The sequence below is a fragment of the Amblyomma mixtum genome, chromosome 3 (genome assembly GCF_055824585.1).
Source record: "Amblyomma mixtum isolate Tamu chromosome 3, ASM5582458v1, whole genome shotgun sequence".
In the NCBI taxonomy this organism is placed as follows: domain Eukaryota; kingdom Metazoa; phylum Arthropoda; class Arachnida; order Ixodida; family Ixodidae; genus Amblyomma; species Amblyomma mixtum.
The window spans coordinates 133,618,370-133,690,458 of NC_143014.1; the positions used below are offsets into that span (position 1 = coordinate 133,618,370).

The window sequence follows — 72,089 nt, forward strand, 5'->3', positions numbered from 1 at the left end:
TTCATGCCTCTGTTATAAGAGCATAGGATGATTTTTTACCGAATTGGATAAGGTCTTGATACCTTTGAAAGAACAGTTGCGTACAAGAACAACAGTTTGCATTTATGACAACCATATAAGCTGTGGAAGAACCTTCATGTCAGCCAGAGAAAATGAAGCACCAGAGTTAGTTCTTTACAGGAGTATTTCATCAACACACTGTACATTTGCCGTTCGTGGCGTTGGAGCTATGGTCTACATTCGTGCCTCATTAATATGGGCATGTTGGTTCTGGACCAAAACTGACCATAAAGGGAGTCATTCACTATAATGAACTGTGAAAAAAAAAAAAACTTTTATTTATTCAGTAAGGCACTTTGAGATTAAATGTGCTGCTGTGCATAGCTGTGAGTAAAGTGAAATTGGGAAAAACACTTGGAAACTTGAAGTGCATTCTTCTGGTTGCCGTTATCTTCAAAAACTGCACGGCAGTTGAAGCCCAAGCCATGAGACAGGTCATAATGTGTCTGCTACTATGGCTGGCTGTCCACACCTCGCAGACTGTCAGAAACACTTGTGCGATGATGACTGATAGGGCTGACCGGTAAAAATATTAAAAGGTGCTAAGGAGCTTTCTTCACAGGCATTCATGCAATACCTCGCAGCAGATGAAGAGGTGCATCGACCAGGCACATTCGACTGTAAAATATGAAACCACAATACAAAAAGGCAGTCACTGAGGCATCTGAGTTCTCGCAGTGCCCTGGGAAGGTGTCGTGCACTCAGAATGCACGAAAGGAAATATATTCTTGGGGAAGTTGAAGCCTCATTCGCATCACTGTCCATATAAACATGACAAAAATACACGGGCCTCAATAAATGCTGTGCGTTTTCACCCAGTCCATTGTCCGAACAGTTTCCATATTAGCAGGGTGTAAATATACTGCAAAAGTTTGCTCCTAAGAAAAATTGTCTATAATTGGAGTAATCCATATTAGTGCAAGTTGTATTAACTGGGCTAGACTATGTACTGCCTGGTGTCCTTATTTTTTTTCCTCTGAAATAGGAGCTGAAAAAACAATGGTAGATGCATGGTCCTTCGGAGATATACAGATAAAAGGGGTGTGGTGTGCAACTCTTACGCGCCCATGTGGTGCTGTGTCGACAGTTAATAAAATCATTTTCTGCTTTGCTGCATCATTTTGCTTGTTAACATAGTGGGAAACTTTTTGCAGCAGCACAAAAATATAATGGACTGTCCTTAAGTTCAAACTCACTTAATTTGAAATTCGGGTTATTTGCTGATGTTTTGTACCTGGCAGCACCAAATGTACTACAAAGGCTCCCCTTAACTAAAATTTTTCAGTTCTCTAGGAGTTTAAATTATCAAGGATCGACTGTGCAACGAAGATTAGAACACCATAATTGGCAACAAGGCACACAACTTTTTTTTTTTTTCAAAAGTGACTGCTCTGAGTGGAAGTGTGACCTTTCATACCAAGCATTTCATTGTGTATCCATCAGCATCCAGCCTGCGTTTTTCACTTGGATTCAGCAGTAGAGTGACTATCGCGAGGTATACTCAGAAGGCAGAAAGACGTCCATCCTTCCAAGAAGAAAAAACAGTAGTGAATAGAGACCATCTCAGTGCCATTGGCAAACCTGTTGACTGCCCTGTACCCTTTTGCTTTTAGAGAGGAGATGGAAGGGGTATTTTTATGCCATGCCAGTTTCTCTTTGTATGGCTTGGTTGTTGCTTGTTTGCAGCCGCTTTGGTACGGTGCAAACGTCAGTGACGTCCAGACATAGAGGTATTTTATGTGTATATTAGCAATAGCCTCTAGCCTAGTATGCTGTGTACCTTCCTGCCTTATTCGTTTGTTTCATTCTTTCAGCAGGTGCTGTATGTCTTGTGAGAAATAAAAATATTTACAAAGAATGAGAGAACTGATCCGCTCGTGTCATATTTGTATAGCCAATTTTATTCGAGTAATGGTGAACTGAATGCATTTTTATGACCACAAAGAGATATGTTGAAAAAAATTTCATTGAGCATATGCATTTGAAATGGCACTCAAACCACTGCGTAGACTTTTAAAGGGTCCCCTGAAAAGGGTGTTTCAGGTTGGCTATCAAATGCTTGCATTATGTGAAATGCAGGCCACCGAGCGGTCATGCCACTTACAAGACCTCAAAAGCGAGCTGATAATTTACAATGCAATTTTAAAAATCCCCGCTTCCGCGCCTCGTGGCGACCAGAGGTGCCAGGTTTTCTCCCGAATCGGCGCGCAACACGTCATGTAGTGCTCGTTACGTCAGCAGCAGAATGCTGTCATTGGTTCACCCTGACAGCTCTGCCTGCGTGCGTTGAAAGCCAGCGGAGGGGCCGGGTGCATGGGGCTGCGGAGGAGCGTCAACATTTCAGCATGCAAAAAGTGAAGAGAGGAGAGCGAAAGGCGCGAAGACGCAGAAATTAAAATTTTGACTTCAGATAACTCAGCTTCCACAAAACGCATCAAAAAAATTTTAGCTGGAGGGTATTTGTGAAGCGGCGTCCTTTAGCACCCCAGGCATATTGCATATTGCACCCCAGGCATATTGCAGCCCCTTTAAGGTTGCTTTAAAGAAACTGGTGTAACTCGCCATACTGTTACTATAAAAGTACAGGGAAGAATTAGTCGTTAGCCAAACAGAGCACACGCTCTGCAGTAAACACTATCCATAGGTCGCGAAAAATTTCTAAGTTGTCCTGTTCTGCACAAGCATAGCTGTATACTTTGAAAAATTTGTTTCCACATAACTTGAGGCTTGGTGCAAACTTGAAACATGAGAGTTCATTGGGGCTTCATCAGTTGATGAAACCACATCCTTGGCATGTAGCACACGCCTGATATTCAGTATTGTTGCAAGGACTACACCTTTTCCTCCACTACTTCTCCTGGCGTTTATTTCCAGCCTCCCAACTACTGCAACATATAGCCTGTGTGTTGATATGCAAGTTCCATTTGCCAGGTTCCTTACCTGCAGTTGCTGCTGAGTCAGATGTTTGCCCTTCTTTGCATAGGAATCGCTAGTTTCTTAGTGTTTTGTTAGGTCACACTCACTGTTTTCTCTCCAAGTGATGGATAGTGGAGGGGGACATTTTTCTGAGGGTTTGCTGAAAATGGCAGTATTTGCTTAAAAGTGGCGAACAAAACAGGCAAACTCCAGAATGCCACATTTAGGCATTTATAGGCATTGCTTAGGCGAATGCTTAAAAGTTCTGGTCCCTAGCGCTGTATTTTTGGCTCACTCCCACTTCTATCATCTGACAGTTGGCGCCTTGCAGTGTGCTAACTGGAAGCGACTATGGTGTCCCTCTCATAATTAAAAGGACAAATTCGTATCTTGTACCACCAACTTGTGTAATCAGTTGACGTGCCATGTTGGGCTGGCTGCATGTGACACAACGTCTCACACGGTTTTTTTTGCCATTTTTATGCTTTTTGTGCTTTGAATTTTATTCATAATCCTATGTCACTCTTGCAATTAGAGATGAATTTATGATGACAACTTGCTCTTAACAAAATTGTCATTACTTGTGTCATGTCATGGCAAGTCACCGGTGTGTGAATGCAAGTCTGCTCTTTCAGTTGCCAAGCAAGTACGGTTGACTAATGTGTGTGCACATACATATATACGTGCTGCACTCCATTTCTTCTCTTTCTTAGCACCACTTTGGTAGAGAGCAAAAACTCTATTTTTGATTCAAGGATTGGGTTGCTGGTTCAAGTGGGTGGATTGAGGCTGCAGCTCGGCACGGTGAGATGGTTACCCAATATGTGGATGATGTGGGCCACCAGAAGTGGCCATGGCGTTCTCCCAGGAATAAGGTTTTTCAGGGAAGGGGGGGGATTAGAGCAATGCGTTGACATTTTGAAACTCGGGTCTGTAAATGCAGGAAGCAAGCATGGCACAAGCCTCATGAAATAAATGCTACAAGAAAAAGCAAACAGCAGTGGCATATGTCGCCATCTGCTAGCATTTTGCAGCAGTCATCATGAGCCAATACTCCAAGCCCAAGCATTCAGCATCAGTGTTCAGTGGAAGAACATGTCTCACTACAGTAGCTCCATCAAGGGGGGTTTTGTAGAGTTTAAGAGAATATCATTATTGCTGTAGCGATGCAGGTGTAACACCAAGCATGTAAAGTGACTGTCATAGTGGGTCTGTTTAACAGAACAATCAATATTATACCCACTACAGGAGCATGTGTCGATCCAGGTGGTTCTGGACGTGGGCCCTCGCTATGCAGGGTGGGTAGGAAAAAGGAGTAAGAAGTAACCCCAGGGAAGGTGAGAAGTCAGAGTTTTTTGTGAGTCAGTTTTGCTGCATGCAACTTGGTTTTGTCTTGAAGAAAAATGATATAGGCCACACCTCTGCAACAAGTGTGCCCAAGACTGGACCATTCTGTTGCATGCCACACGCACTGCACACAATATGCAAAGGTTGCACGTTGCTCCCACCAGCTGTATGTTCCCCTTTTTCTTCGTCTTTGTCCAATAATCTCTTACCAAACACGATTTCTCAGCTGCTTCCCTTCATTGCAAACAACATAATTTATAACGTCATTCCCATTTTGCTTTTCTTCGTTTCATAGACTGCTCAATTCTTTCATGTGCATCCTAACGAGGCCCCTTACTCTACCCCCATTCTTGTCCAGCCCTACAGAGTATTTAGATCGGTTGCCACCAAGGTGATTAGCCGATTTGGGCCCACTAGACTTTTTTTCTGTAGGGCTATCTTAAAGCAGGTATGTGTACACAAACAACTGGCATACACTGGAGGATTTGCGCAACTGGCATGTGATCCAGCAGTGTCTCCCGAACTTTCGCCTGCTGCGCCGAGACATATGGAGCACTAGATTAAACTGTGTTTGGAAAAACTCAGTAGGCATAGTCCTACACCCAGTCAGGTAACACATGTCCACGCTTAATTTTAAACTCCAGCTTGTCTTCTCATTTCGAACACACTTTTCAATGCTGCCTTCTAGGGACGTACTCAGTGTGTACGAAAAACAGGTCATACAGAATCGACTTACTGTAAATTATAGGGTATACAATTTATTCAAATGTATAAAATATACGCAGTTTCAGTATAAAATCACTACAGCTGGTAAGGCACCTTTCTTATTTTCGGTAAACAAATTTTACTTGACAAAAATCAATTCAAGTCTCACGTTAAAAATGCAAATGTGCACTATGTACAGAGTGTTCAACAATTAAACGAGTGTTGTAGAGTGCTAAGCCGGTGAATTGTTCGCTCAGATTTCACACAGAAATGGCATTTAGTCGGCAGAATTGTTTTATACCACATTTGTTTGGGGTACTTGCTTGAATCAATCACAACTCGGATATTCGTATCGTCTCCAGTGACAGCGAAACAAAACAAGCAGCTCTCTCAGCAGTTGCACCAGTGGCACCATCTCATTTCTCGGCAGTGGAGATTCCAGCAAAACAAAGGTGGAAAGGTGGGGCAAGTGGGGGGGGGGGGGGGGGGGGGGGGGGGGGGGGGGGGGCTCAAGACGCTTTTTCAAGAAAGTCTTCAAATTTGGTGCAGCTCTGGCCAAACTAAGTTTTCTGTGATCATTGATAAGTTGAAAAAAACGTCTTCAAACTTCCCGCAAAACAGCATCCCCCCTCATCCCCCCTCTCTGCTGCATCTCCATGGCCGACAAATGAGATTGCAGCACTAGTGCAATCGTTGAGAGAGCAAGCCGGGCTCCTTTTGTTTCGTCGTCACCACAGACGATGTAAATATCCTGCTTCTGATCGATTCAAGCAAGTGCCCCTAACAAATGTGGTATAAAACAATTCAGCCGACTAAAGGCCATTTTTCTGCGAAATCTGAGCTCCAAGAAATCATTGGTTTAGCTAAAAGAAGCATTCTACGGCGCATGTTTAATTGCAGAACAGTCTTTAGTCAATACTAAAATTGTGTGCCAGCATAACACACAGGCATATGTGCTACCCTTCCAAGTGCTGCTTCCAAGGAGTGGCAAGGTTGCAATCTGACACAAGGTCATATAAAAAACTTAAAAGGTGTCAGGCCTATGTGCTCTTATTAAACAAAGTTGGTCAAGTGTCTATGCTTTCATTCGAGGAAACTGTCTAAAAGATGGTCACCAGGTTAAAATCGAAACACAGTTCAAAAACTGCTAGCAACTTTTCAGCACAGAACTCATTTCTGTTCTTCTAAACAACAGAAAAAGTATAAAAGTGCACAAAAGCATGTATAAAAGCACAAAAGCATGTGCAGTCAGAGAAAAGTCTTTCAGCAGCAGTAACGGAAACTGGTCACAAGGTGGTCACCTGGTCATAACTGAAACAGTTCAAATGCTACAGCTGACTTTACAGCGCACACAGCCCAGTCCGAGCACTGCTAAAGAAAAGTACAAAAGTGGCAGAGTGACAGAGTCGGAGCAAATAAGGCCTCTAAGCAAGGACAATATCACTATCAGAGTCGGACTCCTCTGCGTCCTCGTCAGAGTCTGCACAGTTTTCCTTGAGATGGCATTTCTCTATCTTTTTCTCCAGCTTCTGCAGGCCTTTAAGCACTGCCTGCAAATTTTGGTGCTTATGTTTAGGCTTTGGTGTAGTGGATGGCAAGGCAACGGGTTTCTCCCGCTTCTGGATGCCCAGAACAATAGCATCCATTGCTGCTGGAGATGGTAATGTCGATGTACTGCCTATACTACAAGTAGACAGGGGACTCCTTGGATTGCCGAATAGTGGAGAGTTAGGTGTCGGTGTTGCCATGCCAGAGAGTCTGTTAACAGACAGCTCGTCCCAGTGGTCCTCAAAAAAGGCGCTTGGTATAATCTCAGTTTGGCGACGGGCACGGTAAAAATCATCACATGCATCTTTGGCAGCCAGAGCATCCGCCAGGTTTCTGATCTGGGCCCTGCGTTTGAGAGTCCCCTTCCTGGCTGTTACAGCAAGTAGTGCCTTTGTCAGTTGTGGAGAGCTCTGAGAAGGCTTCGGCTTTGAGTCCTGGTCTTGGGCTTTGGAGATCAGGGCTTGCTTTTTGTTTGGACTTGATTCTGCTTTGGGCTTAACTATTCTGCGGTTGCCCATTTTAGACGCCTGTGTAGCACCTAGTTTAGATGGTTTCCGACTTTTACCGTTTTTGTTTTCCGTTAGGCAAGCAAAGTCACGAGCTTTAACAGGACAATTCGGTTCATAATAGTTTGTATTAGCAGCATTACTGCAAACTTGCTCTTCAGGCTGTTCTCGTTGCTTCTGTTTTATACTTATAGCACTGCCATTCTTTTTGCCAGCATTGCCTGCAGCTTTAACTTCAGCAGAATTACACGCTGTCCTCTTCTTCTTTGGCGGCATTCCAGATGACAATGTGGCAGCATGTTTTTTCATTGTTGGTACCTGTTGGTTCTCGCGAAGAATGTTCTCCGAGCTTGCACCTGCATTCTGGTGTCCTGACAAGCTCCTCTCACCCAAATTTTGTTGGTCTGACACCTGCTGTGTGTCTCCTGTTTTAAACACGGCACGATGACTGTTGATCACAGCGGAGCTGTTCTTTCGTCGAGTTTCAGCTGTTTTCTGCTGCTTTATGACTGGATAACTTCTCAGTGTGCGGGTCCTGCGCTGAACATTCACCTCCTGCCTCCCAGCTGCAGTCTCATGGTGACCGTCCAGCTTTAGCCTGCGCCTCACAGGCAAAGTGGACTCGGCTGCAAGCCCTTCATCAGGTCCTATGCTTCTGCCTCCAATAGGGCATTCATTGAGGGACGCACGATGACCCACTCCTTTGTGTTCTTCAGGAGCACCCTCCGTCACATGATCATTGCATGTGCTCTTTTCATCAGATGACCTTTCATCATCTTGAGATTTAGGTTTTTCTCTCTCCTTAACATCCTTGAACTCCTGTTTGGTGCTTAGCTGTTCACTTTTCCGTGTCACTCGCACCGGTAGTACTCGCCTGGATGCAGCCTTTTCAGTGATATTACTGCCACCCACTTTTGCTGAATCTGGAGGATTTATATCAGGTTCTTTCTGACTTTCACTTTTTCTGCTTCTTTGCCCAAGTCCAACAGAGGCACCTAATTCTCCCTTGTGAAGCTGTCTGCAATATTTTCTATTAGCACTGTTACTGCAGGCCTGCACTTTTCGTTTAGGTTTTTCCGACTGCTTTCGTTTTCGACTTGTGGCACTACTTTGCTTTTCGACTGCATCTTTAGCTGCTTTAGCTTTAGCCAAAATACGTGCAGACCTTCTCTTCCTAGGCAACATTTCAGGTGACGATGAGGCAGCACGTTTGCTTGTCACTGGTGGACTTTTGGATGTCGGGAAAACATTCTTCAGGCTTGCAACCACATCCCAATTCCCTGACAAGCTCCTCTCTCTCAATTTTCTCTTGCCTGATGGAGGCTCTGTACCGTCTGCTGCAAGCGTGGCATGAAATGGATGCTGACCGCTGATCACTGCAGAAGAGTTTGTTCTCCGAGTTCTAGCTGGTCCTTGCTGCTGTTTATTGATGTTGTCACAAGATGGGCGGCTTCTGCGTAGAACGCCTGTTTCTTTCCTGCTACTTGCAGAGTTCAGGGAACTGTCCACGTTCTTGTGCCCAGCTGGTAGAACACGCAATGATTTTGGTGCAAGCTTCCCTTCTAGTTCCATTTTACTGGCACTAGAACGTCTGGTTTGCACACCTTGACCGCTATCAGCCGGGCATTCCTCGGGTGCCCTCTCTGTCTCACAGTCGCTGCAGGTGCGGTTCCTATTGGAAGGCCTTCGAGTGTTTATAGGTTTGGACTTCTCTTTTTGTTTGCCATCTTTCCTCAGCCCATTACTTCGCTGTTCCCATCTTTGTGGGAATCGCCCTATGAGCTTGGCTTGAGATGGTGGTGGTGTGCTTGCAACGCAGGCACGTCTCTGCGGGGAAATCTTTCTACGTACTGCAGGTACATCTTGCATCGTCCTTTTCGCCAATTTGCTTGGTGTAGTAGCTTCAAGCATTCTATACACTTTACAAATGCCCTGTGTGCCTTGTTCATCACCTGGCAAATTCTGCCTACCACTAGCTGACCATGCAGGCGAGGCCATCATGTCAAGACATGCCTCTGTCTTAGTACCAGTTCCAGCACTGGTACGAGCAGGACAGGAAGCACTTCTGCGTCTCGTATCCATTGTTGTTGCGATCTTCTTCCTTACTGTTGTTAATCTGTCCTTTCCTTGAAGGCATGCCGCTCGTCTTGATCTTGTTTCGCGAGTGCATGTTGGTACATTACTTTCAGCTGACTGCTTTCTTGTTTTCACCCCAGGACTGGAAGCCACACTAGCGACGCTGCAACTGGGTTTCGCCACTACGGTATCAGCAACCACTCTTGAAATTCTGGACGGGCGGAGTTTCTCGACAACAATTCTAACATCTTTCAGCAAGGCACGAGCCTTCTCCTCAGGCATGGACACGTGAACTTTACCAGCCTTGTCCTCGCCACCTGCGATCGTCAGCTGCGTCTTCGCTGTCGACAAATTGGCGATGACTTCAGTAACAGTTCCACACCGAAAACTTTCGCTCCGTGTCCGAAGTCTCGGCTGTCCGGAGTTGAGCACTGTCTCTCGGCGTTTTTTCTTTGGAGAACGCGGCCGAGCAATCCAGAGCGCGCCGCTCGTGTTGTTTCCGGCTTTGCGGTAAATTCCCGCGTCTGTGTTCTCTGGAGGTCTGGACCAGCCCCACACGACTTGTCTCCAATTCGGTGGTAGACCATGGACAAATTCGTGGAGTATTCTGGACGGAATTCTTCCTCGAAGGCCTGATTTCACGTCTAACTGTCCAACGAGCTTGTAGCTGCTACCGTCGGCGCATACGATGCGACGGTGACTGATGCGGCGCTTAACGTTCGCTGTAGTCAGCAACTCGCCACTTGCTTCACAGTATCCCTCGATCCGCATCTCACAAGTGCCAGACGGCACAATTCCCCATTCTTTCAACCTCTGCATTTCGCACTCTCACGACAGTTCGAATACGATGCGGGAATTCAAATAGCAACGCTTAAACAACTGCAACGGTGGCGCCAATCATGGCGCCAATGGCCATGCCAATTGCGCTAGTTTGGATTTGGATTTGGATATGTGCCTTTCTCTTTGTAAAAGGTGCTTCTAAAATTCCTTCATAAATACCCTAGCCTATGGTGTAGGAGACCCTATAATCCTCTTAGTTGTCATAAACATTTATTTCCACAACGTCAGCTCTTCGGTCACCACGGCACTACTCACGCCAGCTGTCCCTCCGATATCCGCCGAATCACTGACAGCCGAATCGCCATCTAGTGACCATCTAGGCGGGAAACATGGCGGAAAACCACGGGCCTGCTCAAACATGGAGTTTTTTTCCCTCCATGTGCTCAAAGGACATTTGGACCGGATGTTGTAGTTGGAGCACAAGACGCGTAAGAACATGTTCTGCAGTGGGCGCGTTAAGTTAGCGTACTCCGAGCCCCGAGAGGGCGCGCTCGAGCGCATCATCTAAGAGCGGAGTCGGAGCCATGGTCAGAGTGCATGGAGGAAGGAAAAAACTTGTCGGAGTGCAACATAACGGCCATTTGATTCCCGTGTAGTGACTTTATTCCCGTGCACGTATGAGCGCCACCTGACGCCTGTTGTTTGGCGCGCATTTTGACTATGGCAGCAGACAAGCGCAAGTTACTGCAGTTTTTGATGGACGACGATAAGGTGGACGAACTTGATTCCCGTACGCGCAGACAGCAGCAGCGGTTCACCTTCGTTCTGCATGCTGCCCGTGTTGCCATGCAAGGTACGATTCCACTGTTCTGCTACCATTACAGAATGTTACCCTTCCCTTTTGTATGCAGACCGCGGAGTCGTAGAAAGGAGGATCCGTGGTATTGAGGGCTACGTACTAAATTTGGTACCTCGGTACACTGATACTCAGTTCAAGGAGCATTTCATAATGACCCGCAGCACCTTCGAGGTAAAATACATACTTTTGTGATTTCATTAGGGTAAATACGTGTGGCACGTTAAAAAAAATGAAAGATGCTACGTGACTCCGGCTATACAAGCACTAAAACATGCATGACATCGCACTTTTAATCGATTAAAGGGCAATACTTCACATTTACTGGCAGTCGATATTTTAAAATCCACTGATTTATTTTGTTGCTTCTGAAAGTCACTCAGTCAATGCTCTAAGCTCTCACCTTTGGACTGCAGAGCAGGAATTCCTGCTCTCCATTAACCGACTTTTAACTGCTATGCCTGATATGCAGGTTCTGTTGAGGATCACACAAGAGTGGCTTACCATGGAGCGGACACTTCGCATACCTCTACAAACAAAAGTGCTGATGACACTGAGGTTGCTGGGCAACCAGGAATCATTTCGTGGAATTGCTGATCGATTTGGTGTCAATGAGGCATTGCTGTTCTATGTAACTAATTGCATTATAGAGAAATGGGCATGTGCTGCTAAAGACCTCATTCGTTGGCCTGCAAACCTGCAAGAAGTTGCTCAGGAGTTTTCCCTAAAATGGCACTTTCCTGGGGTTGTTGGTGCTGTGGACAGCTGCCACATTGTAATCAAAGCCCCTGAAAAGGAGCAAGATGCGTAGTACAACAGGAAAGAATTCCACTCAGTCATCTTGCAGGGTTGCTGCGACAACAACATGATATTCACTCACATACATGCAGGCAGCCCGGGACGAATGCATGATGCCAAAGTTTTTGCCAGGTCTGACCTTGATAAAGTAGCTGACAACTTGCCAGAGAATTTTCACATCATAGGTGACTCTTTTATCCCCCGTTAGTAGATTTCATGCGACAATACAGAAATAATGGGCAATTGACAGAACAGCAGGCAAAGTTCAATGAAACTCTAGGAGCAGCAAGGTCCGTAATTGAGCGAGCATTTGCTCAGCTCAAAGGAAAATTCAGAAGACTCAAGTATCTCGACATGCAACCAACATTGATGGTGAGCAACTATGTTGTAGCATCATGTCTTCTTCACAACGTAATCCTACAATGTAAAGAGCCACTTGGTGACGACTCTATGCAGGAAGAGAGTGATGCAGATACACCTCTCGATGGTGAGGACACAGAGCCTGCAAATAGCTGCGCTGCAATGAAGCGAAATGCAATAGCACGTTTCCTGTGCAGAATGTAGTGTAAAAGCTGTATGAAGAAGATTGTATGAGTACATTTGGCCACACAGGACTGTAAAGAGCAATAAAATATTATTCAAGCAAATACACTTCCTGTATATTTTTAAAAACAAAATAAACTGAAGAGTTATTCTCATGTACTGTAAATCATTCAATACCAACAATAAGTTGCAATTTTCAGAATACAGTGACTGTGGCTAGAAACAAAAGGCAAGAAGTAAAACACTGGAAACAAAATGCTGTTGCAAAATATGACTGGAAACAAAAGGAAAGAAGTGAAGGACTGGAAAAAAAAAATTCTGTTGCAAAATAGAGTTTCACTAGGAATGAGCAGTTCTGCCAGGAAAAAGACGAAACATAAAAAAGGGGGGAAAAGTCAGCTGCTGTTCCTATCGAGTGCTGTCAGTAAGGCGCTTAAGCATTTTCAACTTGAGTTGCTGTATCTTAAGCTGCTGCTTGTAGCATTGTCTTTCTTCTTGCCATGAGTGCATATTGTTGAGGATTTCACGCAAGACAGCGGATGGTGGGCGCTGTCAGTGATATAGTCCGTCATTTGTATGCGCCTTCTTGCTGTGTGCAGAAATCTCTGCTTGTTCCTCACTGTCGCCAGCTGGTGTGCAGCCTGCAATTGCATAGACAGCTGAGGTGGTAGGTATTTCGAGCTGGCTCGACACCACAGGAGCTTCATACTCTATGCTTGCAGAAAGCAACTCGTCCATTAACTGGAAATATGGCCACTCTTTTCTCCCCCTCCTCGTCTTCTTTTTATGTAGGCAGTGCTTATCATAGCTTCGCTTCAAGCCCTTGAATTTTGTTTCACAGTCATTGCCAGTGTGCATGTGTCCATGGTCGCACATCTCATGGCTGATCCTTGCCTAGATTTCTTTTCTGTTTTCAATCACTGAAGTCCTGTCGGTGATTGGAATATGATGAAATCAGGAGAAGAACCTCTGCATGGGTCCAAACCAAGCCTTTCTTGGGGATACCTACATCACAAAAACAGAAAACCTACAGCTTTAGTACTTGTATTAAAAGGTGGGTAGCACAGCATGATCATGTGTATATAAAAGAGGCACTGCTCACTGTTGTAGTTATGATCCCCGCTGTCACTGTCCACCACCCACATCAGAAAATGGCCCTCTGTAAAAATAACGAAACTGAATTATTTTTAGTAGCCCTAGCAAACAACAGAGATGAGCGCACTTGCCCAGAGTGCTTGTAGCCCGGAGTGCTTGTACAGAGCTTTGCACAAGAAGTCCAATTTCTTAGAGCGCACGGGGTTTCAGACATAATGCTGGCGCTCGGGCACAGCCAGATAGACATACAAATAGAGTAAGCATAAGCCCCTTACCACTCAATGCTGCCTTAAAATTTCGTCACATATGCGCCGCAGCATAACACGACGCTCTAAACAAGCATGCTTTGCTCAGTACAGAGGAAAACGCAGCAGCGAGAAATATGCACTGCATGCAGGGTTCCCGTATACAATGACAGAAATCGCTTTTTTCGACTCCTTTTTCCTTTTATCAAAAAGTGAAAACTAGGCGTTTGTGATTTAAAGAGCTTCCACCGATTTTTCGCTAAAGAATAAGCTGACTGTTGTACTTTCATGGGACCGAGCAATCGCCCGCCTTCGTGAATCAGCACCAACAAAAACCTCGTATGTATTTCCGAGCGCACTGTGCCCCTCTTTTCGCCGTGCTCTCCATTCAGCACCCAACAACGTGCCATCAATGTAGCTGCAGCCTTATAGGCTAAATACTCAAGGCTGGCAGTTCACAAAGAAACAAACAAGTCTTTCAAATTTCAACACTAAAATTAAACCCCTGCTTTGAATGCAACCACCTGATGTATGGAGACGAACGGAATACTCTTCAACGACCAAAGAACGAAATAAAAAACGCGCAAAGAGGTCACACATACCTAAGTCTTCTTGCGCGCTTCCCGCACTGACAGCCGAAGCTGTGCCCATGTCCACTCCATTGCCCAGCTCCGCGAGCAGGTCCGTCCCTGCAGTCGTAGCGCTTGTGTCGAGTACGAACCCTGCGCATGCACCTTCAAAATTAAAATAAGGCTCTCGACGAGCATGCAAACCTCAATTACGTACCAATGCTTATGAGCACGGAGCGCAAAGCCATCATGCCAGTGTCTGCAAAAAAAAGGTGCCAAAAGGTGCGTCCAAGCCGGAAAACGTCACGATACCGGTAGCGAGACCAGACGCACGCCCCACGCACCACCTCCGAGGATGGAGCGCGCTCTGCCCACGCGCACCGGAAGTGAGTTGTGGTCGTTTAGCTTACTTGGAGCGCACTCTAATGACTTGAGCGCGCTCAAGCTCCTTAACTTAACGCACCGTCTCTTCACAAGTCTGTTCTTCTTAGTAGCACACCGTGCACGTCACATCCATTCCGTCTGTCTTTCGCCCGCTGCAGTGTGCGTACCAAAGCTTTGTCTGTAGCACCCCTCCTCGGGCTTCGAAAAGAGCTTTCTACGAAATCACACGTTTACTAGCGCATATACACTGACAGAGAGAGGGAACAGGATGCACACTAACAGACGTACGCTTTCATGCGTCCTGTTCCCTCTCTGTGTAAACATGTGTGATTACGACCACCAACTAGCCCTATAGCTTCCTACAGAGTTGACATAAAAGTGCTGCTGCTTAATGTAAGTCTTTTCAGAGCAATACGTGTAGAGGGCCACCTTCCTAGCCGCGGCCGACCTCCACTGCTGTGTCTCGACCACTGACGTCCGCACTCTGTTGACCACGGCACAAAAGGTCGCACAAAGCCGGCAGGAGACCTCAAATTTGGCCGCTATATCCGCGTACTCTCCTCTTCCATCTTGTGGACACACAGGATCACAGGCGGTAGCGTTGTACCCGGTTCATCCAGTGCTCTTGAACAAGCTAGGGCCCAGAACCGAATCAAAGCCGAGCTTTGTCACCACCTCCCAGGCCTCGAGCGGACCACCCGACATTCCTGTACCGCTTCGTTGGGCATCGACCAGTGGGCGCCCAGAGCCTGTCTCCCTAAGCCCACATTGCCGCCGCGCTATAAACTCTCAGGCAGCAGAAAACAGAGGCAGCACCGCATTGCCGAAAGGTAGCCCACGAACCATAACCGCCTTGCACGCTTCCATGCGGCTGAAAGCTGAACAATGCAGAATCAGAATCAGTTTATTGAAATAAAAAAGAAAATGAAAGGTGGACAAATTTATACAGAAGGAGATCCCATAGTCACTGACTGTACTGGGACCTCCTATATCATTAAGTAAAACAGTAGTAATTAGTGAAACAGCAACTGCAATAAAAACTCAGTGAATATTTGTGCAGTTCTCGCTATCAGCAGCCGCACAGTTAATAAAGAAAATGTGGGTGCAAACAAACAGGCATATACAAGTAGTACATAGCTAAAGAAGTTATACAATAGAAAACAAGAATCAAGAGGAGAGAAAAACGTGATCACTAAATTTGCGCTTGCAACATATAATGCATAGTGCATGAATATGCTGTTAGCTCCTGTGCAGTTAATTTAATAATGGTATGATATGATTTGATTTACTGGGGTTTAATGTCCCAAAGCGACTCAGGCTGTGAGGGACACCATAGTGAAGGGCTCTGGAAATTTCGACCACCTGGGGTTCTTTAAAGAGCACTGACATGGCACAGTACACGGGCCTCTAGAATTTCGCCTTCATCGAAATTCAGCCGCCACAGCCGAGATTGAAGCAGCGTCTTTCAAGCCAACAGCCGAGCGCCATAACCACTGAGCCACTGCAATAACTGTATGATTTGGAAAACCAGCTTAATCATTATTAAGAAGAATTAGGTCTTTTAGTTCGCTTTTGTATTTATATAGTGGATTTGTGTTTTTCAATTCCACCGGTAAGCTATTCCAGAAAGAAAATGACGAAAAATGAACTGTTTGCTTGCCTTAATTGGTGCATACTTTAGGGAGAATTAGATTTCTGTTAATCGCAAATCTTGTACCATTAGCGTTTGTAAGCTTTGGTTGTGGAATGGAAGGAAATGAGATGTGTCTATTAATTACTTTGTAAATGAAGATACCATGGTTATGCTGAAAAAGCTCAGATACGGAAAGAATTTTCAAAGAATGCAGTAATGACTGAGCGTTTGAATCAAAAGGTCTGAACGTTATTATTCGGACTGCTTGAGTCTGAGCTACTTGTAAGGATGTCAAGTGAGTACTGTAAGTGTTACCCCAGCATACAATACAATATGAGAGATGTGAATGTATGAACGAGTTGTAAAGTGCTAATAATGTAGGCTGAGTAAAGTATGAACGGGTTCTGAGTAAAACTCTTAAGCCATACGCAATCTTGTATCTGATGCAAGCAATATGGGAATGGAATTTCAGATGGCAATCTAGTTTTACTCCTAAAAACAGTAACGACTCACTGACTTCAATAAAGTTTAGTCCTATAGAAAAAAGAACATGCATTAAGTGAACAGTACAAACTTAGTTTTATCAGCGTTGATCTGTAACGTGTCGAGAGCACCACGAATATAGATTGGCTAAGTCGCTATTAAGTTTGTACGCAAGGGTTGTTATGCTTTTATCGCAGTTAAATATCGTGGTGTCATCAGCATATAGTATACATTCGGAACAGGCGAGACAATTAGGTAAACTGTTAATATAAATTAAAAATAGTATTGGGCCGAGAATCGATCCTTGTGGCACACCCATTTTAGAAATCTTGACTTCAGAAAAAACACCAGTGACACAAACTGTTCAAGGTCCGTTAGATAAATAACTCTTAACTGGTAATAAAGGCGGACCGGGTATGCCTATTTCTTCTAGCTTACTAAGTAATATTGCATGGTGAAGTGTGTCAAAAGCTTTCGATAAATCAACAAAAACAGAGCCAGCAAACTTACCCTTGTCTGTGGCAGCCTTTAGTTGATCGGTTAATGTTATAAGGGCTCCGTAGAAAATTATCTAAAAGTAGCCAATCAGAGACAGTAAACTGGGCATTACATTGCTAGTTTGGTTTTCAGCGTGCGGTTGTCTATATGACCAGGCAAAAAAAACCATTGGGTCCAATTTGGGTTTCCAATGGAACTCAATCGGAATGAATGTCCAATTGGTTCCCATTGTGTATTTGAACCAGTTGGTTCCAATTGAATATTCCAGCTGAGCCAGTTGGTTCCAAATACACAAATGGAACCAATAGGATGTTCTAAATGGAAAGCCCAATTGGACCCAGTGGTTTTTTTTCACCTTGGTGGGCACTATCATGTGCAAATCATTAACAACATATTTTAAACTGACAGTGAAGGTTTTCAAAGCGTCAGTATTCTAAAAGAGCTATATGGTTTGAAAAAGCAATTTCCATAAGGTAACATTTTTCTCAAGTCTCCCAATCAACCTGAGACACTGAAGATGTGGATAAACACATTTTGAGCCTCAGGGAATCATCAGCTGCTATGAACAGGCCACTAACAGCGAAACTGACGAAACTGCGTTACAATTCCGTAATGCACATGAATGCTGCAGAGAAAAAGTGCGGTACATACCACATTCTTTTTATGACATTCTGGTGCACATTTTGAAGCCAAAAGTGCTCAAGGCAGCATGATAATAATAATAAACTTTATTCATGTCATATTTGCTTACTCACACAGGCACATCAAAGCCACAAATGGGCTTGTAGGGCTTACTGTATACTGGCAGAATCCTGTATATGAATACTGTATACTGGCAGAATCCAAGTATACAGTATTCATATTAGAGAACAAACAGAGACAAAAAAGGAAAATAAAAATAAAACAAAAAGAGAAAACATGTACAGGTCTACTAAAATTTCTACACTAAAGTATACAATTCTTAACAGAAAAAACAATTATGCATACAAAATGTAGCGAAAGAATACTTTAAAAAAAAGGCAAGCAGAAGGTTATAATTTCAAGTTATAATTTTCTAGAGATAAAATAGAATTTCTTAGCCGAGATCGCGAGGTCAAAAAGAATACATAACCTGACAGTTCATTAAACATCAGACACAATAGCATCTCGTTGCTTCATCAAAATGAGCATGTATTCTTGGCACAACATGGCGTGGTATGCGTCTTAATGCTATTGTTTTGACTGTCTTAATGTTATAAGGGCTGTCCCAAAAGTGTTTTAACATTACTATTTGCTAAAACAGGTTGTCAAATGAAAGGAGCCTTGTGACTTCAGAGACACTCTCCAATTGTTCCTTATCAGGCTTATAAAGTGCACTCTTAGCAATGTTTTTCAGAAGACTGCTTACTCTGTTTTTCCACGTGGTGGAGCGGTTGTCGAAACAGAGCATACCTTATCTTAACACGCTATATCCCAGGGCATGCGCAACTAACTTTTTAACTGACAAAGGCATGAACTTTTTGTATTGTAGAGCAGGCATGCAACTCTTCTTGCACACATGCGCCAAGTGTGTATTCCAAGACAAGTTCCCAGACAACACCAAACCCCCTGAGGACATCCTAAAATGTTGCAAATGTCCTCATCCCAAACAGGACGGACTCAGGGCCTTTTGAGTGTGTTAATGCCAGAACATCCTCAAAAGAATGTCCTCAGTTTGTACACTGCTGGACTAAACAAGGATGAAAAATTTTAAATGTCCTACAGATGTCCTCTTGCAGGGCAATATTGTGGCATTGCAATGAAATCAAGTCTGCTTTATTTCGCACATGTGGCTCTCACAGAATAAAAGTACAGTTCTAATTAAAAGAAATTTCTATGCAATAGTAATATAATAAAGAGAACCTGAGTCAAGAAATGATCTCTCTTCAGGATTATCATCATCAGCAGCTTGGCTATGCCCACTGCAGGACAAAGGCCTCTCCCATATCTCTTCAAGTAACCCTATCCTGTGCCAGCTGCGGCCACCCTATCCCTGCACACTTCTTAATCTCATCCGCCCGCCTAACTTTCTGCCGCCTCCTGCTATGCTTGCCTTATTTTGGAATTCCATCCGTTAATCTTAAGGACCATCGGTTATCTTGATTTCGCATTACATGCCCTGCCCGAGCCCATTTCTTACTCTTGATTTCGGCTAGGATGTCATTAACCCGTGCTTGATCCCTGACCCACTCTGCCCTCTTCCTGTCTCTCAACGTTACACCTATCATTTTTCTTTTCATAGCTCGTTGCACTGTCCTTAAGTTGAACCCTTTTTGTTAGCCACCACATTTCTGCCCCATAGGTGAGTACTGGCAAGATACAGCTGTTATATACTTTTCCTTAGAAGGATATTGGTAAACTGCCATTCATGATCAGAGAAAACCTACCAAATGCGCTCCACCCCATTCTTATTCTAGTTATTTTGCCCTCATGATTCGGCTCTGCGGTCACTACCAGCCCTAAGTTGATGTATTCTCTTACCATTTCCTGTACCTACCAGTTGTAAACTGCTGTTTCCTTCCGAGACTGTTGAACATTACATTGGTTTTCTGCATATTAATTTTTAGACACACAGTACTGCTCTGCTTGTCTGATCACGTTTTGCAGTTCATCACCTGAGTGACTTAGCAAGGCAAGGTCATCAGCAAATTGCAGAGGACTAAGGTATGTTCTATAACTCTATATCTACATATATATTTGATGCTTAACCTTATCTACTGCATGTTTATGATGGGATATCCGTCGCTGCATGAAAAGACTGCACAACAATAATCGGTGGTGGTGATCAGACCAGTCAGGCTTGCTAAGCATGACCAAACCATTGCGAAATTAGTGTTGTCAGAATCCAGCACAAAAGAAATAATAGAAAGTTCTTTCACAGCTTTTGCAAGTGCTGCCCACAATAAGCAAGCAAATAATAATGTGTATTCTCCGTGCTAAATCATTTTCCTATGTCCTCAAAACAAACCAGAAAGATCCTCTGGAGTTATTTTGAAGGTTTCCTGAGCATGTACCAAGGCCAGACAACAGGAACAGGTGAGAACTTGTTGAGGATTAGTTGAGGACATACTCAGGATGACGCAAGGTTCTCAGAAATAGATTCTCAGGACGTCCCGAGGATGTAGTTGTGTTTTATAGGTTATTATCAATAAAAACTGCCGATATTTTCCAGAAGGAATGCAAGTATGTGGAGAACAAGAACAAGCAGAATATTTAGATGTATGAAAAAAAATGGAGCAATGTGATGGTACTGTTCTATGACGGTTATGGAAACAAGCAAGGTGAGTTTTAACTAGGTTAATTTGTATTGGATTGGATTCACGCCAATGGGATAGCCGAATAGCATCATCTTGAAGTTTAGAAAGGGCTGCAAAACAGTTCACATAGTTTGAAACAAGCATTGTATCGTCAGCATATTGATACAATAACATCGCAGATATCATTTCCGTAAGGGTTGAAGAGAAGAGGAGCTGAAACTGAACCTTGCTGAACTCCACACCGAAGGATGGCGGTATTGCTTTGTATAGATCCTAATGGAACTATCTGTGATCGTTTAGACAATGTTTACGTTTATAGGGGTTTAACGTCCCAAAGCGACTCAGGCTATGAGGGACGCTGTAGTGAAGGGCTGCGGAAATTTTGATCACCTGGGGTTCTTTAACGTGCACTGACATCGCACAGTACATGGGCCTCTAGAATTTTGCCTCCATAGAAATTCAACCGCTGCGGCCGGGATCGAACCCGCATCTTTCGGGTCAGCAGATGAGCGCCATAACTACTGAGCCACCGTGGCAGTGTTAGTTCAGACAAGTATTGCAGAAAAGAATAAAAGGGACCTCTAAACGCTTAAGAATATAACTTACTGGTCAGTATTTCATGATTTACAGTGTTGAAAGCTTTCTTAATATCTAGGAATAAACCGAATAACAAATAACACTTTGTTTTGGTCTAAACTGTAAAGAGGTGAATCCGACAGTTTCTCCAGCAGAACTTGCATACCAGTGCCCCATACAAAAAATTACTTAATATTTTGTGCTTCATTACAAATGCAATCATAACACCTGAGACATGTTTTTCTAACACTTGCAACATATGGCAAACAATAGAAATGGGATGGTAATTCAAAACTTGGTTTTTAGAGGCCATTTTATGAAGTGGAATGACATGTGCTTTCTTTAGAAAGCGTGACCGTATACCACACTCAATTCCATTTAATATATACTGCAAAACTTGTAACGTTTGAAAGTTTCTGTAAAGATCATCTATATATAAACCATCCATACTGCCGCTGTTATTATGCTTAAGGCTGAGAATAATACTGAGAAGGTCTGGTTCAATTAACACCCAAGCAACCATTGTACGCCCACTCTATGTAGGACCCTTTTTGGACATACAGATATCCATGGGAGACGTCCAACAGAGGTACATATGTAACTGCAACGATCTCCCATGAACATTAGATACGGATACCCAAGGATATCCCCACGGATCTAATGAGGCCATTGGCATGTCATGCCTTCTGTGCTTTCATAAAGCAGGCCTTGGTGACTGCAGCCAGTAATATGTCCCCCAGTTAGTGATGCAAAACTATCGATAGTACTATCGATAGTTGAGTCACTATCGAACTATCGATTGTAAAAAAGACTATCGATAGTACTATCGATAGTACCATCGACAGTACTATCGATACTGCTATCGATAGTACTATCAATGGAACTATCGATAGTACTATCGATAGTTGAGTCACTATCGAACTATCGATTGTAAAAAAGACTATCGATAGTACTATCGATAGTACCATCGACAGTACTATCGATAGTTCCATTGATAGTACTATCGATAGCAGTATCGATACTAATAGTTATATATAGTACTATCGATACTATAAAATCAACTACGCATACCCACTTCATCCTAAAGTTGGTTTCCCGAGTGTGTGGTAGGAGGTGATGGTATGAGTGACTGACAGGACTTGCCCGTCTTCGCGGCTTACGCGTCACCGAGCTCTGCAGATGTTCCCTATGTAAAGTTGCTGGATAAAATGTTAGCGTGCGAATGTCCTAGTTGCGAAGCATGTGTGCGAAAACCATTTCTGCAGGGGTTACGTCAGCAAGCCAGCACAACTTGTACTACGGCATCCCTCATAGCTTGAGTCTCTTTGAGACATTACGGTTACAAAGGTTACAGGGAAGAACACATTAAATCACAACGAATCTACCTGTTATCATGGTTTAGTGTTCTTTGAAGATAATCAACCTCGGCGTCAAGCAGCAGCAAGGATGGCAAACTAACGCATACATCTGCCGACTTCCTTATGCGGAAGGCCTCCATAATCTCCCGGGAAGTCTTATCTTTATGCTTCCAGAGAACGCGCGTTTCCTTGAACAACGGGGCACACTTGTGGCTTTTCACATGCTTAGTCAGGTGCGTCCCCGAACCCCCGTCAAGTGACCTGGCGTGCTCCTGGAGGCGTACATTCAGACAGCGTCCCGTCTGCCCCGTGTAGTGTCGACCGCAGGTTAGGGGTATGGAATACACCACACCGCAAGCACAGTCCACAAACGGGTTGGAGTGCTTCACCCCACAAGCGTTCCTTCTCTCCAGCGGTGCGTCACACCTCTCAATGGCGGCACATATCCGCCCTACCTTATTCTTGGCTGAAAATACCAAGTCCACCTCATAACGGCGGGCCACCTTTTTAAGGCTGTGAGACACACCATGTATGTACGGGATGCAGGCGAGCTTTTTTCTTCCCTGTGCGCTGTCTTTATGCGACCTAGTTCCCTTTACAGTTTGTTTCTGTACCATAAGGATCTGGTGCAACACTGAAGCCAGCACAGAGGCCGGGAACCCCGCGTTTTTTAGTCTGGCCACCTGATCAGCGAACGCTTTGTCCATCTGATGGAAACAGGACTTTGGGAAAGCAGAATTTAATGCATTAATGCAGAATTTAATGCAGAATTTAATGCCTATGCCAGGGAGGCTTGCAAGGCAGTGCCCAACAGAAGATGGTATGAAATGAAAAAGAGAAAAAAAGGTGCTGTAAAGGCACGAAGAAAATCATAATGGCAAAATTTGCAAGAAATATAATCCTTTTACCGAAGGGTTAAGCAAATTTTTAAGTGCAAGTTACTGTAAGTAAAAATGAAAGACAATTTCAAGAGAATTTCGCAATTTTAACCGATATTTTCTCCAACCTTGCAACTCTGTAGCGTGATAAGAAGTAGACAAGTGTTTCCAATACATACAGCACACAAAAAATCAAGCAAGCTAGTAGTCCACAATGGCACAGAGCTAACCACAGCTTGCAGAGGTATGTTACCTTCGGGTTTCAAAGGTCTCAAGAAGGTGGAAAAATATGAGAGCAGGCAATTCTGCAGGCAGGTTGCATGAGAAAAGATAACAGCACACTTACATTTCCCTACATGTTACTCAAATAATAATAATGAAGATTTATTTTCAAACAACAGGCTATGATTTCACGTATGCCTATGCCAGGGAGGCTTGCAAGGCAGTGCCCAACAGAAGATGGTATGAAATTAAAAAGAGAAAAAAAAGGTGCTGTAAAGGCACGAAGAAAATCATAATGGCAAAATTTGCAATCAGGAGCATTGGGCTCCTCCTTGCTCCTTTTGCTCCTTTGCGTGTACTAAGCAAGAACATTTCATTACAAAGCTTGTTAAGAATTAGTGGAACGTAACAGACGCTGGTATCTTCCCTGCATCTAATATGAAATTTTGACACAATATTTAGACACAACTCAAGAATGCAGCAGTGAATGCCCCTCAAACGAGGCCCTCCAGCCAGTGGCGCCAACTGGTTTTCATGACATGGCAGTTAATCCCTTTTCACGGAGGTACCTGCCAGCCACCTTCGATTTCTCGTTCCGGACATACCCACGATCTCCGAGAACTGGTCAACACCAGGCCTCCTTTAAGTAGCATCTGCCACTGAATTCTTGAGTTGTACCTGACTATAAAAGCCGTTCATATATTCAGAAGTGACAGGCAGGTGTGTAAGGAGTGCAGTATTCTTTATACCATACATACAGGTATTTCATTACAATGGGTTCTGTAACAAACAGTTCAAAGTTAGGCACCTGTAGCTATGACAGCAAGTTTACATCATGAACAACTTGTAAGACAGGCATCTGTAGCTATGACAGCAAGTTTACATCGTGAACTCATAAGATGTAAGCAACGGAGGTGAGAATATTTCTTGAAATTCAATATACTGTGTTTCTTCAAAAACCGCTGCAAAAGTAAAAGACAAGATGCACCCTACTGCAAAGAGCTTGATACCAATGCATGAAGAATGTGTTTACAGTGCAAGACACTACAGCTACTCCGACAGGAAGTCACATTCATACTGAAGGCCTCAAAAATTCAAGTGTGAGAGTAGGGATCCTTAACACGCAGCTACAAGCTATCTGATGACTCAGTGGTTGGGCACAAGGTACAGAAATGGAGAAAAGTTTGCGGGATGTGAATTTCCAGAAAAATATTTATTTTTGCATTGCCTTGCTAGGCAGTCAGCTGAAATTTGTTCAGTAGGATCGAGCATCCGTGTTACCTCATGATTCTAGGCTTTTGATTAAATTGCTTTGGCTAACAACACAGAAATAAATTTTCCCACGAATTCACATCCGCAAATTTTTATCCATCACTGTACATGTACACTACACAATAGCTAGATACCTTCCACTGCACAGAGCAAAGAAAAACAAAGTACTGATTATGAAAGAGGAGGAAATTTGCACTGTAGGTCAAACTTATCTGTAGGCTGCTGCTCTGTACACTGCAGGTACTATATAGCTGCTAACAGAGGTCGGTCATATCCACACTGCATGGCTGAGAAAAAGTATAAAAGAGCAACTTACACTGCACTCTGTCAACATAACGTTAGACGTCATGATGCAGCAAAACAAGGTCTTAGTCGAAACTACCCTGCCCACAAGGTTCACTGATGAATCAAGCAGAGCGGCACTGACAGCATATTTGATGATCCATAGCTCCGCAGGAGTAAGGAAGAGAGATCTGCTCACAATATGAGGGTGCCAATCTAGGAGGGCCATATATGGTCCTGCTATCTGGCTCAGCACTGAGCCCTGTGGGCATAATCAGGTTTGACAAAGCTGCACCAATGCACTGCATGATCTCATTGCACTCAATGTGCAACTATAGGAAAATAAGTGAAGAATGTGTGACTGAAATTCACAAATCTAACAGAACACTTCAGCTTTCTTAAACAATGCTACTGCACAGTGCAAAGTGCTGTGCAGTAGATAGTTGGAGAAGTCCATTCGACAAGCCTAACATTGAAACAAGTCGTTAAACTGTGAAGGTAGATCACTTTTACATTACATTTTCAATTTACCTGTGCTTTCCATGACATGGCATAATTTAGACACCAATACTCTCTACAGGCAGGCCACACCCACACTGCAAAGGCAATAGAAAAATAAGAAAAAATCAGCTGCGAATCACTGAAAAGCACACACCGCAGAATGTGCTTGTCGCACATTCTGCACAATTATGAACCTACGTACACTTGCCTTAAGATTCACACTTTACGACTACGCTGTCTCACTGGCTTCTGGAGCTTCATGGTAGACTGGCGAATGCGACAAACACGTTTGCAGTAGCTATTGCATCGTACTTGTGACTTCCACTCCAGTGCAAACAAGCTGTGCAATAGAGTACAGTTGTGTTAAAGCCCTTCATTCATCCCACAGCAGGATCATCAAAGTAATCTACAAGCACAGTTACTTACTCCGCGAGTGATAACACCAGGCCGCTTCGCCGCTTCTTTCATCTCAAACAACAAAGCAGCGGCATCTCAGCAAGGGGTTAGGTGCAGACTGCAGTATGACACCGGAGCTTTTTCATAAGAGCGTCAGGTGCAAAAGAAGGTCTTGTTGAGCGCATAGGTGATGCATCACATTTATAGCACAGCCAAGCAACCACAGAACAAACAAACCGCATACTGTAGCAAAAATAAAGGTCGGAAGAAGCACCACACAATGAAGAACAGCGTAACGATCGCACCAGAACCGGCCAGAACTATGCTCCATCTTATAAGTTCCTTGTAACGCTATGGAAGGTAGAGACCTCCTCAGCCAATCAGGAGAGCGCGCCAAATTTGTTTCTCCCCGACACATCGTCTGCTCACAGAATGCACAGATATGGTTAGAAAAGAGCCTAAATCTACGCTGTCTAAGTATCATAAGCATATGCACTCTTACGTATGCTAAACGCAAGCATTTTGCAAGATGTTGTGGGAATTGCCACATTCGTATTTTATGCGAAGCATATTAACGTAGGTTTCGGGCCTTCGCGCGACGCCCGGCGGTGGCCATCATTGACCCTGAAGTGGTGTCACGTGACATGACGTCACGTGATGACGTCACACCGGCTGCAGATGGGGCCTCATATTGCTCCGTCGGTCGCCTCCCGGCGGTGGCCACCATTGACCTTGAAGTGAGATCACATGATGTGACGTCACGTGATGACGTCACACCGGCTGCAGATGGGGCCTCATATCGCGCCGTCGGACGTCGCCCGGCGGAGGCCTCCACGCTTCGGTTCGCGCCGTCGCGCGCAACGCGGCGGCGGCGCCACCATCGCTGCATCACGTGATATGTGACGTCACGCCAGGGATGAAGCGGCGCGCGCCCGCCGTCGCGTCAGTCTCTGTGCCCGCAACCGCGCCAGCGTCTTTGCGCCGGGCGTGTATGCAATCAAGATGCCTCCAAACGCTAAGGACGTTAATAATAGGAATGCAAAACGAAGGCTGCAGCGTGCTACGGAAACCGATGAAGAACGCGAAGAATAAGTGACGTGCAAACCAAGAGTCATGCATTTACGGACCATAAGAGTGTGTTTGTCGGGCTGCAAAGAATAAAGTACGACGATTAACCTAAAACCACGTCTCCATTACTTAGCCCCATCCACACTGAGGCAGCTGCTTAACATGCTTCGCATCCACTTGGCTTAACCTTGATAAGCCAATTTTTTAGTTAAGCGTATGCAAACGAAAACACAATAAGCCCAGTCCAGTGGCGCCATCTGGTTGTTAGAACAAGAACCATTGTTGTCAACAAATCACGCTTCTCTTAGGACTAGAAGCGGCAGAATCTTCACTGTAAATAAAAAATAAAGCGAATCTATCGCTATATGTTTTGTAACAGGCAAGATGAGATGAAGCGAAAGTCGAGTGGTCCATTCAAGGCCAGTGAATGTGCTGAAAAAGGCAGCTACAATGACAAACTCAGTCCAAGGCCAGTAGTCTGGTTCGAAGGGGGCTGCCATTTTGGAAACGATACTTGAACGTACACAAGAGTCGCACATGCTAAGCTTGGAAAATTGCATACATAATGCGAGTGTACGTTTAGGCTTCATATGAAGTAGCATTTGGCATATGTGCACTTTAAAGCATGCTATCCCATATATCCATGTGCCTATTTTATACTGACACTACGTTCTACAGCGTCAGAACATCGCCTGTGCACTCATCGCAGCTTTGGTAGTGCTGCAAGGAACGACTGAGATAGAGTATCCAGTGCTCAATTGACTGATGGAATGGATTAGATCGGCTTTCAGTTTTAAGCCTGTCACTGTGCCGTGGCCCCAGGTAGGAGTTTATTCAGCTTAATTTTCATGGAAAGGCTGCATGCTTCGGTTACCTCGGTGGAGTGCTGGAGGAGAAAAGGGCATTATGACACCGACGCGTGCCAGAAAGTCATGCAGTTAGTTTAATTCTGGTTCTTTCATATCAGCAACATATTCAAGTGATCTTAATCAATTAATTGAATAGCAAACTAATTGCTGGTAGAAATGTGATCGGGTGGTTTGCCATCTGCAAAATAGATTTTCAATTTTTTTTCCCGAGGACAAACAAAATATGTACGCCATGTCGTAAGTTCACATACCTAGAGGGACATTCACAGGTGCCCCTCACACATCTGCCCGTGGATATCTGCCAGCCATCCGATAATGAATGTTCCTCGAACATACTACAAATCTCCGATGCATATATCCAGATATGGACACCCATAGAAATGACCTACGTACATCCCTGCTTGGCACTGGAGATTCGAATCTTAATCAGACATGCCCTGGATATCCGTGGTTGACTGAAGGAAGGCAAATGATAATACTTGACAAGGTGGAAGTGTTGTGCGCAATTCACCACTCTGATGCGCTGTTCTGCAGAAAATTTAATTGTTGAAAGCATCTGCTAAAGATGGCAAAATGGATCCAAAACTGTGCTGTATTGAGTCCTTTATAGGTGAACGTTGGTTTCTGTGCAGCTGGTTAACTAGAGACAATGTTTTACCTATGCTGTTCCGCAAATTGTGAAATCAGTTCGCGTAGAATCTTCATTTCGATAAGCTAATTCATTTACTCTCTTTATTGCTGTACAAAATATGGCTCCAATTTTTCATTTTTTGAGACTTCACATTTTCGCCACAGCCTTTTTTTTTCGTTAATCACTGACAGCACATTAGCCACTGATAATCAGCATTGTGTTTTTTGATGAAATAGTGGTCTGCAAACTTTAGAATGATGATGGCACGTGTGAGAGAAGAAAAATTTGATACGTGAATATTTTTGTATTTGACAGATATGTACTCGACAATACATGTACTAGACAGATTGTCATTCATAAATTCTTTTATGGTTGGTTCGTGAATAAGGGCTTCAATGTTGCGACCTGCAAGAATGTCCATGCCCATGCCTATACCACTCTAATTCGGCCTAAAATTGAATATGCCTCGGCTATTTGGGACCCTTACCAATCTTACCTAATAAATAACATTGAATCATTGCAGAATCGCGCAGTTCGTTTTATTTACTCCGATTATTCACATAATACCAGCATCACAGCCTTGAAGAAACGCGCAGGTCTCAATGATTTATGTCTCCGCCGCAAAGTTGCACGACTATCACTTTTTCATAAACTGTATCATCACCCATCACTTCATAACGACTTTTTTTCTCTGCCTCCTTCGATTTTTAACCGCCGCGATCATCCCTTTAAAGTTAGGCGTTTCACATGCAGAACATTCAACTATGCGCATTCATTCTTACCATGCACAATATCTGACTGGAACACTCTGCCTTCACATATCGCAACCACCACTGATCCTGATAAATATTTTAATCTTATATCTTCAATAAGTACTGCTTAACTCTTTGCGTACTTTGTCATTTTATTTGTTCATGGTTTCCTTTTTTGCAGGGTATGTTATTAAAATGATTCTTGCATTAGAGTTCTGTTTGTATAATTTTAATACTGTAGTAATTTTCACTCTTTGCTGCGTTGCCATACTTTTGATTCTTTTGCTTATTTATGTCATGCTAAGTGTTTTATTTGTGGTTTTATTGTTTTATATTGGCGGTTTTGTTTTATTTTGATCAATTGCCTGTACGCCCCCCTCCCATGTAATACCCTCTTGAGGGCCTTTGGGGGTATTTTGTATAAATAAATAAATAAATAAAATGTTCAGGTAACTTTCTACAGCAGATAACTCCAGTTTAAGTAAATCAATGCTTATATCTCCTATATACACATGTTACCGACAGAGAATTTGTCTGTAATGGCATCTCGTAAATCTGTAACAAAAGTAGGCACACTGTGTGATGGTGTATGGCAAGCTATTAGCAAGTGAGCCGACATACAGCCAACGCTTCCAACACTTCCGCAGCCAACACTTCCGCAGCAGTGAAACTGACTCTGAAACGGATAGAGCTTTGTTAAAATAAACGCGTATGCCACCTTCTTTGCTAGCTTTACACATGAGAAAATATTCGAAAAATCCAGGAAGGTGGAAATAATTCGTGAAATCACCAGGAACATTAATTTTGGTAGATACAGATACATCAACAATACCGATGAGTTTCTGAGCGAATACTCTAAACTGGTCTCAGTATTTTTTAATATTGTGAATGTTAATGTGTAAAACGGCAATTGAGCTATTGGGCAGAGGTTGAAATGTTTGAACAAGGGATTCAAAATCTGGAAATGGCGCCATTTGAGCAGCAGAGCCTATACAATATTGTCAATATCAGATAATTGCAAAATTTTCAAGACTGAAGCACCATCCACCTACCTGGCAAATGTCCGGCAGTTGCAAACCCAAATGTATTTGAAGAACTTTTTTTTTGCTTTTATTCTGCCTCTCCAAAACCATTCACTGTTAGCACATGTCAGATTCTCACTGAAAGAAATATCCTTAAGGTTTTGTTAGTTTCTCAGGTCTTTATGAGCTTGTTTCTTGCTTTCGATCATTTTTCATGTACAAGTCGAGAGGAAAACTGCACAAGCACAACTGGAGTTTTCTTTTGCCGCAATGGGAGATGACAAATGGCTGTTATTTCAATCGCAGAATGGCTATTGAGTTTCTTGTGTGCCAAATCTGCAACTGTGGAAAGCAGGTCTTCATCCATCGTGACAAGTAAGCCACTAATTTCCATACTGCATGATCAACTGTACTGTTTGAGGTTATTCATGTCAGACTGCATGCACTTGACCCGAGTTGCTTATTCCAATACAGCGGCTTCCAGACATGCAATCCTTTTGGCTTGGTTTGGTTGGTTTATGGTTTATGGAGGTTTATGGTTTATGTCCCAAAGCGGCTCAGGCTATGAAGGATGCCGTAGTGAAGGGCTCCAGAAATTTCGACCACCCGGGGTTCTTTAACGTGCACTGACATCGCACAGTACACAGGCCTCTAGAATTTTGCCTCCATTGAAATTTGACCGCCGCGGCCGGGATCAAACCCGCATCTCTCGGGTCAGCAGCCAAGCACCACGACCACTGAGCCACCGCAGCAGCTGCAATCTTTTTGTCATGTTCTTTAGTTGCTCTTGAGTTGTCATTACATATTTAAAACCTCTTCTGGTACTCGTTCGGCATGAATTGGACAGAAGCCTGAAATTCTGTTGTTTTAGTCTGAAGTTCCTGAATGGTTAGTGTAAGCATCTCCACTTGCACAGGTAGCAAAAGAAGGCTATCGATGCATGCCTTCAGATCTAGCAAGCACATGAATATTACCTCGAGAGCTAGCTTATCAACTATTTCTCATGATTTGGTCTGTGAGTGGCTGTTAGTGGCAGGTGGCAAACGTGAGTCGCCACGACATGCCCGACAGCGCCACTTTTCTCGTTTTGCGGCACCCATGGACACAAATGTATTTTCAGCACTGCCAGAACAAGTTTGACCGAGATGAAATGAAATGTAACATTCACAACAAGCCATTCGCTTGTCATCAATTTCAGTGGCATTGTTACAAGAGCTACAGTTCACAGTAGACATGATGGCCATCTAAAAAAAGAACACTGCAGTACAGAAATAAGTAAATTAAAAAAAGTGCAGTAGGCAGTTGGCAGCAAAAAGCAAAAAAAATTTCTCAAGACTTCTTTTAGGCTCACCTGCCAATGAACACATAAAAATATGTTCATGGCTAAAAATTGCCACTGAATGCAAAGGTAGGTGACTGTAGGCTTTATAGGTGTCTATGCAGCAGCAGTGCCACCCTTGACCATTTCTTGTGCTGAAGGTGGAGCCCATTGCAGCCGCACCCAGAATGTCGACGTCACCTCTACTTCAGGAGTGCCGCACGATGACCGATTCAGGCCGTTGAAGCATCGCACGATGCTGCCAGGTACCTGCCAATGAATGTGTATATATAAATTAGGTCCATGGCAAAGGATTGCTGCCAATTATGGCAGTTCTGTGGCAATGTAAAATTTAAATTCTGCGACCACCAATTCAACGAGATAGGTACTATCGAGAACGAAAGCTTCCAGGGCGCCTGAGCAGGAAACGCCAATGCCTCTGCTATTACTGGTGGATGGAAGACATTGCTCCTATAATATACCTTTTTGTATGCCCTGGAGACTTTTATACCTAAGGTGTTTCAGTTTGAAAAACTTGGCTGGAGTTTAACTACTGCTGAACCTGGTTAGAAAGTGAAAGCTATGGCGTATTGGGCAACTATACGTAACTTGGCGTCTGCAACATTGTGCATGTTCCAGACACTGGATAGGCAGCGCACCCACCCTGAAACCTTGGCAGGTGGCAGTTAATGGTTGATCGCGAGAGTTTGCTCACTCAATGAATGCCGACGGCTTATGGCTTCAGTGCCGTGTTTCTGCCACGTTGTCAATGCCAACGCATGCAGCACACATTTGTCACTACCGCCACATAGCTTAAAGCCCGACTGAGGTGTCCACTATCCTATGGGGCCAGTTATGCATACTTCCTTTCCTTCAAATCATCGGAGTCTAAAACGTCAGCGCAAACACTAATAAACGCAATGAACGCCTCACTGCCGCGTTTCTGCCACAATGTTGTCAATGCCAACGCATGCAGCACACATCTGTCACTACCGCCACATAGCTTAAAGTGCAACTAAGGTGTCCACTGTCCCAGGGGGCCAGTTATGCACATTTCCTTTCCTTTATCTGAAGGCCAAATGAAGGTGAAACCTGCAAGCACGGTGACCTTGGCTTTACCTAGCGTAGTGAAGCTTTCGCTTCAATAGTGTTCCAGTTGGATAGTCCAAATGGACTCCCAATTAGACTACTTGAGTTTCCAACTGTTTCCAGTTGGAGTGGTGTTCCAATTGAACAGCTTGAATCGTCTCCCATTTGGACCAGTTAGGTTTCCAACTGGCTCTAGTTGGAATGGTATTCCAAATGAATAGTCTAAATGGACTCCCATTTGGACAAACTCTTTGAAACAGGTTAGCAGCAAAAAAAGACGAACACAAGGCGAGAGAACGACGGCACGACACAGAAGAGCGCTAGCGTTAGGAGTGGTGTATATGATTCCCCTTTCCTGCAAAAGGTTCTATATCGGACAGACGGGGTCGGATCATTTAAGGGAGCATGCAAATAACTTGAGGGTACAAGACAAGCTCTTGAATTTAGTTTCGCATGTTTTAGAGTGCAAATGTGCGCCATGGTTTAAAGAAACTCAGGTTCTAGGCAGAAGTGCAAGTAGAAAATCCAGAGTTTTGCTGGAGGCCTTTCACATAAATAAAAAACAAGAACACTGTGTAACATACTCTGCGGAGCGGGCTTTTCTAGAGATGCGTTTAAAGGGACACTGAGGAGAGCACTATTAATATTTTTTTTATAGTAAAATCCGATAGTTCGGCATGTCATGGCTTTGTTGCCACTTGGCCGGCAGCGAAAGATGCATTTATTTCTAAGAAATTTGGATTCGAAGTTGAAAAAGTTTTTCCCGCCGCTCTGATTCAAACTTGGGATTCTCCGATGACGACACAGGACTAAGTGACGTGAAACATGACGTGCACATGACGTACCGCAGACTCCGTGATTTCTGGCGGCCGGCAGTGCGGCCTAGCAGTAGCCGAAAAGAAAGCTACCGCCGGCCGCACGTTGAAGGCATCTATCGGCTATTGCGGCCGTCGCTACAGTCGCTTCGATTACGTTTGCACTGGTGTTTTGCCAGCGTTACGATGGATCTCGTTCTCGAAGTCGTCAACGAAGTTCTCGCAAATAGACACCTTTAGCATACCGTGTACCTTGTTACCGCTAGCGGAATACCGGGAGCCCGCCTACCGCCGGAAAACAGGCGCTGATTAGTCCCAATGCTTCAGGAGCGCGCGTAGCTGCCGGGCATGTGGCGTCATCTGGCGACGTCAAGGACATTTGCGCATGCATTGGCTGCGCCTCAGGGATTTGTGGCTTCTCGGGTCCTAGAGTTGCTAGAACCATTGGTTCTAGCAACACTGCTTTTTCCTATGACGTCATCACGCTTGTACTTGTGAGTTTGGCCTGTGGCGGCGATACCTGTATTTTGGTTCTTGCTCTTTTCTACGTTACAAGAGTTTTGTTGTCAGTATGAGTGGCATTTTTGTAATCAGTTGATGGTATTCTGTCGATACAAGCCAACTTCAATTTCTCCTCAGTGTCCCTTTAAAAAAGCACTGAGCACGTTTTTATTCGTCCTGTTTGTTTTTTCTTCCTTATCCTTTTCACTGATTTATCATGTCCATTACTGGTGTTTTTTCATTCCTTGTTGCTTGGCGTGCCATAAAACTCAAGATTAGCAAATGATACATCAAAACTTTTGATATGGAAAAATGTTGATGAACCCTGGTTGTGCGCACATGATCTGAAAAGCCTTTAAATATGTACTCTGGAGTGAAAAATAAAACCAGTGGTTAAAAAAAAAAGTGTGTTCGTCTTTTTTTTTTGGCGCTAACCTATTTCAAAGAATGCCTAACCAAATAGCCTAGCACCAAGTTTTACTGAAGTCCAATTCAAACTGTTGCTCCAATTGGACAGTCTATACAGATAGTCACTTGGACACACCAGCAGTCTAAATAGTAGGTCGTTTTCAAATTAGATACTCAATTGGATCAGTCTTTACCAACTGATTAGCCCTTTATTGTAAAACTCTCAAGAAGTAAAAAACAAAGAAAAATGTGAGAGGAACCCTGTACCAAACCAGAGGTTATCGCAGGCGAACCAATTGAAAATAAAAGGAGCCAACGCATAAATGATGGCCAGGCAAAGGTGATTTGTAGGGCAGAGAGGCGCCAAAAGGATTAATACTTAAGAAGGAGGAAAAGAAACATGTTTGAGTCCAGCGTGCCCTAGAGCTTGAGACATGCTCCCAGGTGGCCAGGTGGAGGGAAGGTGCAGGGATCTGTAAGAAGGAAAAAAAGATGAGAAAAGAAAACAAGAAAAAAAAAACAGGAGATAAATGGGCTTCAGAAAGCAGAAGGGGGTATATAAAATAGGGAAAGAAGAAAGTGAACCGATATAAATGAGAAAAGGTAGGGACACAAGAAAAAATAAAGAACGAGCGAAATTAAAAAATAACTAAACAGGTCATCATCATCAGCCTGACTACTCCCACTGCAGAGCAAAGACCTGTCCCATGTCTCTCCAATTAACCCTGTCCTTCGCCAGTTGTGGCCACCGTATCCTTCATTACCAGCAAGCTGAAAACTTTGCAATAGTCTGTAACGTCACAGCAGTTGACTAATGACAGTGGACATACCTGCTGCTGGCGGGGGGCAAAAGCCGTTCAAAGTAGCGGCCCCCGACGCCCGTGGCGCTCACTGGCCCGATTAATTGGATCACGCAGCCAGTCATCCTGGGCAGCCTGCCGCCACCGGTACCCCTGCGATAGGATGCGGAAAATTATGTTCAAGCAGTACTCCACAGACCAATGTTGACAGGCTCACACTTGGCCAGTTTGCAGCCACGCCAACTTCGCGCGCCGCCTGCAAAGCGAGCACATGCCATGCATGGCGCAGTGCTCGGTGGACTTAATTGCCGGGCCTTCTCAGGGGCCGTATTACGGAACGATCAAATCACAAACTTGTCAAAAACGTGTCAATTAGCCCCGCCATGGCCCCGCTCCTACTGGTCGGCCGTAACCGGCGGCCATGTTGCTGTTTTGCATCATGGGTGGCTGTCGTTTACATCACAGACATGACAGAAGTGATGACGTTTCACATTTGATTATGCAGGTGCAAAGTGACATTTTTTTGCGATCGCATCGAGGCAGTCAATTTTACCACTGCGTTTGTGACAGAAAATGGCGGCAGCAGTGGCAGTGTATGATACGACTGAGGCAGCTGCGCGGGCCTAAGCAACAGTGAAGGGGTGCGCACGAAGATACGTTCGACTTGCCGGACGAACTGTTTCGACGCCTTTTTTGACTGGAGAAGCAGACTGCGGAGTGGCTGTGCGACGAACTCGCGGATGAACTGGAAGGTGTGAAGGTGTACGAGTATAAGTGCGAATGCGCTGTCAGTGTGGCGGCAGATGCTGTGTACGCTGAGGTTCTTTGCCACCGGCAGCTTTCAAGCTGCCGTTGGTAATGAGGTGCATGTCGGCCCCACACAACTGATGGTGAGTAAATGCATGCGGCGGGTGTAGGAGGCAATCTGCAAAGTTGGAGCGCTGAAGGACTGGATTCCAGCGGTCACCTCTGTGCCACAGCTACATACAAACAAAACATGCTTATGCTGGTAAATTTCCTCTCAGATCGCACTTCGTGGTCGTCTCCTGTTTCCCGAGGAAAAAGAAACAGACAACCACACAGCACATAATGCAACACTTCACGCTTTAAGACTTTTGTCATCGATCGTAAGAGCCGAACAACACACAGACTTCAACAAGTTGGTTTTGTCGATTTTTCTGTGCACTTAGGTCAACCGCACAATAGCTTGATTTTAGAAGCCATGTAAAAAAATACTGAAGCGCGGAACAGCGTTTTTCGAGCAAAGCGGCTTGATGACGTTTCACCGCCGTCTGCGCACCTCTGCAGCAGAATATTTCTTTTGCTTAATATTTTCCACCTTTAAACTTAATGTTTCGGCAAAATCAAATATTAATTACTTTTATTGCTGTGCATTTCTTTAGTATTAGCAAAAATTTAGCAGACGGTCCCTCGTGCAAATAAATGCTCCAGGGGTGCCGCCCTACTGTAATTGGCTGATTCCTCGTTGTGTCAAGCGTCGACGTCACATCGTTTAGTCATACTGACGTCACTAACTTTTGACGGGATTTGTGATCGCTCCGTAATACGGTCTCTGTTCAAAGCAACGGCAATTTCTTCCCAGAGCTCCCGCCTGCAAGCCGCCGTATACTCTGGCGAGAGCTCTTGACACTGCCCGTGCCAAGGGCGGATGCTCCTCGAGAAGTTCGAAGAGCATCAGCTCTTGGGCAATGTACATGCGTGGCCACATCGGTGGTGTCGCTATTTTAACTGATAACGGGTTTTCATTCCAATTCCCTGGGCAATGTCTTGGTATCGGCCAGGGAAATTAATTCTGTAGACAGTGAATAGTAGGGAATACTTGCGCTGTATTGAAACAACTTGTAGCAGAGTTTTATGAAAGAGCAAGGACATTCGAGACGGTTTAAGCTGTGCGCCTAACCGTTTTGTTCGCCCTCATTCGTTCCCATGGTCGTATTCGTTCAGTTTTGTCATCGATAGTAAGTGACCACCGACAACAAACTAACCTCAACAACTCGCCTGTCGATTTTCGTGTCGAGGGCTCCTGAAAGTTTATCTCTGCACATCCACAGCCGTCATTGCCTTCAATCACATTTTTCTGCGCTTAAGACAATCGCACAGTACCTTGATTGTAGACGATACGTAAAAAATGCAGGAACTTGCGTGGACTCAGCAGTTTTCCTGAACGCCGCCATGTTGACGCTTTACAACTACGAGCGCGCCCTCAAGGCAGCAGAAGGCAGCAGAGACCCTATAGCAAATTTAATTGCAAAACTGAGAACGCTTCTAAATTTCCTTCATGTTGTTGAGTTTGCAACACAGTTTATTAACAAAATAAAATGTCATTTTTTATTCATTGTGTTTTTGTTTCTTTTTTTAGCTAACAAGTTCACACTTTACCACTGTTTGCGCATCTCCGCGGCGACAAAAAGTTACTAAAGAGAAAATTTAAATACTGAGAACGCTTCTAATTTTGATTGGTGTGTTTGAGTTTGAAAAATAGTTTCTTTTGAAAATAAAACATTCCTCATTTTATTTGCGGTGTCTCCACAACAAAACGTTAGCAAACGGCCCCTTGTCGAGCAAATAAATGCTTCCGGGGCGGAGCCCTGCTACTAGCCACCGCAACCTTGCTACTAATTGGTTGATTCCGCGGTCGGCATCTCGCGATGTCATCATTTTGACGTCACGCTCTTGAACTTGAGAGTGATATTGAGAGTGGTACAGAATACGGCCCCAGGTCGTCGAAGAAAGGGTTCGGGCGAACGCACACCCGTAAAAGGCAATGTGGACAGTGCCATTTCCTTCGACCAGTTCCAAAAATTCGTATTATTCGAAGTCAAATTTCCCAGGTAGCACCGAAACATTGCGATAATGTTACATTTTTGTTACGCTCAAATGTTATTTCAATGTCCTTAATGTCCTTTCTTTATAACGTTTTTGTAATGTTACATATAAATGTTCGAATAACCTTCCCCAAACATTCATGAAACATGTAAACAACATAAATGGAACTTTCTTGAAAATGGTAAAGCAGCCCCGCACAAGCATGCAGGCCTGCCAGTGGTGACGGCACACAACTTACAACGCTTTGCAAGAACCAACAACAAGAGCGACACCATACTACAGAACAGTAACTCGTATTCACTCACCTCCAAACGGATATCATGCCGCCGAGCTTATATACTCGCTACTGCGGGATGTCCCATGAGTGACAGTGGGGAATGGGTAATAACTAAAGTTTTGTCACAAAATAATGGGGCTCTTCATGTAATCTATGGCGAGCACTATGTAAGAAATGTGGTTACAAGGTACTGTTAGTTGAAAAACATCTTTACTCTAAGAACAGCGAGAAAATGTCTGGAAATCCATGCTCGAAATAAATTTGCAGTGTTGTTTTATAGTTGCGACTCTAACATTATAATAAAATTTCGAAGATTATATTAAAACAACGTTTGTTTAGAACATGAAAGTAACGTTTCCTATGTAACTTATAATGTTATATGTTAATTTTTAATGTTAATGTAAAGTTACTATGCAACATGTAACATTACTCCAACTTACATAACATTTTTATAACACTATTCTAATGTTCGGTGTTACCTGGGAATATTGTAAAAATATTCTTATTCTTGCTTGAGGTCATTCTTCGTCACTCTAGTCAATACTGAACGTGGCGATCAATGATGCATCAAATTTCTCAAAAGTCCAATATGGCTGCTCGGCTTCCCCGAGGGCCAAGGTAATCTGAAGGAGTCTGGCATCTCCTTATAAGTTCAAGGGGCTTTAGCATCTCCCTCCTGAAACAGTCTGCTCGGCCTCCCTGAGCTTAAAGCCAGTCAACTTTCAATACGGCTGCACGACCTCCTCGAGCTACAAGCCGCAGTCTCAACTGCACAATCAAGCAAATAGCGTCACACGCTATTTTGCTTTTGCAATGAATCCAATAATTTCTCTCTCAATGAGGAGTGAAAACAATTTCCGTCGTCGCTTTGAGAAGAGCTTTATCACACAATCCTGCTTCTGTTGCTACCATATATACGACGCAGTTATGGCAGACATCGATCTTCACAGTAATACGCGAAAATCTCATCGAAACAGTTCCTGTCATTTGTCTGTAATGTCATCACCGAAATGCGATAACATTGAAGTGGATGCGAAACAACTCACAACTTCAGCATCTGCCAGGCACTCCAGGACCAGCGACGACTTCGAGCGGCCTGGGCCACCATGAAATGACGCAGAAACGCTAAAATTGGCAGTACAAGAAAAATTTCGCTAACTTATGGCGAAACATGTTAGAAGCTCGTTTCAATCGACAGGAAAAGCCGATTTCACTTTGTACAATTGATTATGACTGATTACGATAGCCACTCAAAATGCATTTAATCTATTGCATTGCCCGAGATTGCGAGTGCCCATTTACTGTGACAAACAAAAGACGCGATATACCTGACGCAATATACCTGACGCGCACAAGTATTTATAGATAACAAGCACGTGACGCAAACAAGCAAATAGCCAATCCATCAATTCGAAACCGAAACTAAAATCAATAGATGCAACAACGACCACGTGACTAGACGAGTTGCAGCCGAACTGCGATGACCAGGCCTGACCAGGCCTTTAGACCCTACCGACCCAGGTTGGCACCTAGCATACGAGGGGGTACCCAAAAGAAACTGGACTAAATTTTTTGGTCGGCAAAGCTTCTGTCGTACCGCGTTTTGCCACAAGGAGCGCATAGAACTAACATTCCAGAGTCAGTAAGCCGAGTGCCGTCGTTGAAGGAGGTCAGACTAGTTTAGGCAGAGTTTTAGAGTGACGACTGTTTTGTGTGAATGTCGTTTTTGCAATGTCTGATTTTCGTGAACAGCGTGCGCCAGTGAAATTCTGATTTTGAAAAAGTTGAATGGAAACTCTTGAAATATTAATAAAGACGTACAAGGACGATGCTATGGGGACAACTCAAGTGTTCCTGAATCGAATCCTGAATCAAAGTAACAATCATGCCAATGGAAAACTTCAAATTCACCTCGCCTCAAGAAAGCTCGTCAGGTGAAACCAAACCTCAAAACAATGCTGATTTGTTTTTTCGACGTGAGAGGAGTCGTCCATTGAGAATTTGTTCCGCAGGGTCAGACAGATAGCCAGGCTTTCTACTTGGATGTTTTGAAAAGATTGGGCAACAGTGTGCGGTGGAAGCGGCCAGATTTGTGGCGGTCGGGTGACTGGTTTTTCCATCGTGGCAATGCCCCTGCTCACACAGCCCTGTCTCTACGACAATTTCGGACCAAAAATGGCGTGACCCCTATTCCTCAACCCTCATACTCTCCCGACCTTGCCCCGTGCTACTTTCTTTGTTTCCTAGAATGAAAAAATAGGTGAATGGAAAGCGTTTCGCTGATGTTGCTGAGGTGAAGAAAAAAACGACGGAGGCACTGTCAAGCATCACAAAATATGAATTTAAACAATGTTTTGAAAATGGAATGAAAGATTAGACAAGTGTATCATTGCAAGTGGGTAATATTTTGAAAGAGATTGAAGGTTTGTGCTTAAAATGTGAACAAATAAGTTCAAACAAAAATAAGTCCAGTTTCTTTTGGGTACCCCCTCGTATGTACAGGGCACATTTGTTTTTCCGGGACTACTTGCGGTCTCGAGTCCGGTATTTGTTTTTCTCGGGCAGCCCGAAAGCTCCTCCTGCCTGCATCGCCATAGCAACGCGTTCGTTTTTCGCCTATGGCAATCCGCGGGCTCCTATGAGCTCCTTGGGGCTGCTGGGAAGGCAGCAGACGACAGCTGCGCGCCATGCTGGCAGCGACTCCGTGTGCATTTTGCGTACTTTTCGTGTTCCTGAAGGACGATATCATGCGTTAAACCTGCACATGAGCTCCGTAGCTGCCTTCTGAGCCACCGTAAGACTTTTTGTTCAGCTTCGAACGCGCGTCCGTGTGCGGTAGATTTCAAGCAAATTAACGAAGATTGGTGATTGGTTTATTTGCTCACCTGAAAGCATTGCAGGTGAACCACTCGTATACTGGAGCAGCTGTAGCGCTTGTTGTCAACATTTTTGCGAAGGCTTTCGTCTATCTGCCTATCCGCAACGAGTTGGGCTACTTTGTGCGAACTTCACCGCAAGCAGTAGCGGCGAACATACCTCAGAATCTGAGTTCTGTAATGCCCCTACCAGGGTGTCGAACCGGAACCGAACCTGAATTTTCACCCGGAACCGGAGCCGAACCGAACCAAAATTTTTTTCGCCATCTTGAAACTGAACCCGAACCGGAACGATTCAAAGGAACCGCTCCGAACCGGTTTGGGACTCCGTTCAGCCCCACTTTCTTTACAACCCGGCGCGCTTTTTTTTTTCAAAGCTGTCTGCGCCAGAAAGCACGAAAATGGCACCCAGTATATGCTGCAACAAAACTGAATGAAGTCTGGTGTCTGGGAAGAAACCTAATTGATGCTTCTGTAGTGGCACCAATTCTAAAGTATTTATTTATTTATTCGCAGGGCCGAAGCATTACAGAGAGGAGTGGGTATTAATAAGAAATATACAAGAACAATATTGGTACAGCAGAATTAGATTATACAATCGCTAACAACATTATTAAGTAACTGGAGTTTGTAACGCATGCGATAGAAGCGGGAGGGTGGTTCCATTCCTTAGCTGTCTTGGGGATGAATGAGGCGAAATGAAAGTTGGTGCGACTGCTTGGCATTTCAACCTTGAACTGATGGTCGCTGAGGGAAGAAATATACTGAGGCGGCAAAAGTAGGGAGTCTCTGAGATGAAGGTTGTAATATTAGGTTTTGTAAAACAGACATAAGCATAAGTATAAACAGACATAGACATAAACAGACATTGTATGTCAGGTTTACATGAAATCTTGAGTTATTACTCCTCCCCCTTGACATGTTTGCGTATGGTTTTAATCAAATTGTTAGCACTGATTTAATTCAATAAAGGTCTATAGACACCACTTTTTTGCTTGCGTGTTTACTCCTTTCAAACTATGCTTTCGACATTGGTGCACATGGAGCACCCCGTGGTATTCTCCTACGACCAACAAATAAATTATATTTGAATTTCTTCTTGACGCTGTTTTGGTTTTTATCAACAGAGCGATGGCTCTGACGTGTAGTAGTTGAATTCAGGTTACATGAGGCACGAAAAAAACGGCAATATACTGCTAATATGTATTTTTTTGTAATTCTAGCCTATGAAGCACGCTGGTTTAAGTGCAGTAGTGACTCAAAACAACGTATCAGTGTTTATATCACAGTTTTTCCGCGCCTCACGTGACCTAAAGTTCAACTACACGTTACAGCATCGTTCGGTTGATGAGAACCGAGACTGAAACAGCATGGGATAATTCATTCTTTTCTAAATTATTCAGCGGCCGTAGGCGAATACCACATGGTGATCCAGATATTCTATTATCTAGTGCGTCATCTGAAAGAAGAAAACAAGCAATAAAATTAGTTGCGCATAGTACTTTAAACACAAATTGAGAATACCTTCCCGTTCTTTGCGCCATTTACCACAAATTTAAGAAACATTAGCGCAACAACGCTGTGGTGGTGGATTTTGAGGAAAGGGAATGTCGCGATAACAGTCCCCCAAACTCTGAAAGCTTCCTTACCTCAGTAAGGAAGCCTTCACTGCATTGAGGTGCCCTCATGTCAATATGAAAGCTTCCTTACTGAGGAGCCCTAAGTAAGGTTGTCCGTGGTGCCTCCTCACAGTTAAGGCAGCTGCCTTCATGCGTCCTTACGTCGCCCCTGGCCCTGAAGGAGCGCTTCACCTCACTGCTGCCACAAGCAGCGAGACGCGGCGCTAAGACGCGAGCCCGGCGTGAGCGCAGTTGAACAGGCGGGAAAAAATGGCAGCGTGGACTGACCGCTAGGCGGGCGACAACACGCAATTTTTTAACCGTGCTTGTGAATACGCATTCGAAGAAGTGTACCTGTATCCTCTAACAGCTAGGTCGCTTCGCGACAAGGTGAATCCAGGGGAAGTGCACTCAGAGGAAGAATTTGCGTTCAGATTCCGCACCGGTGCGGCTCGGTCACACTTGGGCATTCGGCGGCGAGAGCGAGCGAAATCCGCCGCCACCGAAATGTTGCCTGGTTCGCACCTCCCGCCCACCACGTTGCCGCTCGTGGCGTAAGAGATATGGCTAGCAAATTACGCTGTCTATGTACCATAAGCGTGTGCATGCTTACGTACGGTAAACGCAGGTATTTTGCGGGACGTTACAACATTTCTCAAATTTCCACTTTTAATTCAGCTTATGCAAACAGCGACGCAATGACATGACGATTGACGTTTATGTGGTGTCATAAGTCGTGTAGCAGCATCCCACCGCTGCCACCAGTGTCATGGCGAAAAGGATAACTCGATTCCGGGCTCCGTTTGGTAGCGTGTTGAGTCGCCGGGCTGAGGAAAGTGTGAAGCTTCGGAGTTTGGGAAACGAAAAACAAGTGGGTTTAATTGCACTTTTAAGAAGCTTAATTACATATTGTACAAAAGAGCAAACGGTAAAGAATTAAAAGTTCATAGCGTCGACCGACTGGATGAGCCTTGTCGCCAAGGCCCAGAGCGTCCCTTCTCACTTAGGGTGTTGGTTAAATACCCTAAGGCTCCACCCCTTCACCAGGCGGTGGCCAATTCAACACGACGGCACAGTTCGGCACAGCAAGCGGAGGCACTCGTTGCAGAGTCCACGTGGGGGAACTGGCGAGGAGGAAACGCAAGTACGCAGCTTTTTCGCACTGTCGTGCCACATACGTGTCTTTCGAACAAACACAGGTGAGGCGCGCTGGCGCCGCGGGCCGCAACTGCGCTGGCACCCTTCGATTCGCGCCGGCTCCTCTCAGACGCGGCTAATCCCTTCTACCCCTGTCATCTGTCCATCGTCGGTCGCTTCTTGCGGGCGGGGAACCAAAGGGAAGGTCGTTCGCACCGAGCCGAGCGTGGGAAGAACTCCGCAGGCTACTTCCCAGCCAGTCATCCTTTTTGGTGGGGTCATCGTGGGGTCAAACGACCTGTCGAAATTTCCGCTGTTGTGGCCGCCACCGTGGTGAAACGCGAGTCGCAAGCTGAGTCATGACAGTGGCTATTCCCTTTGCATCTGGTGGACGAGTTTTCCTCCTGATGATGATGATGATATTGTGGTCTTGCCCTTTGTAGCGGGCGGGCACAGAATTTGTGTCCTAGCCTAACAACCAGATGGCGCCTAATGGCGCCATCTGGTTGTTAGGACAGAAACCATTTCTGTCAACAAATCTATGGTCGTCTTAAGCCTAAAAGCGGCTGAATCGCCAATCTAAATAAAAAATGAGGCAAATTTATCACTCATACTTTCCTTAGAGGCAAGATGAGACGAAGCGAAAGACCGATGCCCCATTTATGGCCAGTGAACGCACTGAAAAACGCAGTAACGACGACGAATTCAGACCGAATCGAGGGGCCCAGCTTCGAAGGGCGCCGCCATGTTTGTCGCCGCGGGAATGCAACTTCCTACTCGGCGTCCTATTGGCCGATATGAAGGAACCCTCAAACCCAGACACGCGGCATGCGTTCCTTACTTCAGGAGAGGCGAGGAGAGCTTTCAGAGTAAGCTGGCTTCCTCCATAGAACATTCGCGGAAAGGCGGCCTCACGTAAGGTTAGGAAGACTTCGAAGGAAAGGAAGCTTTCAGAGTTTGGGCTTCACTTCACGATGGACACCTCAACCTCTCATCTCCGGGCTTACTGGAAGCACAACCTCTTCAACTCCGGGGGTAGTTTAAGGCGCCTCCTCGTTCGCTATAACCGAGTGGTGCGGCCAAAGTTCTTGGTTGTATCTGCGAAGAATTACTATTGCCCTTGGGCATATTTTGACGGTAGCACCATACCCGTTCGTAATAAGCAAGCGTATATCTGCGGCCGTTATAAGTGGGCTCGACTACATCCGCTGAATTCACTTTAATAGACTGGCATCAAAAAGGCTAGGTAAGGCTGCAGATATATGGGTAAAGGAAGTTATGACCGGTCCATTTGCCTTGTGGAGAGGTCGTACAGATATCCGAAGGAAAAGCGAATAGTGAAAAAACCGAATGTATAAGCATAAAGTTCTCTCATGACCACGTCCAGAAAAGACAGACGAGCACTTAGTCGCCTATTAAAGTGGTGTAGACACTAAATTTGTGGCTGGCACGTTATTTGTTTCAAACGTTTCTTATTGCATGATACACAGTCGAAGATTCATATACTCACAGTGAATAATTTAATGTCGCATTTTTACGTGAACGATTTTCGGTTTCGGAACGCTGAGTTGGACAGTGACGTCACTTTCTAGGATGCTCAACTACCTTGTCTGGTCACGTGGGCCTACAAAGTTGTGGGCCTCGCGCGGGTTCGCGTGAGGATGCGAAGCACTTTGCAAAATTCCAGTAACCATGACTAATTCGGCAATACGTTCACGAAAACTAACCGAGCGAGTGGCGGTTGGCAGCAAATTAAGCTCTCTGGTGCGTCAAATGCGCTCACGTGGCTCGTCACTCGTGCCTCGTGGCTGCAGCTGTGCCCCACCCATCGTACGTCACTGCATTTTGGTATGACGTCACTAAAACTTTCGTTGCTCTACCAGTGTAGTGACGTCAGCGTTGATTGCGCTAGCGATAGGTCTAGATCGTGAGAGTGAGCATTTAGGTAATCTTTGGAACCGAATGAAAATATCTTTTAAACGTTTGTTGTGTCCAATACCTGGCTGTGAGGGCCCTTGCGTACAGAGGAATCCCATAGCACGCTTTTTATAGCCTCAAAATTTGGTCACCCCTTTAAAGGGGCACCGCGATGATTTCCTTGGTACCGGTTAATATCATTAAATAGATTCATCATGCGTTCCAGAAAGCAGGGCAAAAAGAATTATTGAAATCGGAGCATGCTAACGAAAGTTATTCCACTCTGAAAATCCAAAATGAAAAGCTCAGGCGAAAATGCATTTCACTCACCCATTCCACTCAGGGGTGACAACAACAAAGGACAAAGGATGCTCCCCAATGTTTCTTTTTTAGTCGGACTGGAAGTCTGTCGGCAGTACCCCCCTTCCGCCCCAAACGCCCAAACTCGACTCCCGTCTCCAGTCCAGCCTTTCTCTTCACAATTTTGGGCAAGGTGTGTAGACGGGCTTCTTTTTTCGCTGCCGTCTTGGTGTGGTTTGAGCCAACCTTTCTTGAACAGCGCTGGCCGCCACGAAGGTTTGAAGCGGAATGGAAAGTGTCGCCCCTAGCTTTATTCTTGTTAGTTTTTATTCGCTTTTCCTGCTTATTTCCAGTTTTTGTGGCATGTGAAAAGCTTTCAGTACTCAGATACATAATATTTTGGATCCATTTCGCGAGTGTAAAGGAACAATATGCAAACTGGACGCTGATATGTTTTGCCGTACTAGTAGCGTGTCCCACCAGGCATCGTGTCCAGGAGCACCGCCGCAGTGCCGAAGGAGGAAGGGACGTGGGCCGGAGACGGGGAGTAGGGGAAGTGAAGGAAAAACTGTATTTACATTTTTACATGATTATTTACAAAAATGACAAACAAGGTAAAAACTGAGAAGTCTCAGGGAAACGTTGAGCGTATCGCTCCGGGAATGGCTTTTCGATGAACGGCTCGAGCGCTTTAAATAGACCCTCCCGAGATCTTCCCGCCTTTTTCAACCAATCGTAGGGACTTCGTCCGGGTGCTACACGGTCGTTCACCGCTTCGTCGTCTTCCTCGGCTGAGGCCCCTGGGTACTCGGAAATGTCCAGAAGAGCGTGTTGACGGGCTAGTCGTTTCCGGCCAGGTGGATTCCATATCTTTGTTCCACGGAAACGTCAAGGGCGAACACCTACAGCGTCGTCAACTCGCTTCATCCGCCGAGGCCCTTGGATACTCGGAAATGTCCAGAAGAGCATGTTGACGGGCGAGTCGTTTCCGGCCAGGTGGATTTCATATCTTGTTCCAAGGAAATGCCCCAAAGGCGAACACCTGCCGCGGCGTCACCCCGCGGTTGACAAAAGAGCTAGGACCGGTTGAATGGCAGGCGCTTCACTGGTCTGTGTGTGTTTGCGCTGTTGAACCATCACTATGAATCTACACCAACTAGCCCAATCTGCAGTTCTTCTACAACCAATAGAAGGCCGAGGTCCTAATCTGCACACTTTTCAAAACCGCTCTCGGACTACCCATGTGCACGTCAACATCTCGACTGCTGACTCTGGGCATCCACAACACCTCCGTTTAAATCAGAGATGCGGTCCTCTCCTGCCATCGCACGCGCGTACTCACTACCTACGCGGGCGGACCATCCTCCAATTGCGTTGGCAGTATACCTTCCTTTGCCAAAAATTACCGTTTGTGTGTGTGTGTGCGTGTGCGCGTGCGTGCGTGCGTGCGTGCGTGCGCGCGCGCGTGTGTGTGTGTGTGTGTGTCGCTTCTGCGTGCGCCTGTTCATGCGCGTGCGTATGCTGACTGCTGTGAATGCTCCACGTTTGCTGTTGCCAAAGTGTTCTACAAAAGAACGCCAACAAGCATAAACCTCTCGTTTCGGAGACAAACAACCAGGCCGCCGCGGTAGCTCAGTAGTTATTTTGCTCGGCTGCGGTTCCGAAATACGCGGGTTCGGTCCCTGCTGCGGCGGTCGCATTTCGATGGAGGCGAAAAGCTTGAGGCCCATGTACTTTGCGATGTCAGTGCACCTATAAAGAGCCCAGGTGGTCGAAATTATCCGGAACCAGCCTCTACGGCGTCCCTCATAACCTGAGTCGCTTTGGGACGTTAAACCCTAAACCAATCCAAAACTATTATCCTGAAGTGCGACAGCGAGAGGCCGATACAAGCCACCAAACAGATAATTCAAGATCCAGATTCAAGATCTCTAAAACAAACGAAAATCAACATCCCGAAGTGCGACAGCGAGTGGCCGATACAAGCAGCCCGACAGAGAATTCAAGATCCAGCAGCCTGGGAACAGCGACAAGCCGTTCGCTGGAGTTCGGCATCTATTTCTTTTTATGAGAATAATTTCGGCGCATCGGCATAACACAAAGTTATTCCATCACGGTTACATTTCTGTGGAGCAGCATCTTTCTGGGAGTAATCATTATCTACCCGCCGCGGTGGCTCAGTGGTTACGGCGCTCGGCTGCTGACCCGAAAGACGCGGGTTCGATCCCGGTCGCGGCGGCCGAATTTCGATGGAGGTAGAATTCCAGAGGCCCGAGTACTGTGCGATGTCAGTGCACGTTAAAGAACCCCAGGTGTTCGAAATTTGAGGAGCCCTTTGGGGCTCATAGCCTGAGTCGCTTTGGGACGTTAAACATGATCAAGTTTTATAGTAAACTCCAATCTTCAGAACATACATACATGGTGTAATAAATGGGACATGAAGCTAAATTTAGAGAAAACAGTATACATGACGATAACTAACAAAAAGGCTTCCTTCTCATTTCCTTACAATATTTCATCTCACCTTCTGACCGAAGTGAGCGAGTACAAGTATCTAGGAGTTACAATAACAAAAAACCTTAGCTGGAATAAACATGTATCAAACGTATGCTCCTCAGCATTTCGTAAACTCTGCTTTCTTAGACATAAACTAAAACTTGCCCCACCTGAACTTAAAAAATTAACCTACTTTTCGATAATAAGACCATCACTAGAATATGCGTGCACCGTCTGGGATCCCTACACTAAACGTAACATCGAGGCCCTTGAAATGATTCAACGCAAAGCCGTCCGTGTTATTTTTTCAAAGTATCGTGTAACTGACTCACCAACGACCCTCATGCGAACTCACGGTATTGAAACATTACAGCTGCGGCGGAAAATTCAAAGACTGAAACTACTTTTCTTACTAAAAAACCATAAACTGTCTATGAATGCAGACCCCTTCCTCAAACCTAACACTACGCGCCAAACACGAAATCATCATACACAATCATTAACCCCTTACAGTGCTAGGATTAACGCCTTTAAATACTCATTTTTTCCACGCACCATTGAGGAGTGGAACAGGTGTCCGCCAGATCTCTTAACCAGAGCTGATTCTTTTGACTCTATGTTTTCTTCACAGCATTTAATTTGAGAGCCATTTATTTCTACGTTTACTTTTTGTATTTTGCATCTGAGCCTTGTATTTATTGCTGTATTTTGTGTTACAACTTGTATTTAACATTTTTCAATTTTGCTAAACCTGTTCTTTTTTGCATATATTATGTATTCGCCCCTCCTGCTTGGGCCTACTGTAGGCCTGCAGTATGTTCTAAATAAATAAATAAATAATCATTATCGTTTGCCAGACAGCGCATGCATTTCCGCCTTGCCCCTTTGATCAATCGTTATTTATTTATTTTTTCCTTAAAGAGTCCCCGAAAAGGGTGTTTGATGTTGGCTACATTACGCTTGCATTAGGTAGAGTATTGGCTACCGAGCGTTCATGCCGCGTACAGGACCTCAAAAGCGAGCCGATCATTTACGTTATATTTTAAATATCACGAATATTTTAATATTCGTGATACTAGGCGCTGCCACCGATGGGGCTTGGGCAACCCAGGTTGCTCTTGCCGAGCAACCTCTGGCGACCAATCATTTATTTAACTGCCAGCTGCCACGGTGCGCAGTTTGTCACAATTCCGTGGGAAGGTTATGATGAGGCACAAGGTCACGTGACCTAATTTTTCGCCAGTCGTCAAAGACGCCGACGCTGGATTGTCTGCGACACGAGCTCGCTGTCGCGTTAAATCTGTACGCAAACATGTGAAAGGAAGACTCTAATAAACTCATGATTTCACGTTAATCTGGCGTACAAAGCTCTATAATTACCGAAAGCACATTACAGAAGCGCCAGTTATCTTTCTTCCTAGACACCAGACTTCCTTCCGTTTTCTGGTAGCAGAGACTGGGTTCCATTTTCGCATTGTGTAGCACAGACAGCTTTCCGTGGGTAAATCGACGCGTTGGCACATCTCATTTTGCCTGAAAATTAAAACTCGGAACGGTTCCTGGCTGCGACATGATGTCGCGTAGCAAGGAATCGGTCATCGAGCGACTGTCCCGAAAGGGTCGCCGGCGGCTTGTTCTGGGCTCCCCCTCCGTGACGAATCGGCTCAATTACGTTGCGCGACCTCCGCGACTCTCGAGTGTTAGCTATAAGTAAGGGCTCCTTAAAGGGCCCGGGCTCTGAAACACCTCGCGAGGAGAGCACATCAACTCACTCAATCGCTGCATTGCGTCGTCATTATTAACGCGCGCGGAAGCATTAGATGACTATCTTGACGCCGGAAATGTACGCGAAATATGTAGCCGGAAGTTGGTCCCCTGTGATGTCATCAGTCATATGGCGTGATGAGACATTAGAATGATGAGAAAATTGAATAAAACTAAGAAAAGAAAATTGGGGTCTAGGTGGGAATCGAACCCGGGCCGCCGGCGCGCGACATGACGTGACAGAATGACGCAGAATTTTGAGTGACGACGTCACACCTGAGCTGAGTTACACTCACTGCGACGTGCAGACAGGCGAAGTGACTGTAAGAGCTGCGGGGTGCAGAACCGCGTCCGCCGAAACGACGACGTTGGTTTGAGCAACAGTTCACATGCCACATAGCGCTAAACAGACACGGACACAGGGAGACAAACAGGACGGGCGCTATCCTGACCGTCCTGTGTGTCTCCCTGTGTCCGTGTCTGTTTAGCGCTATGTGGCAAGTGAACCGTCACCAACTCGCCCAAGCTTCTATTCTGAGCAACAAATATCGCAGCAGCAGACGAAATCCCGGCGATGTCATCATTGGTTTACCTCAATGTAGAAGCAGCTAGTATTTCAGAAAACGTTCACAATAATTTTGAGCAACCGTTCGTCGTAGAGCATTCCGGGTGATCATCATCATCAGCCTGACTACATCTCCTGCAGGGTAAAGGTCTCTCTCATGTCCCTCCAATTAACTCTGTCATTCCGTGTGATGTCATAGCATTTCTCTTTCCATGTAGCTTACGTGCTGTAGTCAAGTTGGAGGCTAGCTTGCTACAGGGGTTCGGACCAATGACATATGCACCTTCAAATGCATGCTTTCTGAGACTACATTTTTCCTTAAGGTGCGGTTGAGGTGTCCACCGAGATGTCGAGATGGGAAGTTGAAGGCTAGCTTGCGACAGGGGTTCGGACCCCTGACATATGCACCTTCAGTTGCATGCTTTAGGGCGCGATTGAGGCGCCCACCGAGATGTCGAGATTTGAGAGCTACTGCGCCTTTTCCTTTCCTCAAAAACCCTTCCTTTCCTCACCCTTCCTGCTTTCGCATTCCTCCACGTAAGGAGACTTAAGTGCCCTCAGAATTTCTTATGAACACCTGAGACAAATAACAGCCGCCGCGGTGGCTCACTGGTTATGGCGCTTAGATACTAACCCAAAAGACGCGAGTTCGATCCCGGCCATGGCGGTCACATTTCGGTGGAGCCTAAGTGCTGAGGTCCGTGCTGCGCGATGACAGAGCGCGTTAAAGGGACACTGAGGAGAACGCTATAAAATTCCTTTTGGTGATAAAATCCACTATTTCGGCATTTCGTGGCTTTGTTGCCGCTTTTCCGCCAGCGAAATGTGCATTTATTGTTCAGAGATATGAATTCGAAATTGAAAATTTTTGAAATCGGTCCTGGACCGATCGACCTCGCCGCGTCGCTTTCCACCCCGGTCGGCGTCAAAAGCGGACGAATCCGCTAAGCTCGAGGGATTTTCGAACAGCTATGAACACGCCCTTAACCCTGACCTGTGCCAGCTTTGGTCACCTTATCCCCGCAGGCTTTTTAATTTCATCCGCCCACCTAACTTTCTGCCGTCCCCTGCTATGCTTGCCTTTTCTTGGAATCCAGTCCGTTACTTTTAAGGACCATCGGTAATCTCGCCTTCACATTACATACTCTGCCCAAGTCCATTTTTTCCTCTCTCTTAATTTTGACTAGGATGTCATTAACCCGTGTTTGATCCCTGACCAACCCTGCTCTCTCTGTCTCTCAGCGTTACACCTATCATATTTCTTTCCATAGCTCGCTGCACAAATACACTTGATCACTGTACAATACGTACCACTCTGTTACGATTCGCGCTAAGAATGAATTAGCATAAAGGTTCGTCTTAGTCCGGTATTCTCGAATTTCGAAGTCATGATTAGTTCTTTTGGATGTGTAATGCGGTTGTTCTAAGTAAATATATTTATTAATTCCAGTCGTGTTGTGGAATTCTGGGAACAACAATTTCACAAGGAGTGACGATATAACAGCCTACCTATATAATTCAACGATATAATTCACCTTTCATTTTAGTACAGTTTTGTCCTCGCTGATACCGTTGCATTGCGAACATTAGTTTAACTTTTAAAGTTAGCGTCATAATATTTTTGTGCTTTAATGTGATGCTGATCAAATAATAACTCCAAAACAGGATTACAAATGCCCCAGAATTTTTGTCACTATTCGTCCAGCAATTATTTTTCAACGAGTAGAGCTTATTTGCACAATTCCGCTAATTAACCATTCAGCATTATCACATATGTCACATATGGGACACCCGTTACTTCTTATTCCTCTTCTACTTCTTCCTTCTTCATCTTCCTCCCTCGCTGTTTTCTACGTTGGCTCCTAAAGGCCCCTGTGGTTACAGCTAACTGCTTGCGGCGTCCGTGCCGAAGAAAGAGAACGAAGAGATCTTTCTAGAAGTAAAATGCACAGCTTTACGCGGGCTGAAGTGCGGCTCCCTCTTTCCTAAAGGCCTAACCCAAGTAGCACGCAAGGTATTCAAAAGGTTTATTTTGGAGACAAAACGGATAAAAAGGATTTTCGAGAAAAATATATAAACGCTTTCGAGATATTTTTTACCGTCAGGATTCGATCTGTCCGAACGATACGCTTAAAAGAAGGCTATAAAACGGGTCCTATCTCTGGCATCTCAAGACATCTTAAAGGTGATTGAAGTTTTGGCGTGAAAGGCTATCTTATTTTGGCGGGCTTTTTGGCCTCAGTATCGGCACGAGGCATAAGGCTTGTTCTATGTTAGACCTACTTAAGATGGCTTATAGACAACAGAAGTTTTTGCGGCAAAGCACCAAGTTTTGACGGGCTTTTCGGGCTTGTGGTGCACGGGGTTAAGACGGGTTCTATTACTGCCCTCTTTAAGACAGATAATAGACGACAAAGGTTCCTGAAGAAAGGCGCATCTAATTCTGGCGGGCTGTTTAGGCTCGGTGTCCTTTTCAGTGGGCAGTTTTTGTCTGTCTCGACGCTGGCAGGCGGCGGCGGCCCCGCCATCTTTGCGGATTCCACAGTGCACGCCTGAAACGGCACGCGCCTCTTTCATTTCATTTCATTTTATTACACTGAAGCGTAAGAGCATTACAGAGGGGAGTGGTACATACATTATATAGCGAGAATAAACGGAGCACAATAAAACCTAAACCAAACGAAAAAGCTAATACAGAACAGCAAATAGAAGCACATAAATAAAGAAAAAAAATTCAAGTGAGGAATATTAACTGAATACGGGAATAAACGGCAAAAGTATACAATAGCACAGCAGATGGAACAACCGTAAACGGAACAGGTACACACATAGAAAAACAAGGAACATGACTCAAGATAACTGGATGCTGGGAGAGATGTCAAGAATCAGCTTTAAGGTACCTTGAAAGTGTTGCACGAAATAAGTCATGATCCTTTATTAACGCGATGTGAGACGGAAGGCGATTCCACTCTGCCAATGTACGAGGAAGAAACGAATGATAAAGGCCGTTGGTGTTGCAAGTGATGACGTTTACTTTGCAAGGGTGGTCGATGCGTGACGAGCGATAAGATGGCTGAGCAGTGAATGCATGCTTCAGGTGACTATGATGATAAATTTCTTTAAAAAGGCAGAGACGCGACACCTTCCTCCGTATCTCAAGAGATGGCAGTGACAGTGTTGACTCTTCGGAATTCCTGCGCCAAAGCCTGCCTCATATGATGTGATGATTCGTCATCATGGTGCTAACTTTGGAGCCACCTGTGTTCTTACGTAACCCTTACCGTAACTCTGTCGTGTTTCAGCAGCGGATCCCTCGTCGTTCGTCCGGCTTAAAGCTCCGCTGCATGGCGGCCATTTGCGTGTGCCTTCGTGCGCTCGCCATGCTACTGGCGCCATCGCTATGCGTGAGTACCCTGTGCACCTCCCATCGTCGCCTGACACTCGTCCTGCATGAGTCTTCTCGCGAACCTTCGCGTGTTGCACCGTTTGCAAGGTTGCATCGGTGGTTCCTTTGTCCTTCGTGCAGTTTCTTCGCTGCGCAGTGGATATTGCATGCTCTTCCTTTCGCCACACCGCTGCGCGGTGGTATTCAGTGGGCTATTTGTCGCTGTTTGACCTCCCTGCCGTGCTCTGCTGCTACCTGGGCAATTGCTATCAGTACGTTGAAATAAGCAATAACCGCCCAGACTTAAAACATATAACCAGAGACGTTTCTCAAGGCAGTATTCTTGGCCCGTTCCTGTTCATTGTGCATGTAAATGACGTAGTAAATATCTATAAAGATGCGAGAAACGTAATGCACGCAGACGACGCCGGTGTATTTTTTTCATCACCTGACTCAAATAGCCTTCAGAATAAAGCAAACACTGCCCTGAAATTTCTTCATGCATGGTCAAAATAAAACTCGCTACAAATCAATAGAAACAAGACAAAAGCTGTACTTTTTAGGCCCAACTCTAAGCAAATAATCAGTTCCATCAGTCTCGTTTATGACGATTAAAGTATAGAAATAGTAGATAGTTTTAAAAGTTGGAGTTATTTTCGCACAAAATATGCTTTGGGACACACACATAGAACCAATATTGGGCAAGTTATCTCGTGTAGTTGGTATGGTGGTACGGCTGAGAGTTCCTTTACTTTACAGAATAAAGGTTCTTGTTTATAACTCTTTCTTTCTTTCTACGCTATATTATTGTCTCCTCGCTTGGGGTACCACATAACGTACGATTGTTGAGAAGACACATATACTGCAGAAAAAATTTGTTCTAGGACTATTTAACTTAACTTACAATGCCCACACATCTTAATTCCGAAAACAAATGTAATACCCATTTTTAGCCTTTATAATTACAAGCTAAGTCAAGCTTTCAAGCGGAAGGTAAAAGAAAATTGGACGTTTCTTCATGAATTACCTAATCTTACCACGAACACACACATTCTTGTGTCACACACGGAACAGTGCAAGGTTGTCGCTACGCGAACCAATTATTCTACACCAAAAATATTATACACACTACGAACACTTTTAAATCCTTTAAAAAAACAGGTCTTGATTTTTATACATCTCATGTAAGAGCACTACGCATGTAATTCGCGTTTTTTTGTTTATTTTTGTTCATATGTCATACGAAGCCAATTGCTATATATGTCTGTTTCCTCCTGAACCGTTGCTTGTCTTGTTAATAAGGAGGCTAGCGACTTTTTCCCGCAGTCTACTCCATCACTGATATGACAAAAAATTATTATTATTATTATTATTATTATTATTATTATTATTATTATTATTATTATTATTATTATTATTATTATTATTATTATTATTATTATTATTATTATTATTATTATTATTATTATTATTATTATGCGCATGCTCTAGTCTACAGCACTCTCAGATATGGGATCACTGTTTTTGCTTTTTGCTCCACTCGATGGCAAAACCGTGTTGATTCTTTGTTAAAGGCCATATTAAGAAATATAGCCTACAATACTCCAGCAATCGCTAATCCTAACATCTTTTCTGCACTTCGTCTTCCATGCTTCTGGAATCTGTTCGTCCAAACTGTGGTTTTACGGCATATCTGGTTTAGTGAATTTAAAATAAGTTACACTGCCCCCCGAAGCCTTCGTAAGTGTTCGCTTTGTTGTTCCGCGATCTTCAACAAGATTCGGCGAAGCTAGGCGTTGTGCTTATGTGCCGAAAATTTTGAATGATTTGCCAGATGATGTATTTTCGGTATCATCAAAAAATGCATTAAAAAGCATGCTTGGTTCTTTGTAAAGTGTATGTTCTCATTTCTGTAATCTGTACGCGTTGTCTGTTTTGATGTTGTTGTTTTTTTTGTATATGTGTGTGCGGTTCACCACATGTTGACATTAATCGTCCCAACTGTTAACCATCATTCAACACTTTTTTTTGTATGCTGATTTGAATTATTGCACCCTCGTCCGCTGACTTAGCCGGGCCTAGTCCCTCAAGCCACTGCTGGCTTTGACAGGCCCGCTCCTTGATCTATGTATCATTATGTGCAATAAAACATTTATTATTATTATTATTATTATTATTATTATTATTATTATTATTATTATTATTATTATTATTATTATTATTATTATTATTATTATTATTATTATTATTATTATTATTATTATTATTATTATTATTATTAAAGTTGGTGGCGGTGTGTAGTGGACCGTGCTTCCTGGATTGGCCGTAGCGACTCTATAATATGTCTCCGAGGGCTGGTGTCTCTGCAGCAAATGAGGTCGCCAGCCAACTGGAGCAGACACCACCGGGTGTGGGCCGCCACGCCCCTCTGCTCTTGCGGGTGTCTTATGGACTTACTTGCTACCGCACGTCCCGCCGCATGGTGTCATTGTCCTGTACAAGCTGAGGTGCGCAGTGTGCCATTCGACCCATCTATCCCTTGTGTCCCGGATTAGCAACCACATTCCCTCCTACTCGCTCCGCATCAGTCTCTGCCTCTGCGCCTTCATACGCACCCAAACACCCCACAATCCCGTTCTCCAGTCTCGAGTACGGCTCGTTTTAGAGGGCAACAGAGCTGTAAGTTTTTATGCCCCAATATTGACACAGTACTCCTGCTATCTTGTTCGAATCGATGGGTATGGCTTGATTCGCTTCTTTTATCAAGTTAGTATACAGAATGTGTTTTCGCTATTGCGAAGATAATTGATTCATTGTTCTTATGTAGTCTCCTTGCCTTCGAAGGCGAGGAGACTACATAAGCAGGTGAATCAATATCCGGGCAGGCGAAGAATGCGCGCGCATATTTACACTGGACTGAAGCTAAGCACCATTACTTTTTTTTTCTCTCAGAGTCGAAGCCCCCATGTGCACCCCAAACAGAGGGCACATTCAACATCCGAGTCACAACAATATCGACTCATTTCCTTGCGCGCATTTCGCTTTTTGTTTTTGAATTGCAGCGTATTGGTCAATAACTTTGCGGCTTACAGAAGCTATTGAGGGATGAAAGAACAATCGATGTGCCACGCAATCTTTGCAAAGAGGCGGGAAAGTTCACGATCTGCTTGTGCCTCATTATTTATTTTAAATTGGTTTAGGTCGCTGTGCCGTGATCGATGCGGCCAGGCCCATTTTTATTTTTTTTTTCTTGGTCTGCCCGCCATCTAACGAATGTTTCGCGTGCGTGTCACCGCGACTAAGTAGCACGTCTTTGAAGATCTTGAAAGGGATCTTAGCTGCTTGCATTGTAAGGCTGTTTTCTTTTTTCTGATGCAGCAGATCTAGTGATGACTTATTCCAGGCACGCTCTTTTTTCTCGGCTGCCCCATTTAGTTCAACCAGCTCAGATGCTGTTTGTGCCGTTTGTTTTTGATAAGATCTTTTATTCATCGCAGTAGACCGTTGGTTTCATATTTTTCTCTTTATTTACGCTTAATAGCCGCTGTTGACGCCAGCATTAAGCTTTCAGCGTGCAGCATGGTTGTTTTGCTATGCGCAGTGCAAGCTTGATGTCGGCCCACAGTGCTCAGCTCCTGCTTTGCTGAACAAAGCGCACAAAATTCGCGGGAACAAAATGGGAGGATACAAATCATATTGTAAACATTTTGTAAACCATCTGCATTCGTATAGAAAAGGTCTTCCTGCTGTTCACTTCTGGACGTTTTTTTTACGATGTTTGGAAGAGGTATTCCGTAGCCCACTTTCAGAAGCTTCTTCACTACGTCGAGAAGACGGATTCTGAAACGCCTTTTGACCCCGACATTATAGTTATACGAGCTATATTACTGATTTAAGACGTTAACCAGCTGAAAACAGAATATCCGCGCACGTTTTCTAGCCGTTTGTTTCGTTTCGTATAGGCGCTTTGAAGACGTCTTAAATCTCAGTTTGTGCTATCTGGGAGGCGATGTGAACTGAACTGTCTGACATGCATGGTTTACTTCCTTTCTCCAAGTTCTTTTTGCACAGCTCTGTCATCATGCAAAGTGTACGAATTACATAGACACACTTCCGCTCAGGTTACCCTACCTGCAAAGTATGTCTAAAACAGCATATTCGGTAATGTAACCGGGCGATATAAATAACAGCGCTTGCATAAACATGCGAGATACCAAATTCCCACAATGCGTCCAGAAAATTGCATACTCTTCCACGGCAGCTTAATCGCTTTCGATATTACAGCTCTGGTCGTAATTGTTTCCTGCGCACACATTTAAACTGGCCTAGTCAAGCCAAGGTCATAGGCGCCGCAATTTGACCTTCAAGAGGAGAAGCGGTAGAGGTGTGGCAGCCACGTGACATGCCACGTCACGCCGCCGTGCCATCCGCTGCGCTGACCGCCTCTGCGGCGCTGGCCAACGAGGCACCCTACGCATGGCTCTGTCTACGCCGCTACTAGTACACTCTACCGCTACCATACCGCCGCCTTGGCAGCTGTGGCCATGTGACTAACCACGTGATGCGGCATTCGCATTGCAGTTCTCGCTATGGACGGAGCGAGTCGGCCGGAGTAGTCGGGACGATTTCGGTAAACCACGCTTCGCTGAGTTAAACTGCAACCATTTTGAAGCGAAAGCTTCACAACGGGACCTCGTGCTTCGGTCGGCGGGCGCCTAGATTTCACCTTCAAATGACCTTGAGCTTCGAAGGCAAAGGAAAGGCGCATAACTGGCTCCCTGGGACAGTGGACACCTTAATCGCGCTTTAAGCTACTAAACCAATGGAGCGGGAGTTTGGAAAGTAAAGGAAAGGCGCATAACTGCCCTCTTGGAACAGTGGACACCTCAGACGTGCTTTAAGCTACGTGGCGGTAGTGACAGATGTGCGCTGCATGCGTTGGCATTGCCAACGTTGTGCCAGAAACGCGGCACTGAAGCCATAGGCCGACGGCATTAATTGTGTTGGAGTTGACAGCGTTTTACACTCCGGTGATTTTAAGGTAAGAAAGTGCGCATAACTGGCTCCCTGGGTCAGCGGACGCCTGAATCGCGCTTGTAGGTACGTGGGGTGATAAGAGAGGTGTGGGCTCCATGCGTTAGCGCTGGCAGCGTTGTGGTAGACACGCGGCACTGCTGCAATAGGCCGCAGCGTTCATTGGGTGAGCAAACTCTCGCGATCAACCATTAACTGCCACCTGCCAGGGTGGCAGGGTGGGTGCGCTACCTATCCAGTGTCCGGTACGCACTCAACGTTGCAGATGCCAAGACGCCTATAGTTGCCCGATACGCCATAGCTTTCGCTCTCTAACCAGGTTCAGCAGTAATTGAACCGCAGCTAATTTTTTTCTTTCACGAACCCCAGCCGCACTTCTAGAGAACTACGATCATTAAGCGCGAACCGCCTCGGTCTGATATTGTAGGTGAAGCTTGTGTTACGTAAGCAGCAAAATTGTCAAATTAGTGCCTTCGTAACCACGCCAAATATTGCGCCGTGATGACAAATTCCACACAAATTGCGGCGACAGTGGCGGCTCGTCAAGCTGTGAGCTCAGCGTTTGTGGCACTCCTCTAGGGTACCTCGATGCGCGCATCGAGGCCCCCTACACGTGCGGTTGCTATGACGATAAACGTACACAACGTTAGTTAGGCTTAAAAGATCAAAAATCGCCTCATTATCTGAAAAACAAGGGGCATTTGACCTTAATGTTGTGGCGTGTGGGTGAGAGTAGACAAAATAAAAGCTAACAGCACAGTTCAGAGCGAGCCATCGCGTTGAAGAAAGCAGCGGCGAAGTGAAATCGGTACGAAGCGGGCGAGATGGTCGCCGCCATGTTCTCTACGCAGCACATAGCGTCCCGCGTTGCGTACGCTACGCTATGCTTTACAGCTTTACGCTTGTCTATTGGCGAAGCCGCCAGATAGCGCGCGTAGCACCCGTAATCCAACGTTAGTGCCATTCACCAATTTCCCAATGTGGGATTCGGTTAAAAGCCTTGTTTGTGCGTTTTTTGCAACGCTCCAGAGGTCATAACTGGTAGTGGTTCTAAAATAACTGCCAGTGCTTGTTTTTCGGTGATTGCGTATTTAGGTGGTGAATAGCGGTCGGCGACAACGCTGGGGGAGAGAAATGAAATGGGCGGTTAGCGCTATTGCTAAGAAAGCCGGCGCGCTAGCTTCATTCTTAGATTAAAACCTTGCTTTATAGCTGCATGGCATTTAATCTGAACTTTGTACTGTTGAAAGCGTCTAGCTAGGTGTTCGCCTTAGGGACGTGCCGAACTCAAGTGTGTTCTGTCTTGCTGGGGTCAAGTCCGAATTTTTGGTCACACTGTTTTTTTTCTGAACTTCAAGGATTTTTGCACTTCATGACTGTGAATATGTTTCAACTGTGCAATTAGTTTGTACATTTCGTTTTCCATCCTTAATGTATTGTTTGAATGGTATTGCGCTGGGGCCATCTGCCTCATGTGTTTATTGTGTCAATGTCGTGCGTTGGGTCAAAAAGCACTTTATGACCCAGTAAACCATAAAACGTCACATGGACATCAGCGACATATTTACGCTGGACACCTTCACCAGACATCCATTTTAGTACCGTTTACCAAAATTCTACATACCTACAAAACCAAAATTAGTGTCCAGTCCGAGGTATAGTATGTAGTGCAGACATCCAGCTTGACATTTGCGAGATATTTGTGCATGGTGTAAGTACGCCCAGTATACGTAGTCTGACATCTATTGTGGGGTTTAAATGGGGGAGATAAACACGTATTCCCCGTTTAAGCGCGGCTGACTCAGTTCAAAACCGCGCTTACCCCACCCCGTGGTCGCGTACGCTACTGAGCGCACGCCGACCACGGCGGGCCTTGCTCTGCGGGAACAAAGGAACGACACACTGGCTGACACAAACAAGGCATTTATTGCTATAGCAACAATAACGCCAGCTAGCAACAAAATACACTGAGGAATCTAGGATGTCCGACTCACCAGCACGGCTACGAGCGAACGTCCGCCCACGGTAGGGCAAAGGGATAAACTCCGAGGCCCGACGGAACGAGCTGAGGGGAAGACGTTTCCACACGAGGACGCCCGCGGCCAAGAGCGGAGCTTTGCGCGTGAACGTCCAACACGCTTCCCGATGCCGAGCCGAAGAGACCTAGCCTTCCCCCGCGCGCGAGCGGCCAAACACGCCATCCGTGGCGCTGCTGTCGCTGCGACGCGAGCGCCCTCCCCTGTTAGCTAGAGTAACCAAACTAAAGGGAGTGCTTTTCGGGGGCAGCTAACAACAGTGGGGTGCAGTGCGGGAAAGTGAACGCAGGGGACGAAGGCGTCCCCACATCCCCCCAACCTTAAATAGACCCACGCGCCTGCAAGTTACATGCTATGGAGGAGTCTCCTGGTCTTCATGCACTTGAGGCAGGTCGTGCAGCGGAGGTCACGCCGACAGCGTGCACGCAGTCTTCCGCGGTATTCCGAAGGCGGCGTGAAGGTCTCCGCTGGGACGTCTCGCATGGCCCGCGGACTAAGTGCCCGCAGGCCCGCGAAGAGGAGGGCCGGTTGACCACTGCAGGCCAAGATTCCGCAGTAGTCGCCAGGGCAACAGCAGCCAGAGGTGGCTGCTGTCTGGTCTCGCCACAGCTGCCCCGGATGGATGCGGCGAACAGGATACAGGCCGCTCCGTCGCAGCAGGCGGCAGCGAGACGATGTGTACAGGACAGCAAGCCGCAGTGGCTCCGCTGGATCTGAAAGATTGCCAAAACACACTCCGCATGCCTTTAACGTAGGTCACGGGAGGGGAAACGGCGTACACAAAGGCCTGGTGGCTCAATGCTCAACTCGCTAGCAAAACGTGTCGGGCGGCAGTGCAACGCAAAGTTCGAGTGAACAAAGCCCTTTCTTGAGTTGAACGAGAATGCTCTGTTCATGCGAGGTTAAAAAAAACGGGTGGGCCAGCAAAGTGCGCCCCCTCTCAACACCACGGTCCGGTGGTCATGTCACTTTTGACAAGGTGCAGGCAGCTATGAATAGCCTTAGGCCTCACTACCATAGTGAAGGTCAACGACCCCCAACAAAAGAAAGACCCGAAACGGGTTTCGTGCGCGCAGCCCCGAGGAGACATCAGCGTTGTGGGGTGGTCCTCCCCGCTCACTGCACAAAGCAGCTTCTGAGCGATCGGCGCCCACCGTATCGGACGGTGTCGGAACGCCCGGTGCCGAGCTGCAATACCAGCGAGCTCGTAGAGGCACCCGTGGCCCCAGGCCACCCGGCTCCCGGAGCCGCGACTCCCAGAGTCAAAAAAAGAGACAGCGAGAAAATATGTACAGAAAAACTCGGACCACCCACGCGGCTTCCGTACTCACTCGCTTCGGGCTCGGCAACTCTGCGGGCGCTAGGCCTCGCGCTCCCTCGATGCGGACCAAGTGGTTCTTGAAGCAACTCCAGAAGAAAACTTCACAAAAAAAAACATGCTGAGCATGTCGAAAAGTTCAAACATGCTGCAGCGCAATACACCTCGCACTCAAGAAAGCATGCCGCAGGTCCTAGCGATCAAAATTCACACTAGGCCTACCACTTGTCAAGTCCGGACAAAGAGCGTTCCTCGAACCGAACTGACAGTCGTCCAATGTTCCAAGAGCAGGCCCCACGTTGGGCGCCAGATGTGGGGTTTAAATGGGGGAGATAAACAAGTATTCCCCGTTTAAGCGCGGCTGACTCAGTTCAAAACCGCGCTTACCCCACCCCGTGGTCGCGTACGCTACTGAGCGCACGCCGACCACGGCGGGCCTTGCTCTGCGGGAACAAAGGAACGACACACTGGCTGACACAAACAAGGCATTTATTGCTATAGCAACAATAACGCCAGCTAGCAACAAAATACACTGAGGAATCTAGGATGTCCGACTCACCAGCACGGCTACGAGCGAACGTCCGCCCACGGTAGGGCAAAGGGATAAACTCCGAGGCCCGACGGAACGAGCTGAGGGGAAGACGTTTCCACACGAGGACGCCCGCGGCCAAGAGCGGAGCTTTGCGCGTGAACGTCCAACACGCTTCCCGATGCCGAGCCGAAGAGACCTAGCCTTCCCCCGCGCGCGAGCGGCCAAACACGCCATCCGTGGCGCTGCTGTCGCTGCGACGCGAGCGCCCTCCCCTGTTAGCTAGAGTAACCAAACTAAAGGGAGTGCTTTTCGGGGGCAGCTAACAACAGTGGGGTGCAGTGCGGGAAAGTGAACGCAGGGGACGAAGGCGTCCCCACACTATATAAAGAGAATATGACTATACATAGACCAATTCCAGGTGACAATTTCTAACTGGTTCCAGTCCAACTGGTTTAAGGAACAAATTTCCAGTTGTTGCAACTGGAAATTTGTTCCTTAAACCAGTTGCGTCTGGAACCAGTTACAATCCCAAATGCAACGGGGACGTACTGCATCCCAGTCACAGACTTCCCTATGGAGGCGTCGGACGTCCAAGCACTATAGCTAGCTCAAATACATTTGAGTAAGCGAGTATATGGCCATCGCGGTAGCCCAAAACACTGCAGGTGACTTTAGAGTGCGTCAGTGTTTTATTGTTCTCGGCGCTTTCACTGAATCTTGAATCTTCTCGTTGAGGATAATCGTCAGGTTTATCTGCCAAGCCCAATAGGTCAGGGTTGCTGCAAAACAAAGCATAATTGTTCATTTTTATAGGCGACAAACAAGAGAGTAGCACAGCAACCACTACAAACAAGCCCAGCAATTTGCGCCATTTTTACCGACGCAAGTCTATGAAGCGTCAGAGGATGCCCTTGCAGCACTAAAAAGCAGTCGTGCTGAGCGGAGTGTGCTTCCAAATGCACTTCGGCACACCATCCGAACGCATGCCCACATTTCGGTAGTAGAGGCCAGTTGCATACATCACCAGCCTTTTTTTCAATGCACAGCGAGTTTGGCGAAACAGCCAAACGAGTGAGCGTAAAAATATAACGCGCCGATAAATGCGTTTGGATTTTTTCATTACGAACGCAAAAATAGCATAAAAAAACACTTCAATGAGCGGACTGAGTACGCACCTAGAAAGGTCACGATTCCAGCCGTTGAGAACGACTTGTAGTCCTAATTCGTACTGACGGGTCCACTTCGCCGAGTAGTAAAAGCAAGCAAACTGTATTCCTTCAGCTCCATCTAGGAAATAACTGTTGAACAATCTCGCCAGCAATAATAAGCGAATAATTAATTCTATGTCGGAGTTCCAAACACAACGTTCCCACGGAACACGATGAGAAATCGCACACGCCGCGCGCCATGGAGGAAGGAAAAAGGACTTTACACTAAAGTAGTACTCTTAAACTCAGTCAGCTTACTGAAAAATTTTACAAGGCTACCCTGGAAGCTTTCCGTAGCCAGCTTGCAGGCATGAGTCTTTATGGTTCAGAAGTAGTATGAATACAGCCTGACCCAAGATACACGGTGAAGCAGGAACGAAAGATGATGCATGGCACAGCCTAAGAAGAAAGACTGTTACAGTGGCATGGTATGTTACCAGTTTATGCAAGAAAAAAACAGAGAACCTAAGATAGTGCACTCTTCAATATGAATGATAGCTTCGATTCTCTTTTTTTTTCTGCTGTATTTTGGTAGCAGCTGTGTATTTATACACAATGTCAATGAACTCAATATCAGTTGGAAGTGCTTTATATCATCTCGGTGTTCCTTCTTTTGTCAGTGTGCACCTCATATTTCTTGTGTCTTACTTTGAACTTGTATTTTGCATGACTACTCATTCGGATCTTTTCATCAGTTCTTGTAAATTCTCTCTTTAGCTGCACTCTTCAAGTGATCCAGATTCCTCATGAGGCAGCAAATACAGCTGTCATACATTATTTGCATCTGTTGATGAAGCATTAGAGATTGTTCTCTTTGCATTGTTTAGATAAGTGCTGTGGACACTGTGCTAGAGAATGCATTAAAGCTGTTACATTCCTCCGAGCCAGTGTGGGACCAGTAGCATTACTTGTTTTGTGCATGACATGTGTAACTAGTGCACATTAATGAGCACTTGCCATATTCTGAAGGCGTTTATCACCCTGAAGCAGAACTGTGGCTATGAGAAGTGTAGTGGAAAGCACACTGGCATCACCCACCCCAGATCTTTGTTATGCAGCAACATCACAAGGTACTTAGATGATTTTGCATTCCAATGTTACTGTAGTATGGTCGCAATGACTGGGATCAGATTTGCAGCCCATACTCGGCGAATGAATGTCTTCACCTCTGAGTCAGCACGGTCAGTGAATAAACATAAATGATAATTAAACAAAACGTGCCTGACATATACCTTTGTTATGAGAGCACGTCTCTACACTTTTGCATTGTGAGGACTGCCATATTATAACTTCTCTGACGCCCCTGCCAGTGCACGTGTGCGCGCCAGCCCCGCGCGCACCTCGGACTTACTTTCTCTCTCTATGCGTCGACGGCATGTACCGCGCCAGCGCCTCACATTTAGCGCAGTCGAGAGCAGTACGCGCATACCCCGAGAGAGGCCGCTGGCTTGCTAAGCAGTCGGTTGAGTGCCACCGGGCTCGTCGGTCGCCCATGCCCATTCTCAAATAAACAGTTTTACTTTTGCACCTGTGCCTTCGTCTGTCCGGACACCCATCCGCCTCACATTTGGCGCAGTCGATCTTGGACCATGCTGGGAACGTCGATAGCTGCCCGCCTAGTGAAATAATCCGCCGAACTGTTTGCCCAGCTCGCTTCTCCGATGGTGCTGTACTTGTTCCCGCCATTTTGTCGTTCTCCCGCCAAATGAAGCCATTCGCCCGCTTCACCTGAATCAGCTCGCCTCTTCGCCTGTTTGCCATGCTACGCTGACCTGTGTGATGCCTACCTGCTTGATGAAGCACCTCGCCCGCACAGTCTGAACATTTTGTCCTGCTCGCCTTGCGTTGCTACGCCTGCCTGTGTGTTCCGTTTCTTCACGTGCGCTACCGCGTCGACCGCCATGCCCCTCGTAAACTGGAGCGAAGCTACTCTGGAGGACCTCGCCGGCTTTACAGCGGATTATCTCCGCGAAGAGCTCACTCGCCGAAACCTTGATGCTACCGGGTCGAAGGAAGAAATAATAAATCGCCTGTTCGCCGATATTGCCAAAAATCGCCCAACGACGCCACCTGCCCATTCCCATCCTCTTTGCCATTCCCCAGACTCCGTAGCAAACACCCAGCGCCCTGACCATGCACTGCCTTCGCCGAATCTCGATACCGCAGAGCTTCTTGCGGGCTTAGTGCAACAGCTCATCCACGTGTCTCAACGCCCCGTAGCCCCAGTTCAGGTTACAACCCTCCCAGACCTATCTGCGTCGCTTCCGACAATCAGCACTGACGGCAGCATCTCAGCGGCCCACTGGATCGAAGATCTCGAGCGAACTAGAGATCCAGATGAAAAAAATCTAGCTGGTTTCAATTGGTTCTAACTGGTTTCAGCTGGGATCAATTGGTCCCAGCTGGGACCAACTGGCCTGCAGTTGGGGCCAACTGGCCCCAACTCAAATCCGCATAACTGCATTTTGATTTAAGTTAAAAACGTGGTTTGTCCTGACTATTACCTCAATCCTGTTATTGATAACCTGTGTTTAAAGACACCTTTTCAGATCTTGCAATAGAGCATCAAAAAGCAGGCAGAAATTATGCACACTGGACATGCAACAATTCACATCTGAAAGGAAAAACTGTAAAGCAAGATTTATTTCAAAATTGATACAGTAGACATTATTATTAGTGAAAGTTTGATTTTATAGCATATATGCACACAAAGACCATATTCACTGCAAAACAGCATACAGTAACAGGCAGTAAAAAATCATCTCGACTCTAGACAGCAACAATGCCTTGCACGTCAAGATGTGGCCACTTCGTCAATGACATGAAAAAAGTGCGCACCTTATTAAACAATTGTCCCCCTTGCATTTCATTTTTGTCAGAAATGATGAGGGCAGGCCCAGCCAAAATATGAAATCAATCTTGGGTACCCCACACACTTCATGATCGGCTGCAGAGACGACAGGGGCTGTGAGCGGACTGTTTTGCCTGTCCACATCTCCACCTTGTCGTGCTTGGAATGCCAGCAACACTTAGTGTGGAGTCGAGGTATCGTTTGTGAGGCCGCATTATGCTGTTTCGATAACGCGACTAGGAGATCAGAACAGATCGCAAAGCAGACATCAAAACATGCATCAAAACAATCAAAATAAACCATGCACGGAGCACACTTCACCGCGCGGCCATTCGGATTCGGATATGTGGCTTTCCCTTTGTATCGAGCGGTTCTTACGGAGAAGAACCTCCGAAAGTGTCCTAGCCTATTTTGGAGTCTTCGTCGTCTTCATGGAGATTTCTCTCCACAATGTCAAACGACGTTTGGTTGTTTTCATAGAGTTTCTTAATAGTAAGAAACTCTATGGTTGTTTTCACCGCCAATGCTGATGTTGATGCGGCTGTGGATTTGGCCGATGTCTCCCCAAAAAGTACAATTTCTAAGCATATTTTAACAAGTGTCTTTATACGGTTGCTGCAAAACCTCACGACAAATACAAAAAGTACTTATATTGTTTTTTTTGGCGCATTTGGTGCGACATCTCGCATTTTGTCTGGCGTCGTTCAACCGCGTTGAAACTTGAACATAACCAGCGGTAGCCATCGCCATCGCTGTCACTGGCCGCGCTGTCTACGATTGTGTGTTGTCTGTGTGTTGTTGGGTCAAGTGATTTTCCTAATATATTCTGAGCAGTAGGTATGTTTCAGATTTTTGCCCCATGTTTGCCTTAATAAGATTCCTCGCGGATATCGACAAGAAGCCGCACGTGGTGCCAGCGTCCGATATTGAAGACTTTCGCCCGACGACAAGTCTGTCTACTCGGTCTTGACAAAGAAGGGGACGGAGAAGACACCGGCTACTTCGTCGCGCAGGTCCTCTTACTAGCCGGTAAGTTTTAACCCTGTGTCAAGACCCGGCACTCTGACAGTGACTTGGCGTTCGGTTACTGACTCTAAAATCGCGAATCCCGCCTGCGGCGGCATTTCTTTTAAGAAATGCAAAAACGCCTGTGTACTGTGCGATGCCAGTGCACGCTCAACTATCCAAGGTAGTGTAAATCAGTCCGAGCTCTCCACTATAGCGTCCCCCATAGCCCACGTTTGGAATGTAAACACCACATACTGTACACACTATGTGACGTGTCTATCGTACTGGCATAGACAGAATCAGACATTCAGCGCGCTTTGGCGATTGAGTAGTTGCCTGAGCGGATTGTTATTTTAGTGAAGCGCAGCAGCCAGCACCAGCAAAAACTTAATTCGCGCTGTGATAGGGTGTCAAACACGTGTAGCGCTGGTTCGACGAAGCCAAAGCATGCTTAATGGTATTAATTCCTTTACCTACTAGAGTACTGAAATTAAGGGTATATTGCAATCGGAATAGAAAAATACGTGTAGGCTGCAAAAACACGGACATGGAAGTGGATTACGTGGGCCAAGCAAATATGAAGCAAAAGACCTGGTCTGCTTTATTTAGGTTGGCTTGTTTTCATTGCTGCTTCCCGTGGCGTGAGATTAAAACTAGTGCAGATGTGTGTGCACACTAGTTAGCTTAATTTTGGTGCATCCCGCCAGCCGAACTGCCGTGGCTGCTTCTGTTAGCGTTTTTGGTAGGTCATAATATATTTCATCTGGTTCACAATTTGCGCAGAAACCTGTGATGCACTCACTGAAAGAATGTCGGCGCAAAGAGTCCCAAAATCCCAAAATCAGAGTTCAAGAAGGTCCAGAAGACTTGGAGCCAAGTCAAAACCAAAAGGAAAAGCAGGTATGCTCACCAGCTGCAGTGGAATGCAAGCCTCATGTAATGATCAAAATATTCAATAGCCTCAGCTCACTCCTATAATTCTCTTCCATTCTGTAGTGCTTGATGTGCCCCCTCTTTGCGCTAGGCTGCTACCAAATAGAAGCAAATGAAAGCCAGCAGTTGGAGTGCTGCTGCTTATGATGCAATCTTGCAGAAGCACTTGAACAGTGCACAGAAGAAGGAAGTGTCGCCTCCTGATTCATCCTTCCAGGGGCAGGTATGCAACATATCAGTAATTGTAGGGCTGATGACACAACGTATGTTACTTGATTGTTTATTTTGCATTCTTAGAGCCGGAAAAGGTGGTACTCAACGTCAAGCTTATCAGGTGATGATGAGTTACTTTGCTCATATGAAGAGCTTCTATATGAGCATATACACTTCTGACCTCTGCAGTGTTCAGTTATTGGAGTTGCTACCAAAATAATTTTCTTCCAGATGTGTATGTCTGCTGTTACCGTATGTAGCCTGGGTACAAAAGTTTCTTGTGCTTCATTAAAAAGGCATATAAAGGGAAATTCTGTTGTGTTTCAGTAATGCAATGAACAGTGGTCTAGCAATTGTGACAGTACAGGTCATACTGACAGGCATTGAATTCTGTGTATGTTTGCTTTGGTGTGCGCAAGAATGGGAAATGTGGAAAAACAAACTGACTCATCTCAACTGGTAACTCACAGCTGAAATGAAAGCCTTTACAGGATGTTTATGATGACAAGCGTTTGTCTTCAGTATAATTGGTACTTCTGTTAGATACCCTCCTAAGTCAAAATGTACTCAGTTATATTGGCATGCAAATTGCAGAAATAGATTGCAAATCATGGGGCTTAACATCTCATAGTGATACATGACCGTAGTGAAGGGCTCTGGATGTACTGACAACGCACAGGCAAGTTCTGCATTTCGTCTCCATCAAATTGTGGCTTAGCAGCTGGGACCGACCCCAGGTCCTCTGGCTCGGCAGCTGAGTGCCTTAATTAACCACTTAGCCACCATGTCGGCTCACATTGCCGTGCATGTGCGATGTTACACATGGTCAACCCATACTGAGCAAGGCAAATTTTTTGCCTTTACAGACCACTTGTTGACTCATTACTGATAATTGTAACAGTCCTTCAAAACTTGTGCTACTTTATGTTGCATTTCTTTGATAGTTTCACCTAACAAAAGGCGTAGTGTTGGGTTTGAAGAAGGCAACATTGATCTGTAAAGACCATTGATCCCAGGCCATTAGGACTGGTGAGGTGCTGGCTCAACGCTGAGTTAGTGGCTCTGTGGCACCCACCAAAAGAGCTCTGAGGCAGCCAGCAAAGCAGTCCCAGACACCCGAAAAGATTGCCGTGATTGAAGGTAATGGGAGAGCTTTAGAACAGATTTGAAGTCTTAATATTTTCTGGTTCTTCATACACTGTGTGCTACAGTGAATAATTGTACGTGTCTTCTCACAGATCTAACAGTTTGCGCTTAATGGTGTCTGAAGTCCTGCATAATTGTGAATGGCCTCAGAAAGGGTCAGTGCTGATCTTGAGCTAAATTTTCAACCAATTTAAGTGTTAACTGTCTGCTGAGCAGTGCACTAGTCGGGCAATGTATGACTGTGATTGCTCACTACTTCAAGAAGCATGGCTGTTTATTTTGAATTATTTGGCCCTTTTACCACGCATGCTGTATTGTACATTGAATGCCATAACAGATTAGATATCCTTGCATATAGTATATTTTAATGTTCTACAATCCTCATTTTCCCTTTCCTCTGTAAAATTTCACACAGCAGGCGATTCCAATTGTATTTGTAACTCGCAGCTGCATTTGCGCCTTGTGTGACAATTTTTGTGGAATGGAGGGCTGGAATTTTGCATTTTCTCATGTTGCTGCCCTTCCCAACTATTTAGTTTGGGAAGGCATACGCTAGCAATACTGCTGCATATTGTGCACGTTGACTTTAAAATTTGTTTTTTTCTGTAATTTTTAGATACAGTCTGGCAGTGGGGCTCCCAAAAAGGCGTGGATGTGGAAGGGACTGTGGCCATCATCCCGGGACTCCTGACTAGGATGTGAAAAAACCTCTCCTCAGGAAGCACCTAAGAGTATATAGTAGTTGAGTATATAGTAGTATAGTAGTAGAGTATAAATAGTTGACACTTTTCATGCTGTGGGCAGTATGTGCTGACTGGAGGGTCACTGCCTGCCTTTTGAGCGGCTTTTGACCAGCCTCGGTGCACTGTGACAAAAACAGCACCAGTAGTAACCATAACCAGCTGGCAACTGGTCCCAGTTGGGACCAGTTTGCAATGGGTCCCAGCTGTTGGGACCAGTTGAACTGGGTTATAGAGTAATTCCCAATTGGGACCAACTGGGCAGCTGGGACCCATTGTCAGCTGGGAATTATTCCATAACACAGTTGAACTGGTCCCAGCTAGCACCAGCTAGGACCACTTGTACTTTTTTCATCTGGATATGCATTGGAAACTGCGCGGAGCCGCGGCTGACTGGAAATCCGTCATCGGCCATCAGTGCCCAACATGGATAAGCTTCAGGCAAGCCTTTCTCGATCAGTTCAGTTACAAGCTCACCTTGTTGCAGTGGCAACAATCAGTTACCTGTCGCATGCAAGCCCATGAAGAGAGTCTTGTGAACTACTCGCTGGCTAAATTTAAGCTAATTTCTGGGTGCCCAGTCGGCCTCAGTGACCCTCAGCGCATAGAGTACGCCCTTCAGGGAATTGCCGACGCGAATCTGGCCACTACCATTGCAGCCCAACACCCAACAACAGTCGCCGCGTACATGGATATTGTCACACAACTGGACCAAACAATAAGTCATTCATCAATTCGACTCACACGAGCAGAGAGTTCGAGTGTGAAGTTCTCAGTGCCCAGAGTGCAAGCCCCACTACGGAACCCAGATC

General features: G+C 45.4%; 1 protein-coding gene and 1 long non-coding RNA gene across 13 annotated transcripts; both read right to left on the reverse strand.

The window, feature by feature from the left end:
• Positions 1-5,506: 5,506 nt before the first annotated feature.
• On the reverse strand, positions 5,507-21,740 carry LOC149351987 (uncharacterized). 4 transcript variants are annotated; one of them, XM_089581221.1, is made up of 4 exons: positions 14,262-21,740; positions 14,078-14,197; positions 13,238-13,294; positions 5,507-13,140 (listed from the first exon to the last, which is right to left on the reverse strand). In XM_089581221.1, the coding sequence occupies exon 4, from the start codon at positions 9,975-9,977 to the stop codon at positions 6,453-6,455; it is 3,525 nt and encodes a 1,174-aa protein (XP_089437347.1). In that variant the 5' UTR covers positions 9,978-13,140; positions 13,238-13,294; positions 14,078-14,197; positions 14,262-21,740; the 3' UTR covers positions 5,507-6,452. The 4 variants fall into 4 exon arrangements, with proteins under 4 accessions (XP_089437347.1, XP_089437345.1, XP_089437346.1 ...); XM_089581222.1 differs by having other exon boundaries at positions 9,991-13,140; XM_089581219.1 differs by having other exon boundaries at positions 14,078-21,740.
• A 105-nt stretch (positions 21,741-21,845) lies between these two features.
• On the reverse strand, positions 21,846-39,617 carry LOC149351988 (uncharacterized). Of its 9 annotated transcripts, XR_016290679.1 has the most exons (6): positions 39,246-39,617; positions 35,106-35,228; positions 34,655-34,748; positions 25,615-31,732; positions 25,437-25,501; positions 21,846-24,910 (listed from the first exon to the last, which is right to left on the reverse strand). It is a non-coding gene; the product is annotated as an uncharacterized LOC149351988 (long non-coding RNA). The 9 variants fall into 9 exon arrangements; XR_016290677.1 differs by having other exon boundaries at positions 21,846-25,746; positions 25,833-31,732; XR_016290676.1 differs by having other exon boundaries at positions 21,846-25,501.
• Between the last annotated feature and the right edge of the window lie 32,472 nt (positions 39,618-72,089).

Excerpts from the sequence above, each read along its gene's own strand:
- LOC149351987 (XM_089581221.1), bottom strand. The coding sequence starts at position 9,977 with ATGCAGAGGTTGAAAGAATGGGGAATTGTGCCGTCTGGCACTTGTGAG.